Genomic DNA, 71,936 nt, shown 5'->3' on the forward strand with positions numbered 1-71,936 from the left:
GTGTGGCATTTGAAGCCCCCACTACCAGCTTGGTGAAGACATTTTTCTCTTTAAATCATTTCTCCAAGCCAGCTGGTGGCCTGGAGAATACATTTAAAGTTGAAGTTTCTTCTTTCCACCTCGCCTTTCTTCCACCCTCCCCCCATCTATTTGCCTGCCTGCCTGCCTTCCTTCCTGACGTGAGGCTCTCAAACATCTGACATTCATGTCTTGCGGCTCTCAGACATCTGACATTTATTTTATGTGGCTCTTTCATTAAGCAAGTTAGATCCCATCTGCTCTATAGGAAGGAATCAAAATACTGCCGAGGTTGGATGGGCTCGTACAGAGGAGCATTGGAACTGCTTTGCAAGATAAATGGAAGGCATGTCAGAAACGTACAACTTCAGCGGGTCTCATCTATTGCCCTTTACTTGTTTACAGGAGATTCGGTTTGGGTATTGCTTACTTTCTGGTAATACACCCCACAAAATGAATCAGTGCCCTGCATCAGTGTCACCAGCCTGTGGGCAGCTTTGGAGTTCTGGCAAAGGCATATTCATAAATTGGCTGCTGCAGGAGCCGGAGCCAACCAGCCAGTGTCAGGGATTGAGGTTATGTACACCACTAATAGTAACTCTTTGACATTTTGGGCAGAAGTTCTGTTTAACAGGATGCCTTTTAATCTGCACAGCCAATCAGAAGCCCTGGGGGGGAAGCTCCTTGTAGCCCCACCTAAAAGAGGGCATCTGGAAAGGTGTTGGCAGATGCCATAGTGCCCACAGGTACTGCGCTGGGGACCCCTGGTCTACATGTAGCAGCCATTCCCAGCTGTAATATTTGGAACTACTTTCTGTGAGATTCCCCTCTGTCATGATAACAGTTATGCAAGTATGCCATCCGGTTGAATCTACCCATAGCTCTGTAAACCTGGCCATTGAAGGTGTACACAAAATAGTGCTCAGGAAGTCTTCGTAGGTGAGAACATTACACAATGAAGTCAGCAATAGCTGCCATTGTTCAGCTGACCCTCCAGAACAGATCAGATATGTGATAACAGACACTATCAGACAGACTATGAAGAAACCTATTCATTAAGTGTCATTCACTATGGAGAATCCATCCAGGGTTATTGCATACTGAATTTGGAGGTTTAGCAGACTAGCTGCTGCCCTATAGCCTGCTGTTTGTATGGTCTTCCGGGTTAAATTCTGAAGCTGTATCTACACGCCACTGGATAATATGTTGTCCTTACTCTGTAACAAGCATTTGCAAATACATCGCTTCATCCACACATTCTGCTGTGAATGCTACAGTGTAGTAAGTCAATAGAATAGCTTGTGCCCTGCTCTTCTTTGAGAGGCCAAGTTCTTTTTAAGTGAATCTAAAATCTAATTGGCTAGATTGTTCCTGCCATAACTGCAAATCTAGAGGAGGCACTTTATTTTCCTGGATAGTCATCCGAGATATAGGAGCACAAGCAGCTGCTGGAGCACGTTGGTCTCCTCAGCCTGTCTACTTATTTGTCACAAATAATTTTCATCAGAACTAGCTACCTGGTCAACTAAGTGTCGTCAAAAATCTTTGCTGCTATGTCAAGCAAAGGCAAGGTTGGCTTTTGGTGTGGAAACAGGGAAAGAGCAAGACTTATGTACTTACCCTGTAAAAGCCCTGGGCTGATGGTTTTCAAAGGAGGTGATGCTGTAGTGGCTATTAAAAGAAATTCCTAGAGTAACACATGTGTAATGTAATCTCATTTACTTCAGTAGATTTTAATAAAATGTTTTTAGAATCAAGCCGGCAGTTAGCAGCGTATATCGTAAAGAGACAGGAAACCTGAGACCAGATAACTTAGCCATTGTGTTCATGACCAGCAACTTTCTTCTGCCTACGTTTCAAAATGGTTGTTATGAGAGTACTCTGAATCTTTCTACTTAAGGAAACATATATATTTTGATTACGAGCTTGTTGTGACATGCAGATGTGCTGGTATCCCTCTTTAGATACCTCATGCACAGTAAGGGCAGTGGAGTCTGTGCAAGAAATAGTGATTGCCTGGTGGGTGGCTGTATAAATTGGCCCCTATTAAATGTAATGTAGTGATTTGGCTTTCCACAGAACTTGAAACACTTGAAGTGGATTGCTGACCAAGCTTTCTTGCTTTGCTGACTCCCCTCATGTGATTTGCAGAATTATTTCACAATGAGCTATCTGGATCTCTGAAGTCCTCATGACTTGTATGAAACTGCAGTGATGCAATTTTAGAAAGGGACAGACTCTAAAGTATAAAGGAAGTCTCTCTGACATGTTCAATGGTAGAAAAAGTTAGAGAAATCTAAATCTCCAATTTTTTTTAACTGCATCTCCTAGATTTTTCAACCACACCATCCTGATCGGAAAATGTCACTGGATCTTGAAACCCTCTTTGAGTACGTTGATAAACACCAGGATCTCTACGTGGAGGTAAGTAGCCTTGTCTGCACTGGCTCAAAACCAGACCTCTTGAAGCCAGGCAACTGCATATGCAGTGATGGAGCTGTAAGAATGTCTTCCCCTAAGTAACAGGATAGAGTGTGAAACAACTGCTGCGATGCAGTTATTGACCTGCCTCTTTACTTGTCTTGAATGACTGCGGAGAGAGAGCTCTTCCATCTGTCCTGAGTGGGTGGAATTGCATCCTTATGGGCTTTGAAGTGTTGATTTCCAGAGCCACCCATTTCTCTTAGTGTCTTTTCGTTTTGTAATTTGCTTAGTCATGGCATGAAATGCAGCTATAACTTTCACTGTCAATGCTGCCAGATCACATACTGCTTGCTTCCTTGCACCAGGGTAAGATTTACACTGATTTCAACTTTTGCTAATGTTGGTTAACCTGGATTTGAAACCCAGTTAAGAAACTGAGAACATAAAGGCTGTACCAGGCCCAAGAGACACTTGAATGGTGATGGGAAGTGTTTGGTGGTTCTGTTCCTTGCAGAATGGGGGGAAGCCTTTGCTTGGATCAGAAGATTCCAATGGTTTTACACTAGATAGAACAATGCTGCAATAGACACGCACTGAAAGGGTTCCAAGAACCAGCACTGGATGGAAGTGATGTTGGGAATCATTGGAGCCAACAGAGCATTGTCTATCCATAGAAACTTACGGTAGTTGGGAAAAAAAGCTGCGGGGGGAGTTGCCTTATTTTCTCTTCCTCTCTATAGGACCCCATGTCTCATGTCTTCTCATCCATACAATTCCCAGCACCAGCTTCCAGAAGTTTTTTTGGAGCTACTGGGGTTGAGAGGCGGGAGGCAGGAAAGATGGTATTTTTAGTAGGATTAAATCCAGTGAACCCCCTCAAGCACGCATAGTAAGCCAAAGAAGTTTTAGTTTTCCTTGTAGAGGGAAGCTGAAATTGTTATCTAGTGGTATCTTAAAAAAAAAGCACCGGGTATAGCATAGGGGCTAAGAAAATAAGCTGTGATCTGAGAGATTCCCAATTCAAATCTCACCTCTGCACTAACCTCCCTAGATGGCCTTTGGCAAGCCATAGCCTTGGCCCCTGTTCTACAGTGTGTGGTCACACTAAAATGCTATGTAGATGTTCACTAATAAATTCTCCTAGCTATGCAAGATGAAGTGTATTTTCTTTTCTCTCCACCCCCCTCCCCTTTGCCTAAATTTCTTGTGTTTAGAGACTGGCCAAGTGGGTGGCAATCCAGAGTGTATCAGCATGGCCAGAGAAGAGAGGAGAAATCCGACAGATGATGGAAGTTGCAGCCAAAGATATTGAAAGTTTGGGTGGCACAACAGAGCTGATAGACATTGGGAAACAGAAGGTAGGAACTTGCGCTTGATGAAAGCAGTATCTGGAGAACTAGAGAACAATTTGTGCAATGCAAGGATACCTGTGTTAAATCGAAGTCATTCGTTCATCTTCTTGTACCTGGTTTGGAGAATTAGCAAAGTCCTGCTAATGACTTTTTATCTTCCTGCCTCCCCACCTCCCCTTCCTGCCTCCCCACCTCCCCTTCCTGCCTCCCCACCTCCCCATTTCTAACTTTGAGAAAGTTTTTTTCCCCCTGAGGACCCACGTGGAGGCATGGGAGTTGGTAGGCCCTTGTTTTGAGGGGAATCAAAATCATTCTTCTGCTCACATACAAGAATGAGCAGTTTGCCTCCTTGCTCTCATTGCATGGCCACTAACATCAGCACACTTTCCCTAAAGGAACCAAAGAAAGCTGCTCTGTAAAGGCTCCACAACCCACCCAAGATTACTGATTTAGAGTGGAGGCTTCTGTGGAATAGCACCCTGAGAATTAAAGCCAGTCAAACGAGCTGTGGCAGGAAACCTTTCTGCTGTGTACTAAATGCCAGAAGAAGAAAGCAGGACTTTCTGATATTGTGCAACCTGTGCAGCTATCACATAATGATCTACCTGATCTTAAACATGCATATTAAGTTGTTTTTGTTTACATTTAATGGATTCGTTTGTCTGATGTGCACAATGCATCAACCTTTGGCATACTTGAAAGCAGTGTTCCCTCTAAGCTGAGTTAGTGTGAGCTAGCGCACAGTTTTTTAGCCTCCACCTCACACATTTCTGTCTTAGCTCAGGAAGAATGGCCCCAGAGCAAACTAATTTATGCTCACAACCTTAATGCCAGTAGCTCACAAAGTAGAATTTTTGTTTACAAGACACCATAGCTTAGAAGGAGCATTGCTTGTAAGGCTAATCTAAAACGAAATATGGATTGTGAACCAGTACATTAATTAGTACTGAGTTCTGAGTGGACATAATTTTTGCTGCAGTTGTTAAGTTGTCCCATTTGACAACAGAAGATGTTTTTTCAAAGGTGGGGAGGCTTTTTCACAATCTTCTTGTGATCCCATTAAGGCAATATTTCAGGGTAGAGGAGAATGCCTCCCTGGAATACTCCCTGTCCATTCTTGTTCTCTTGGCAGCCCAGGATTCCAGTCTTGAGCACCATATTTCTTTACATTATTCAATATGTGGAAATTGCTCCATTTCTATACCCAGTAGCTGGATATCTTTGTACATGCACCTGCAGTAGTAGAAGAAAATATGTTAGGTTTTGAGTGCTGGGAAGAGCCAAGCAGGTAAGAGTGGAGAGGTAGCAAACCATATGGTCCATAAGGCTCTACTATTTATTGTAGCAGCTTTTAGGAATGCACCTCTTAGTTCTTACAGGTTTTTAGACATTTGTAATGCAACTGTTACTCTGCTGGTAAGGCAAAACTTCCCGGACCACATCTTAACACTAAACATGGCATCTCTAATTCTAGCTTCCAGATGGCTCAGAGATTCCTTTACCTCCGATAATTCTAGGCAAACTTGGTTCTGATCCTGACAAGAAAACAGTTTGTGTTTATGGACACCTGGATGTTCAACCTGCAGCACAAGACGATGGCTGGGACAGCGAGCCTTTTACCCTGGTAGAAAAAGATGGTAAGACGTGCAAGGCACCTTTCAATATCCAGATTGTCTCTGAATATCTTTCAGAGAGGAAATTCATACCTTGCCTCTTATGAGAACAGGATGCTTGGTTTCTTCTTTAATTTCCTGTTTGTTCTTTCGGGCTAACCGGGCTGCATTCCAGACTGTCACTTTTCTTTGCCATTGAAAAATCTTTCTGTCATCTGTTTGCACAATAATCTGTAGCCACTGACCATCAGAACACTCACAAATAAGCATGCTAAGTGCATTTTTTAAACCAGCTCTTTTAATCAGGTATTTTGATCAGGCCTGCAGCCCCAGTATGTACTCCTCCCCATATCAAATGGAGACTGTTTTAATAACAGTTGCTGGTTTCAGCATTAGAAAAGTGCTGAAGATACCATGGGTTTTCCCCCTGCTGCCTCAGCATCTCTTTGGGCCTGATTTCCCCCTTTTGTTCATCACAGTCCCAGATAAGCTGATACTCTAAAGTCAGATGCTGATGACTAAGCTAACGCCTGTATCTCCAAACTGGCATTAAAGCAACTGTAACATGCTACAGCTTGATACCCAAGGTCTCTAGTTATTAAGCAATAACAGATTTCCTTGTAATTGAAAGTGTACTTTGAGAGTGAGCCAGGCACACCTTTTGAATTCTGCTTTCCCTGGGCTGCAGTAACTATCATTGACCTCTTCATGTAACTTCAGAGGCACACCTAGCTAAATGTCATGCTGAAGCAAGGAGAATTTACCTGTGTAGAGCAGCATGTGTGTCTCATCTCACTCAAGCTGTGTTGTCTCCCTTGAGCATGCAGTCTTCGCATGCCATGCAAGGGATAGTGGTAGTGCAGGTGGTATGCTGACATTGCAGGGGTTCCAGCTGAGGGCCCCAGTTGGCATGCCATTATACAACCCTGCAATGCTTTCCCTTTCTCTCCCATGGCAACAAGTTGTTGGGTGTATGCAGTTCTACACAGGTTAGTCCTGCTTGCCTGCTATCCCATTTTAATTGGGCCTGAAACCTCTGCTACAGTGGGTGTATATGGGCAGCAATTGCTCAGGTTCCTGTACTGTGGAATCAAGGCACAGGGAGTGTTTTGAGGCAAGGCACCAGTTTCTTCACAAACATGCTGGCCAGTGAGTCTTGCAAACTATATCAACTTGTGTCAGTCCTACAGGTTTTTTGGCCACATAGACTGTAGTACCATGTGTGCCTGTTGCAGTGATTTGGAAGGCTGATGTGATGCCTCACATTCCCCAAGAGGTCCGCAGTTGTCCTCTTTATGGTGGAGAAGAGCAGCTTATTCGATGCTTTCTCAAAGGCCTGCTTCATCTCTGTATTGTCAGCTGATGACCCGCAACTGGATGTGTGCAGTAACTTCACTGACTAACATTGTGTACGAATGGGTGCAAAACAGGCATTCATGTGTTACTTATGTTATTTATAGGCTGCCTTTCTTGCTTGCACTCCAGACGGATTACACAGAGTGAGTCAATACAATTGACAGGATGGGGTTAACCAGTAAACAATACAATAGAATTAGGGTTGTAGAGCCAATCAAAAATCTAAAAACAGAACTGAAGCAAACATATAACTCTGAACATGACACATTAAAGGATGAAAAAACCCTCGTTTCACCAAGTGAAACACAGTGGTGTAGACCACAGTCCCTAATTTATATAAGTGACTTTGTGAATAGTTTAGTACAGTGCAACTCTATTGCTCATGTAGAAAAGCCCTCTTTAATAATTCAGTTTTGCAAAGTTTGCAGAAAGCCATGTGAGGGGGAGCCTTCCTGGCCTCCTCAGGTAAGGTAGGGGCCACAGTCGAGAAGGCTTGTGTACTGGTAGCTGTTGATTGTGCCCATTTGCAGGTTGGCATGTGCAGAAGGCCATGCTCAGATGAGCAAAACTGTTGTGGTGGAGCATAGGGGGAGAAGTGATTTCCTAGATCTGAGGTTCCTAGGCCATAAAGGGCTTTGTATGTGATAGCTAGTACCTTAAATTGAGCCCAGTAACTGATGGGCAGCCAATAGAGAACAGGAGTAATATATGTGCTCCATCTAGCACCTGAGAATAGCTGAACCATGGTATTCTGAATCTCCTAGAGTTTCTGAATTAATTTTGAGGGGAGACCAATATACAGTGCATTACAGTAGACTAGTCTTGAATTTACCCTGGCATGGATCCAGGTGGCCACATCAGCCATCTCAAGGTAAGGGGCCATCTTTCAGGCTCAGCTGAGTCAGGGGAAAGCCTTTTTTGCAGCAGTTCTGTCTGTGGTTTTTGATCACTGGCTGCTCATTCATGCATCAGGTGATCACTTCATCTTGCAGGACCAAGTGGTCAGACTGCATGTTTCCAAAGTAGGATAATTTCCACGATTAGGATTTTAGGGGAAAAGATGGTTTAGTTTATACAACAAAAGCTGACAAGATGTGAAAAGAAACTTCCCATGCGCTGAAGTTTTCTTGTGCAGGAGGAACAAGGATTGAGCTCCCAGGGGGGAGAAGCCCCTGCCCCCTTTCTCACTGCTTCTGTTTCTGCTGCTGTAGGGAAGCTGTATGGCCGAGGGTCAACAGATGACAAAGGTCCAGTGCTTGCCTGGCTGAATGCCTTAGAGGCTTATCAACAAACTAAACAGGTATATCGCTCTTCTGTTAAACTTGCGGTCTTTGTAAAACATTAAACTCTAGACTTCGGCACTAAGCCATTGTGCGTCTTGTTGAAGATAAAAATTAAACCTGCTCACTTTGATAATTGGACCCAGAAGAATCCATTATGAAGCAACCTCCTGAAAGTCAGATGAACACACGAAGCTGCCTTACATTGAATCAAAGGTCAATATTTGTCTACTCACTGGGAGTGGCACTTCAGAATCAAAGTTGGTGGTCTCTCCCATCACCTACTACCTGATCCTTTTAATTGGAGGGATCAGAGATTGAACCTGGGACTTTCTGCATGCCAAGCAGATGCTGTACCGCTGAGTCGTGGCTCCTCCCTTCTTGTGACTTGTGTGAGTGCTTGTTCACTATGCAGAAAACTAGTCTCCAAGACTGCAGTGAAGCTGCGCTAAGCTGGCTATGTGCATCTTGCTCATGCATCTACCATAGTAATGGTTCGGCTTGGCTTGGCCTTTGGATTTTCCTGTAAAGATGGGAAAGGGACAGAACAATGAGTACCTGCAGTCTATGCAAAGTCAGACAATCTGGAAGAGAGCTGCACTTTGTTGAGGGGGCCTTAAATGGTGCAACTCAGCCTTAGAATGCAAAGGGGAAGTCCTGTTTCAATATTGCACACTTAAGTTGATCTAGGAAAAAAATGGCGTGGACGGTCTTTGTGTGTTCCCATCATTGTGCCCGATGCTTGAGAACATGCTTATGATCCTTTCTCTGCAGCTGCGAGGCTTCACAGGTGGCTTGTAATATGCCAGACTGGATTGACAAACCATAATTAAAAAATGACTAACCTTGACAGACCCCATCATTGACAAAATTATAAAAGTACTCTGTGAAAAGTCCGTAGGATGTAGTGGCCTAAGAACTGGATTAGGATCTCGAAGACCCCAGGCTTAGATTCTCACTCTGCTGTAAAACTTGCTCAGTGACTTTGGGCGACACACTGTCAGCCTAATCACCGTAAAGTTCTTTGTGAGGATAAAATGGGGGAGCATGTGCAAAATATTTGCTGAAGTCACCTGAATGTCATTTTGGGTAGTAGTAAAAAAAAGGCAAATCTATTTACTAGTTTCTGATAGTATGTGATCCTGGCGGAAGCTGGGTTCAGATAGCCGGTTCAAGGTTGACTCAGCCTTCCATCCTTTTGAGGTCGATAAAATGAGTACCCAGCTTGCTGGGGGGGAAAGTGTAGATGACTGGGGAAGGCAACGGCAAACCACCCTGTAAAAAGTCTGCTGTGAAAACGTTGTGATGCGATGTCACCCCAGAGTCAGAAACGACTGGTGCTTGCACAGGGGACTACCTTTACCTTTTTTTATTCTTTGATTAAGGTAGCAAATGTTAAAACTAACGTATATTGTTTGTGACCTGTTTATATTCTGAATTCTCCTGAACCTTTAAACTTTGACTACTAGTAACTGTTGATTTGTTCCATTGTTTGTATTTGTCTGCATGGAACAATGCTTGAGGGTTGGGCTTGACTTTTGGAACTCTAGGCGCCAATTTCTATTTAGCCTTGAATGTGTTTTTCTCTGTCCAACTCACCTTAAGAGTTTGTGGGGATAGGTAAAGAATTACAAAGCACTTTTTTGGGGGGGGCGGAGTAATTTTTGTATATTTGTGTGTGTGTGTCTGCACCTGGAAGTCATGGCGACCTCTGGTGACTGACCCCTACTGGGGGCCTGGAGGATATTCAGAGAGATGGCTGAATAAAGCCTGCCTCTGTCCTCCCAACTTGTATTTCAAGAAGGTTTCCCATCAAAGTACTTGCCAGAGTCTGCCGTGTTTAGCTTCCAAGATCTGATGAGTTTGGGCTTGCCTGGGCTATTCAGGTCAGGGCAGAATTACAAAGCACTTTAATCTGTGGTTTAGGCTGCATTTTTGCTTCCATGAGTTGTTTGGTTTTTGTTCATTTTTAGTTACCTGCTTCCCTTTTCGATCCTTCAGGAAATCCCAGTGAATGTCAAGTTTTGTTTAGAAGGTATGGAAGAATCTGGCTCTGAAGGTCTTGATGAGCTGATATTTGCACAAAAGGACACTTTCTTCAAAGACGTGGATTATGTTTGTATCTCTGATAACTACTGGCTGGGAAAGAAGAAGCCCTGCATTACATACGGCCTCCGAGGCATCTGCTATTATTTCATAGAGGTAAAGAGCTACAAATTATATGTACTCCAGCTGTGTATAACAAGAGTCTGTTTCAGCTAAGAATGCTGGTATTCCAGTTGGTTTGTGTGAACAGAAGACTGCTGAAGGTAGCTAAATGCTAAATCTTGCCTAGGTTTAGACAGTTTTGTAGACACTTCGTAGCACATCCACATATATTAACAAGATGTTATTCTGGTGTCTTTTGAGCTTAACATATTTCGCAAGTCTGTGGTGGATTTCGAAGAGCTAGTTAATTGTGACCACAGGAAAAGTTATTCACAGAGCATTATATGGGCTTTTTAAGGCTTTTTTAGGCATCTTATCCTGCTTGATAGTGGATAGATTTTAATGGAGATAGATTTTTAACCATTTTATATTTTAAAAATAATTTGTTAATATTTGTATTGTTTTTATTGGTGTATTTTATATGCTGTTAGCTACCCTGAGTCCTGCTCAGGTGAAAAGGGAGCAAGATAAATATTTGATAAATAAACTTGCAGGCTTAAGCAATAGAAAGAATCCCCAAGACCAAGTTTTTGTTTGTAAAAAATGAACTTTAGTTGTCTGGAGGAGTTCTTGGTGCTTTGAATAAATTTAGGAGGCTTACATGAGCCTCCTCTTTGGTTTCAGAAAATCCTTATTTGCAGGGGACAGTGCTATTTTCCCTTGTGCCTCCTGGCTCTTAAGGTGGCATACACAATAGCATAGAAACTTAAAGGTTGTCTCCTGTGCAAGCACTAGTCATTTCCATACAGGCAGCTAAATTTTTGGATATTAACATGTAGGTACAGGTACTGGTTGAATTGCCTTTGTTTCTTACATTTCAGGTGGAATGCAGTGACAAAGACCTTCACTCAGGAGTATATGGTGGCTCTGTTCATGAAGCTATGACCGACCTGATTGCTTTGATGGGTAAGGTCTGGTCCAGTAGTTTAAGTGAAATTTCCTTGGAACTGAGGGGATTGGATTTATTTATAGTTCAAAGGCAAGAAAATTGTTTAACATGACACTCCCAAGTTACTGTCAGTGATGTGGGTAGCCGGAGAAAGGACAGAAGTCCTTCTGCAAGATCAAAGTAAACACAAATATTCTTTCTCTTAATGGATAGGCTTTTAAAAGTAGCACACTTTTTCTCAGTGCCTACAGGACATTTGCAGTAAACGTCAATTTGCTTTAAAACTGACCTTCTGTTTTTTAAACCCTAGCTGTATTTAAACCCTCACTACAATTTGTTTTGTTTTTCCTTTTCCTGTTACAAAAACCTGCCTTATCTGTGAACTCACTATCCCTAGCCCCTGGTATTAGTACTTGAAGCTACAGGTGTAATAAAATTTAAAAGTTACATTAGAGCTTAAGTTAGCCCTATCACCTTAGTTTTAATCCTTGTCCTTTGTTTGACCATCTAGTTAACCCTTCTTGTACTGCAGTAAGACTATTCAAGAACCTCTGAGCCTGTTCAGAATTGTTTAGCTGTACCTGAGTAGTTTGAACAGCTACAACAGAACTAAAATTGGAACTAGACCAGAAAATTAGAGCAGAATTAAAATTAGCTACATCTGAGTTTGAGCAGCTACAACACTGAGAAGTTACAAAATGTTGGTACCTAGAGGCATTTAGGTATGCACCCTCTTTACTGTTTTAACCCTTCTCATGTAGTCTGTCTTAATAGAATTTTATATTAAAACTTAAGTATGTGTGTATTAAAATGGCACCTACGCTCTCCTTGCTCTTCTGCTAAATTTGCTTGTGTATTCCCTTGTTCCAGACACTTTGTCACTGGAGCTGGGATGTTTCAGCACTGGAGCTTGACCTGCTACCTCACAGAGCTCAAATTAAATCTGCTTTTGCTCAGCTGCTGCACTCTTAAGAGCTAGCATTAAAGTAGTTTAGGATTGTGCAGTTGCCAGGACTGCCTTTGTGCATAGCCTAGCATATTGCTTAGCCTTAATTATGGCTGTGTGGTTCACCCTGATTCTTGCCTTAAGGGAAATCTGTCAGATTGACTTAAGTGACAGTTGTGGCAAATGTTTCTTGGCTCCAGGAAGAAAATGAAAAAGAAAAAAAACCCTGAAGGTCATTTTGCAAACTTTGAAGTTTGTCCTCACTTAGAAGGTTCTCTACAGGGGAAACTCTTTGTGCTTAACCAGCAGTGATAATTTCTAATCTCTTAGAAATTAATAACTAGAAACATGTTAACTATGGTGACTGTTGACATAGCCTTGGAAGAATTGATGCTGCCTGGATCCATCTTGTGAACAAATGGCTATAACAGAGGGATTCCATAGTTTGCTTGTAAGCTCATGTCAAATTGTGAGACTGTTCTTGGCATGTGGAACAATAGGCAGAGTGGGTTTAGCTCTGGTTTCTATATTGGAGAAGGGAATCAGATCTGTTATGACCAAAATTGTGCCCTAGATGGAGCTTAACAACATATTCAGAACTTCTCAAAAATACACTGCCTCTTGAACCCTCTTTCAGTCTCTTTGATACGGGGCTCAGATAGAAGCAGTGGTCAGGATACTTCTGCTGGCTTGCCAATCACACCCCTTCCTGAATCAAAAGGATTTGATCTCCACTGCTATGCCGGATCCAGTCACCTGCTACTGGACTTGAATCTTGTTGGAGTAGTGATGCGCTTTCTGTATTGCCTAAAATGGCAGCTCAGTGATAAATAGAGTTGATGTAGAATGCTACACTTGAGTTGATTTCTGTTATCAGCTGAAGGAGCATTTCTTAAATGTTTAGAATGAGCCTGACTGGTTACCAACATGTTTAAAAGCAAAATTAAAGGTGCTGTATTCTAACCTGTAATGCTTTCCATTACCTTGCCTATGGATGTTTGAAGGAATGTATTCTTCCATATCTTCATCAGTTCACTGAAATCAGTTTTGGAAATTTGTGGATTGATGATAGTCCCCAGATTATGGAACTAGTTTCTAGCTGAGTTTCCTAGAATTCAAGAGAATTATGGAGGGCCTTGAAGTCCTATCTGTTGGTTTGGATCTTTAGATTTAAGGCAAAACTTACTGTTTCATGATGTGGTTTGGAGTCACTCTATTTTCAGTCTTTGAATGCCTGCCTGCCCAAGAGACCATAGGATGGCACTAAAATGGGGAGCAAGTGCACAGCGGAGTGACTGCCATCACTGCATTCAATCTGAATTGATTGATATAGTTCCCTAGAAGGCCTGGGAGAATTGGCTGTAAGGTAGATGGCTCAATAGCCAGTGCTCTTAGCCATAGAAAAGATCATTGCTAAAGTTTTCAGTTTATTTTAAAGTTGCTGAGCAAGTTTTATGGACAGTCTGGGACTTTTCAGTTTAGAAAAGAGACAAATAAAAGGGGATGTAATAGAGAATTATGAAATTATGCATGGGGTGGAGAGAGTTGAGAAACAAATTTTTCTCCCTCTCCCAAAATACTAAAACTTGAGGGCATCCAGTGACTTTGATGATGGGCGGTAGGTTCAGGACAGACAAAAGGAACTACTGCTTTACACAGAGGTTGATTAAAATGTGGCATTTGCTGCCAGAGGAGATAATGATGGCCACAGGAATAATTAGCTTTAAAAGGGAATTAGATAGATTCATGGAGGATAAGTCTATTGATGGCTACTAGCCATGGTGACTCAGGGGAACCTCCACATTCAGAGGCAGGGAGCCTCTGAATCAGTGTCAGGAGCAGGGGTGGAATTCTAGCAGGAGCTCATTTGCATATTGGGCCACACCCTCTGATGTGGCCAATCCTCCAAGAGTTTTTTTGTAAGCTCTTGGGGGACTGGCTACATCATGGTGTGTGGCCTAATATGCAAAGGAGCTCCTGCTAGAATTCCACCCATGGCCAGGAGGCAACATCAGAGGAAAGTCTTGGCCTGTATGCCCTATTGTTGGTCCTGAAGAGGAACTGGTTGGCCACAGTATGAGACAGGATGCTGGTCTAGATGAGCCACTAGTCTGATTGAGCAGGATTCTTATGTTCTGGAGATTTTTCCCCCCCCCCACTTCTGCTCCCTGCTGTATTAAGAAAGTCATGCCAGTGACAAAGTGGCTCATGATGCACTGGTCTTTTCTGCTCCATTTTCTGAACTGCCACAATGGAAATGTCTTTTAAGGAAATTTCATTGTCCATCAAAACAAAAAAAATTGTAGGTACTAGTGAGCTACTGTATCACAGAGTGGTAAGCTGCAGTACTACAGTCCAAGTTCTGCTCAGATCCTGAGTTTGATCCTGGCAGAAGCTGGGTTCAGGTAGCCGGCTCAAGGTTGACTCAGCCTTCCATCCTTCCAAGGTTGGTAAAATGAGTACCCAACTTGTTGTGGGTAAAGTGTAGATGACTGGGGAAGGGCAATGACAAACTACCCTGTAAAAAGTCTGCAAAGAAAACGTCATGATGAGACTTCATGGTAATGACTCAGTGTTTGCACAGGTTACTACCTTTACCTTTACTAGTGAGCTGTATTCTAAGATACCTGGCTTGACTCTGATATTGCTTTCTCTTGCGCCCTGTAGGAACACTAGTGGATAAGAGAGGGAAAATCCTGATTCCTGGCCTTTATGATATGGTGGCTTCCCTCACTGAGGAGGAGCAGCAGCTTTATGATAAAATTGACTTTGATCTGAAGGAGTATGCGAAAGACATTGGAGCCACACGACTGCTTCATGAAACCAAGGTGTGATACTTTCCCATCTTCTGGCTCCTCCACCTGTAAAATATCAGTTTGAAAAGGATATACAGCAATATGACTGGAAAGGGTATGGTCATAATTGCCATCTGTAAAGTATTACTGAGGCTTGTATGCTGCTGGGAGATAGTGGTGGTTGTGTTAATCCCAAAGAACAGAAGGTGCAAAGGTGGAGAAGGCTGTTTCTTATTGCACCCTTTTAGGCTGGCATGTTTGCAGCTACCTAGTTCATTCTGTCTGTAAATGAACATTGGAGACTGACTTCTCATATCTTCATTTTCACTTACCCCCCAGAAAGACGTCTTGATGCATAGGTGGCGGTACCCATCCTTATCCCTCCATGGAATAGAAGGAGCTTTCTCAGGATCAGGTGCCAAAACTGTGATTCCACGGAAAGTTATTGGAAAATTTTCCATAAGGCTGGTGCCTGACATGACTCCCGAAGCTGTAACCAAGCAGGTATGTGCGGACTGGGAGGCGGTGGGTGGGTGTTTGGGGAGGGGAGGTTGATTTAAATCTTTTTGCTTGAGCTGCCTAGATCAAACAGCCACCATTTTTCCTCCTTAGGGTAAGAGACGGCAGAGTTCTGTGCTGATCTGAGTTGTTCAAATGGCAGAAGCTTAGAAGTAAATTATCGTCATGTCTTAACCAAATATTGATAAAGCTTAGCAGTTGTTGAACTTGTGTTCCATTAAGTGAGAATTGAAAAGAAGGTGATTGGAAGTTAGCTTGGAGCTCTGTGGCTCAGAGGATAATGCATACATCTCCTAAATAGAATTATCTTCCACTCTCAAATGTCATTAAATATTCTTCATGTACTGAGAAGCTCTTTTATTTTCACAAGAATTCTTATATTTGTGAGCTACTGTCCTCAGGCATCTTTGTAACTGTGTTCTGAAATTAGTAGACCTGTTAGGTTTTTGACATATAAAAATTTAAATATCCATTAATTTTAGAGAACTATTGTAATAGCATAACCTCCTGCTTAATATGGAGGGCAGGTGGAGGGGTGAAAATGGAACACATGAAGTTCTTGTTTTGTGACCTGTCCGGACTTGTGCTGGTTTTTGCTTTTTACGGTGCCCCCCCCAGCTATCAGCCCAGCCCACAGACATATTAAAATGGAGTACTTGGTTTTTGCAGGGTTAGGTTATTCTGCTTGGGAAAAGTTTGATCTGTAAAACATGGGGAGCGTAATCTGACAATGGAGAGGAAGGGTAGTGTTCTAGGTGGAAAAGTGATACTTCCTTTGCTATCTAAAGAAGGATGTGTGCTCCAGCACAGGACATCAGTTTAGTTCTAGTTCAGTTGTATTAACTGGTCATGCTTTTTTATTGTCCAAGGTTCAGGATTACTTGTCCAAAAAGTTTGCTGAACTGCACAGCCCCAATAAATTCAAAGTCTTTCTGGGCCATGGTGGAAAACCTTGGGTATCAGATTTCAACCATCCCCACTACATGGCTGGCAGAAGAGCCATGAAAACAGGTTAGTAAATCCTGTATTGGAATCCGTCTCAATCTGACAGGCCTAGGGGATAGATGCTTACTGGAATGCATCCACCAGCACTATTAAAGAGGCCCATTTGCCAGGCCATGCAAGAGGCCTAGATTCCATTGCTGCTATTGACTGGCACAGGTTTATAGTGGATTAAGGTTTTCTGTCAGTTAGGAAACTCTCTTCCATATTTTTCTTCCATATGGTTGAGAACTGTCATATCAACAGTGGCTTCTTACTGTTTCCACTTTAATTAGGTTGGTTTTCCTTCTTTATATTAGGCTGATTTATGATATGTTCAGGCACTTATCCTTGTACAATCTTTTCAGCAACCTCTTTCATTATTGCTTCCCCAAACAGCCACATGTGTGGACAACCAGCCCTTCAAAAGCAGTCATTTAGTGAAGGATATAGCTGCTTAAGGAGCAAAAGTTTTCAGATGAAGCATTGGCATGAGAGGAAAGTTGTGTTTAACAGTGCCAGCTTAAGCAGCATCAGACCCTTCTAAAACCACAGCTGTCAATGGTGTAACTTGGCTTAGATTAGCACTGTACAGTGCATTAGCAGTAATGCTCTGGTGTTTTCAGCTCTCTAGAAATGGAAGAGCACAAAGAGGCAGAAATTTTCCTTGCACGTATTAATTTATTCAGCTTCTATCCCACCCTCCCCATGGACAAGTGCAGGGCAAGTCACAACACAGAGCGTAACAATCAAATTAAAACTTTCAAAACATCCTACAAAAACATAGCTTTATGTAGCTTTGTGTTTATTAGAAAAGAGAAATTGACTGATGGAGGATAGTTGGGCATTGGTGTCTAGCTGTGGCAATGGGAGACTTGTGAATGGATTGTTTGCTTTTTTTTTTAAACTGTAAGGATTGTTTCTCCCACAGGATAAGGAAATTGGCCTTACCCACCAGTCACTTTCTCTCTTCAGTTGAATATCCTTAAGTGGCAATGGATGCATGATATGGAAAGGGGGAAAATTCATTTCTTTTTTTCTCTCTGCCTCCAAGTATTTGGTGTGGAGCCAGACTTGACCAGAGAAGGTGGGAGCATTCCTGTCACGCTAACCTTCCAAGAAGCGACAGGCAAGAACGTAATGCTGCTGCCTGTTGGATCTGCAGATGATGGAGCCCATTCTCAGAATGAGAAACTCAACAGGTAAAGCATGGGAAAGAGACACTTAAAGAATCTGTGGAAACTTTTAAGCTGTAGACCTAAGATGGGCTTTTCAGAATAACGGCTCTGCTCCTACCTTCCAGTCTGGCAGATGAATTAACATGTACCCTGTTTATGCTGGAATTGGTGGAATCTGCTCACTTTGTTCAACATTAATATCTTGTCGTCTTTTCAGGTACAACTATATTCAAGGTGTCAAACTGTTGGGTGCATACCTACACGAAGTTGCCCAGCTGAAGGACTGAATCTGAATGTTGGTCTGACAAACGAAAGTTGCTGGCAGGGGGACCTGCGAGTTCTCGCAAGATACTTCCTTGCAACTTTAAAAACTGCACTAATTCCCCCCCCCCACACACACACACACATACTTTGTACACACACTAACTTATTTAGAGATGCCTGGCAAAAATATTTTTGAATTCCATACTGAGCATCTTACATAGATGGATCTTTGACCCAATTACTGCTGTACTACCAGGCCCTAACTATCGTTCCAAGGTGGGAGGTGGGTGATATACAGATGGGGGAAGCTGTCCATGGAAAGGCCCTGTTTTCCCAACCACTGTATGTGTAAGCTGGCCACAAGTGATTTTGTTGATGCCTCATCAGCTTCTCCACTGGTCTTCTGTAATCGTCTCCTAGATCTTATACAGTTCCTGTCACCAGAATCTGTGGCAAATCTACACCTCTTGCTGGGCAAGAACTGTGCTTGTTTTCACAAGTTCAGACAAGGCAACAAAAGTCCTCCTCAGAAAGTTTTGAAATTGGAAGGTGGGAAAAGGGGGTGACGAAGAGGCCTGATGAGCTCTCTAATCCCCACTCCCCACCCACTCATCCACCAAGCTCTTGCTGTGACTCTCTAGACAGCTGTGCCTCTTGGCAGTCTCTGTGGACCTTGTTGACATTGCACACTCCAGGATATTCGTAACAAACGTATTTTTCTAAAGCATTCTTTGTACTCTGAGTGAAAAGCTGCTAAATTATAATTAAAAGATACCTGGTTCTACCAATTTGTGGTAACAGTTTTGTTAGAAAATGGAAGTGGTTGGTGGATCTAGAATTTAGAATAACAGAATTGGAAGGGACCTCAGGGTCATCTAGTCCAACCCCCTCACAATGCAGGAGAGTCACAAATACCTCCCCCCACACCCCTACTCCATGTCCAAAAGATGGCAAAAACCTCCAATAACCCTTGCCAAACTGGCCTGGAGAAAAATTGCTGACTGACCCCAAAGTGGCAGTCAGCATTTCCCTGGCCATGTAAGAAAGGGCCACAAAAACTAAGCACTGATGCACTGCCCTTCTTCTCATGATCTGCCTAATTCACAGAATTAGCATTGCTGTCAGATGGCCATCTAGCCTCTGTTTGAAAACATCCAAAGGAGAGGCCATTACCTCTTGAGGAAGCCTGTTCCACTGAGGAACAGCTCTGTCAGGAAGTTCTTCCTGACATTTAGCCAGAAACTTGTTTGATTTAATTTCAATCTGTTGATTCTGATCCGATCTGGAGCAACAGAAAACAACCCTGTGCCATCCTCTTATATGAGAGCCCTTCAAATAGTTGAAGATGTTGATCATATCACCTCTTTGTTGTCTCCTCTGCAGGCTAAACATACCCAGCTCTTTCAACCTTTCCTAATAGGACTTGGTCTCTAGACCCCTCAGGCTTACTAGATGAGGATTTTTTGAAATGTATCTCAGAAGGTCAAGGCTATACTATTTCACTTGTGGGGAGGAAGAGGAAGTGAGCAGGTCACTGACAGCATACTATGGTTTGCGTTTTACAACAGCTCCCTCTGTGTGTCCAGTGGCAGAGTTAAGTTTCTCATATTTTCTTTGCATAGGGGTGATCTGGAGCCCCTGGCAGAAAACCAGACTGATTGGGCAGTCTAAAGAGAATTAGCTTGAAGCTATTTAAAACAAGTAGGAAGGATGGAACAATATGTGGCCTGATCCTTCCTGTCATATTTTGGTACGCAAGTACCAGAGCAGCCAATATTAACTGTGGAGGGTCAGGTGGGTGTTGGATGCATATCTGTGGAGAAATGGTTTCTCAGAGCTATTTGGTTAAGAGGAAAATCCCTGCCTTTGGGAGATTGATTTGCATGCTGTGCGATACTAGAGCCCCAAATAAAAAAACCCTGTGTGTAATTCACATTGATCTTTCTAAATGCTACACTAAAATATCAGAAGGACTGGATGATTGACTCAGATAACAAATGACAGTTTGCTCTGCCTGTGGCATGAGATTAATTTAGTTTAATGAACCCATTAAACTAAATTAATTGGGCACAAATTGACTTAAATCAGAAGCCAGTGTATATCCAGGTTCTGAGTAGAGGCACTTCTACTATTATAGAGATAAAAGCAGATAACCCAGAATATATATCAACATGTTTAAAAAAGATATAGTGGCATATTCTGACTGAAAATCTGTAACTAAAAATATTAATATTGACTGCATTTCAGCAAACCTGTCTATACAAAGTTTTGCCTGTCTCATACAGTCTACAATAGAACATCCATTTTGTTGACTGTTTCCAAAACTTACTAAGCCATTGGTTGGATTTTATGCTTGTTTCTAACACACAAACTTGCTAACAATACTGAGAATCCGTTCTAAACCTTTCACTTCCATATACCATAACAATATAGTCTTTGGATTAATTGGCAGCTGATACCCAGTTAGAAAATGGAGGTGGGCACAAAAAAAATTGAGCAATTCTGGAAAATGTACTAAATCTAACTCCGGAAATGTACTAAATCTACATCTTCCATATGAGATCCACATACTTTTTCCAAATTATTAAGGGTTAAATATTGTGGATGAGGGGCAGCTTGCCTCAAAGAAAACATTGTGTGAAAAAAGCCATAAACTGCTCATGTTGTGTGTTCAAACATGACTATGGAAACAAACATCAGGGAGAGCAGAAACCTTGGATTCAGCTACAAGCTCTACAAATCAGTGGTGCATAACATTGTAGCATTAAGCAATAAAGCATGGCAAGCTTTAGACACAATCTTCAAAAGTTAGGACTAATCAAAAAGAAGAAAGGATGCTAAGGTTGCAAGGTAACAGCCTCTTCAGACCAGCTAGTTAATCTCTGGGATTTATTTTTCAAGTCTGTACTCCCTTCTTCATCTGTGTTGGTTCCTTTTGTGTAAAATATATGTTAACAAAAAGGGTTTAATGGGTGTGTTGATATTTGTAGCTTTTTGCTGCCTATCACTACGCTGGCACCATAGATAATAAGTAAGGTGAGGATGCCAAGGCTCATTCCTCTATCGCTGCCCATTTCTGGCCCCTATGTTAGTATAGCTGCCCTGGTGCCAGGTTGACCCCAGTGAAGTATCAGTGGAGTGCTATGCTATGTAACCTGGGAACCCCAAAATGTAGGCATCCAAAGCTCTGCTTCAGAACCCCATCAGAACATGCCTAAGGAATTAAAGGCTTAGAGATACAGTTGAGATTAGAGTTCCTGATTAAAAAGGAGATGAGAACTTGCCAAACTACAATTACACTGGAGATTGCCTATTCCTGGAAGATGCTTTGTATAAGCCATCAGGGAGCAAGACATAAGGTAAGTGAGTTGTAGTTAAAGTGGCCAGAGCCAGTAGTTCATTCTTGGGTGAGGGGTGTGTATCTCTGCACGAATGTCTGAGGAACTGGAGTGCAGCTGGTGCTGACAACCAGAATGCAGAAGAGGAGCTGTTGCTTGAAGCAATGTGCAAAGATATGAAGAAGATGAAGTCATTAGGAAGAAATAAGTTTTGGCTTAAGCATTTGGTAACGATTTGTGGCTAGCTATTTTAAGCAGAAGTAGCCACTTCACAAGAGGGACACAATTTCAGGAGGGTGGTACAAATGACCAGTAGACTTGGTCGCTGAAAGCAACAGAAATGTTTCCAGAAATGTGGGCTGTTTGGCTGTTAGAATTCATAACGCCCTAGAATGTGAAAAACTCTGACCAAGAACCCAAGTTTATTTCTTTCCTCTCCAACATAGCAGGAGCAAAGTTAGACATGACTACAGGTGTGTCTTCTTGCCTTCCCTATGAAGACCCAACTGACTTGAAGTGTACCATTAGTCATCTTGTTCGTGAGTGAGATTATATAACGTGAGGCAAACTCTAGCTCTCATCACTAAAACCAGCCTACTTTGCCATAGTTTTTCTCTAGCTTTTTTGGTATTAGAGCCATGCTGGAGAAAAATCCTTCGAATATGGTTGTGCCAAGAAGTAAGGTGGGTGGAGGGGTTAGCTTCCCTTGCCTGTACACTCCATTTTTGTAAAAAAATTAAAAGAATAAGACCTATTTCCAAGTTTCCAATACAGAATAGAGAAGACAGTGCGCCATCAGTGTTGCAATCTCTGTGCACAGAAACTCCAAACTACAACAGGAAGTTCTGCTGTAACTCTTCTGCTTGTGTAATGTCCCTGGCACTTGCATATCTGCTGGGTTGCTTCTCTCACTGCTGCCCACCCATTGCCTGTGGAAAGGAACCAGTTAGGTATTAATACAGGGGTCAGATTTGAATGTTTCCATTCAAATGACAATATTTTTGTTGCATCCAGATTAGTTATTTTAACTATATTTTTTTAAAATCGGCATCATTTGAGCTGGGTTTTGCTTAATCAGAACCTCAAGTGCACAACCCTTTGAGACATCCTATTGTCTTAGAAAACAAACTTTTTGGATCTGTGTTTTTGCCTGGTTTCTAACCTTATATAACAGTATTTACAAAGAACAAACAACAGATGAATTTCAAAGTGGAGAGATCTCAAAGAATGGGCCATTTGCTTTTAAGAGAATCATCTGTTTTGGAGGCTTTAAACTTAGTATGTGGAATGTTGGACACTTTCCATATAAAATAAGGATGTTGACATAGCCTTTGTCCTATTCTAGCCTTGAATACTGCCTTCATGGCATTACAAATAAATACAACAAATAAAAAATATACAGAGCTTTGTTTTTATAGCTATAAATTGAAAGATCTGCAGTGAAAACTGGAACCTGAGATTTACACTTGTATTCTGTGCTGAATAAGGAGGTGGAAAAGTTGATCTTGCTGTCTGGACTTTTATCATGGTAAGCCATTTTTTAGCAATATTGCTTGGGTTTGGACAGAAAGATTTGAATAAGGACACTTTTTAAAATAAAAGATCCCATACATACAACCAAAGCATCCTAGGGCAAGCTGTTATCACACCCAAATGGTAAGGAGGATTTTGCTGCTTATCATGGTAAAAAGGTCAACTGTTGAAGACTTAACTCCTAGTTATTCCTTAACTTTCCAGGCTTTTAATGTGTTGCTTATGCATAAAAACTGGGAATTTGCTTTCTTCTACATCAACCTCCTAGAGGTGACCTCTGCCATATGAAACACACCTGGAAAAATAGATCAATGTTTATAAGAAGGATCTTCTTGGTGGTGCTATGAGTCAAGGTGGGTGGCAACCAGAGACATGGCTTTTTCAGCAGCAGCACCTCACCTATTGAGTGCCCTCCCTTCTTGACTCACCTGGAACCTACTGTGCTCTCTTTTAGGTGACAGGTGAAAACATTTATTTTACCCAGGCTTTTAACTAAATAGTGATGAAGGGAGTTAATCTTTTGAAATTGGGTTTACAGTCTGCTTCTAGCAAGAGAATTGTTTTATTAGAAACATTTTAGGTTGCTAAATGTTTAATGGTGTTTATGCTCTGGCTGGTTTTTATAAATGATGGGTTAATGGTTTGTTAATTTTAATTATTTTATTGTGCTTTGTTTTCTGAGTCATCACTAGCAGATCTCTGAGGAGTTGAGAGCATATTAATTTTACAATGAAATAAAACTCCTACTTAGTAGTAGGCAGCTTTTAAACCATTAGCTACATAATCCCTCACTAGTGGTTTAGTACAAAACATAATATTGCAAGAAGGTGCTGCAGCAAATAGCAGAAACGGCAACAAACAGTTCTGGCCGGGTCTGTTGAGCCCAGGTTATCAAGCAGATGTGACCGTGCGGACAGCTTCTAAGTCTTACTGGTATTTAAGTTCACCATATGACAGATCACCTGAGCAGGTTCCTGTACATGGAGTCGAACCAAGACAATATCAAATACATATGGTGATGGCTAGTACCAGTACATGCACAAATAGAGTATTACGAGATACAAAACCCATTATAAAGGGAGTCATCTTGAGAAAGTGCAGGAGAATCCGATTAATATTGAGTTGAAAGGAACCAGCAAGCTGCTCTCTCCAAATTGGAGCCCGGAGCCAAGTCGAAAAGTGCTGCCTAAGTATGTATGAATTACCGCTTTGTCGAAGAGCCCGCGTCAGTGATGGCGATGCAAATGAATGCCGGTGTCGACAGACGGCGCAGGACTATTAATCACTTTAAAAGAGAGCGCCCGGCGATTTTTTTTTTTTCTTCAGCAAAATACTCAGGGTCCACTCTTCTCGCGATTACTTGAGTGTTAACAATAATAAGGGTGTATTCGTGACCCACTGGCTCTGATCCAGCTCCCATGACACTCAGCAGCTTATCCCTACCCGCATCAAAAGGCGCATCCAGACAGCTCAGCCAGGCCTATGGGCATCAAGATGCAGATGCTCACCCGTGCCTAGACGCAAATCTGCTCCCCAGCTGTTGAGTGATTTATCTTAATTTGGCGCTGGGGGAAGAAACAGGCTTCTGGATAGCAAAATGCATGATATAAAACAGAGCCGGAGGGAGCCAGCTGAGGAAAGCGCCCCCTTTCGCTTTGAAAGCTCCCAAGTTTGATTGGTGAGTGTCACTTTCTGCGCCAAGGAGTCGGCTAGTCTTTTGCGGTGCCCCAGGCCTGCGCTTTGGCTTGGCCATCTGCTCTCCTGGGGACGAGGCCTGGGCCGAAGACGGAGGCCGGCGGAACTTTCCACGCAGATTCCTTCCTCCCCAGTGACTTCCTCGACGGTTTCGCAATGGAATCCTCCGCGAGTCGAACTCCATTCCCCTTGCCCCGCCCCGCCGCCGCCTCTGGCCGCCTCGGGTTCGGCAGTGGCTATAAAGCACCCGGGAATAAGAGCCCCGGAGGATGAGAGCGCACCGGCCCGCCGGCCAAATTCAGCCTCGACCAAGGCAATAAGTAGACGAGCGCGAATTAGGCGCCGCCAGACTAGCATGTGCTTGCAAGCTTGGGGAGAGGATCGCGTAGCGTTCATGCTTGGTGAGCGGCACGTCCCTTTATGCCAGCCCCCTCTGTAAGTATTGCCTCGTCTTGTCCCATCTGGAGTTTCTCCCCCGCACTGTCGTGATACACACCGCTGGTTGTAGGACTTTGTAATGGGAATTTGGACCCAGTTCAGAATCGGTTCCTCTTTAAAACAGGAGAGGGGTTCTGACATTCGGGTTGTTTTGCAGCAATATCATTTCAGTACAGCGACTGAACTAAACAGCGGGGAGAATATCGTGAAGAGTCCCTTCCCCCCTCCCCATTAGAATCCAGCCTGACAAAGAGTTCTGGAGGATCTGAAAGCTTTCACAATCTGGCTATTCGGGTTGATCCCAATACAAGGGATTCGGGTTGATCCCAATACAAAAGCTTTTGCTTTTGAATATTCAGGGGACTCTTTTGTGACTTTAAAGACTACCAAGGTTTTAGTTCACAAAAGCTTTTGTGGACTGGGTCTGATTAAATATCAGGCATTCGAAGAAAGCTTATGCTGGAATAAAATCTTGATAGCCTTTAAAGTCCCACAAGACTCCAGTTTATTTTTGCTGTAGCAGACTGATGTGACTACTCCTCTGAAATGAAGATACATACAGATAACAACATTCCCATTTTCCAAAGTGTGCAAGTGACCTGCCTTTCCTTGCTGGACAATTGTTCACCAGAACTGACACCGAGTGGCTGGGTTGGTAACTCTGCCGTGCTGCTGTTTTAAGACAGCTGGTCTTTTCACACCGATTGAACAGGTTGGTTGTGTGCTGAAAAGGGAAGCAGGAGTGTCTGGCACCTCCACGTGGCTGGGCCTGTTTCTGCCTCTGCTAAAATTTCAGCCCCTCTAATCTAATTTGAAGGAAGTCAGCGGGGAAACCCTCCTCGATAAGGTAGGGGAAATGATGAGCTTTCTCTATGAGTTTTACTTCTTTCTTTGCTGAAATCCATTATTTGGCCTCAATATGCTCCCTGTTATTTCATGACTAAATGGTCAGAAAAGACAGGTGTCTGTAATTTTACACACAGAGTTTATCTAAATTTTGCAAAACCTATTTGCCAGTTATATTTCAGCTTCCTACCATGTGTATTAAAGTGGCTCTCCATGTTGCCATGATCTGCAGCAGTTGCTTGTGGCTTCTAGGGTACAACAAATTACAGCCAGACCATACTGCATAGGTCTGATGATGATCTCTAAAATGGTGAATCTAACCTTTATGATTTACAGATATTCCATGTATTTCTTATCATGCTGGTCCTTGATGTGAGCAAGGCCTCATCGCATCCTTCAGATGATGAGCGAAAGCTTTTCCAATACATCGATCACCATCAAGATACTTTTGTTCAGGTGGGAAAAAGTCACACAACGCATAGATTCTGCTGCGGTGGACAGATGGGGCAGGGCAGGCCAGCCCTGATCATGTTTACTTGGAAGTCTTACTCTGTTCAGTAGGACAGACAGATTTGAGTTCAGTAGCACCTTAGAGACCAACAAGAGTTTCTGGGTATAAGTTTTCAGGAAGTTCTGTTCATCAGGTTCAATGGGGAATTTGTATAGGATTCTCTGAACATATGATGCTAGAACCAGTGCTAGTGTTGGCTGTGGGGCTCCTTGCCCAGCTTTTTGCCCAGGATCAATGTAGGTGACAGAGGAGCATTGCCAGAGTGGTCTCCAGCTCACCTTTTGGGCTGTTCCATATGGCACTGCTTTCTTTCAAGAAACCCTGTTTTACTACTGCCACTAATGCAGTGTAGCAACAACAAGGCTTCCAGATGGCAGATTTCCCTGCATTTTCCCTTTTTCAGTCCCCATGGTGGCTGTTTGTCTTTCCTCCATGCATTTGCACACACGCAATGGGGTGGGCCTTTCTGAGTTTTTTAAAACAGGTAACTAACATGTCAGTGTGCCATTATTTTGATATGCTAGTTGTGGATTAGGAGACCCATGGCGCAGAGTGGTAAAGCTGCAGTACTGCAGTCCGAGCTCTCTGCTCATGACCTGAGTTTGATCCCGGCAGAAGCTGGGTTCAAGTAGCTGGCTCAAGGTTGACTCAGCCTTCCATCCTTCTGAGGTCGGTAAAATAAGTACCCAGCTTGCTGGGGGGAAAGTGTAGATGACTGAGGAAGGCAATGGCAAATCACCCCGTTAAAAAGTCTGCCTTGAAAACGTCCTGATGCAACGTCACCCTAGAGTCAGAATCGACTAGTGCTTGCACAGGGAACATCCTTTACCTTTTTCCTTTAGTTACAGATTACAAAATAAACTGAAAAAAAATGCACCCTGGAGACATGGGCAGGAGGGTGCCTACCACAGGATCAAGAGCAGGGGAGATGGCTGCTGCATGAGCAGCATCAGAAAAATCCAGACTTCCCACTCATATGGCAGCCAGTCTTTGCTGAAATCTTTCCTAAAACATCACAGTAAAGCAGGCTTGGAAGAGATGGCAGAACAGCTGAGGAAAACCTGGGTGATACACAGAAGCACATCATGCTGTGGAGGAAAAAACTGCTTTCCAAAAGCGTATTGATGATAGATAACTGTTACTAGATATTTAACATGGACACATACATGATCACTGTCTTTTCTTTCAGAGTCTGTCAGAATGGGTGGCTGTGGAGAGTGATTCCATACAGCCACACTTAAGAGGAAATATAACTGAAATGGTAAAGATAGCAGCAGACTATCTCCGGGCTTTAGGAGCTACTGTAGAGTTGAGGAACGTGAGTGCTCAAGATGAGGTATCCAGTTAAGATTTAATTTTTCTAATAAACCAAACTGTACAAACTTGTGCCAAAGGAATGTCTCTGGTTTCTTCTGATTTCACCTCAGCTGCGTGCCTCTTCAGTCACAGATAAAAGGTGCTTGCTGAGAAGGAAGGCTGGGGTTGGGTGGGTGCTCCGGGCCTTCCCAGACAGACCCTTACCAGAGTGGTGGCAGCCAGTAGAAGGCCCTCTCTGGTCCTCTGTTTGTGACAGTTATGCAGAATCATAAACCGGCCACAGTTTCAGATTTTGGAAAGTAAACGTTTTATGTTCTGTTTCTCAGAATTGTTGACATAGTTAGGGTTGTTAATCCAACCCAGAATTATCATTAGATAGATGAGAGCTCCCATAAGGCAGAAGATGAGAGGATATGATTGAAGGACAACAAATTGTCAGTAATTAATTATTAGTTGTATTTTACCACCATGGGTAATCATTTGGATTTTCTTCCTCGGGTATTTAAATGTTTTGGGATATTGGAAGGAATTTCTTCACAAAAAAATATCGGCAATTGAAAAATCTGGCTTTTTAAAGTCCTTAGAAGTTGATATCTTCCAGTAGGCATGGCCTTTCAAGAAAAAAGCTTGAATAGTGAAACTTTCAAGTACAAGTGAAGTCCAAGTTCATATAAGATTTTCAATTTCCTTTCACATTATCTCAATATCTCCCTACAGCCTTATGGCCAGAACCTTTCATTACCTCCTGTCATTCTAGCGGAGCTTGGAAATGATACTGAAAAACCCACTGTGTGTTTTTATGGACATTTGGATGTGATGCCTGCCAAAAAGGAAGATGGGTGGAAAACAGATCCCTACACATTGACTGAAATGGATGGTCTGTATGCTGTCACCGGTTTTGACACCATGCTTTTGAAGTACTCAGTGCTTTGTCTCATTTCATATTGTGGGGAAAAAAGGATTCTTCAAAATGTTACATCTGCTTATTTCTCATTAAATACCTGTGAAAAAAAGCAGTGAGATGAGACTTCAGGAGTTAGGTTGCTGTTATCTATAGTTACGATGGTTTAGGGAGCCAGGGCAACCAAAATTAGCCACTCTTAAGTATCATCAGTGATCTTAAAGGTAAAGGTTGTCCCCTGTGCAAGTACCAGTCGTTTCTGACTCTGGGGTGATGTTGCTTTCACAACTTTTTCACAGCAGACTTTTTACGGGGTGGTTTGCCATTGCCTTCCCCAGTCATCTACACTTTACCTCCAGCAAGCTGGGAACTCATTTTATCGACCTCGGAAGGATAGAAGGCTGAGTCACCCTCGAGCCGGCCACCTGAACCCAGCTTACGCTGGGATCGAACTCAGGTCGTGAGCAGAGCTTAGGACTGCAGTACTGCAGCTTTACCACTCTGCGCCATGGGGCTCTTCAGTGATCTTAGCTGTTACTTATTTTAGTTGGATCAGAACCATGCATGGTGCTTTTTCACACTGTGGGTGCCTTTCATTACAATCCTTATGGAAGCAGACAATGGAATTAATGAAATATCTGTAGCAGACAATATTATCTTGTGTATTTAGTTTAGGAATGCACAATGATGCAAGTAGGCTTTTTAGATTGTAAAGCAAGTATTTAAGCTGAAGCCTCTAATAAGCGGAATTATTATCTCATACCCACCGGGTCTTGTTAGGTTCCATGAAGACTTTGGTAATCTCATACAAGATTTAAAAATAAAACTTGGTTTTCTGAGGGAAAAAGGAGACAGTTTGGTGCAGTGTTTAAGAGCATGGACTCTAATCTGGAAGAACTGGGATTGATTCCCAATTCTTCCACATGCAGCTGCAATCACAAGTTCCCTCAGAGGTGTTCTTGAAACAGAAGTTCGGGAAAGAACTCTCTTCAGCCCCACCTACCTCACAGGGTGTCTGTCATGGGGAGGGGGAAGAGAAAGGAGATTGTTAGCTGCTTTGAGACTCCAAGCAGGATATAAATCCAGTCTCCTCCTCCTCCTGTTTTAGTCCACTGGAAACATCCCCGAACATTATGTAAAGCTATTCTGAATTCTAGCACTGTGAAAAGTTCCGAAGCTTAATGTCAGCATTCTTTATCTTAAGGAAAACTTTATGGACGTGGAACAACTGATAACAAGGGACCTGTCTTAGCCTGGATAAATGCAGTGGGGTCATTCATAGCACTAAATAAGGTAGGTTAAATCTGTATTTGTAGAAACTCAAAATTTTAAAATGTCTTGTGACATTGTATATAACTGACTAGTGCTCTGCTATGGTGTAAATCAGTAAATTAAAACAAACTTACGTATTTGTAAATTCTAGTATTTCTGAACAGCTTTGTTCTTTGTCAATGAATATAAATAGATTTTCCAGGAGAATCTGAATTGGAAATGTTTTATGATTCTTCCCCCGCCCCCGCCCCACCCTGCTGGAGGCTTTTTTCACTGTGAAGCACAGAAGCCAGTGGGGAATGCTGTAGGAAGGAAAGTATTTGCATACATTCTTCCATGCATTTGGAGATGTTGAAAAAGGGTTTCATGCTTAGGATGTAACTGCACAATACACCCAACACATGTTAGGTCAGGAGCACATGACCAGCCACACAGTCAAATGTACATCAGGGGAATTCACTTTAAAAAGTGCTCTTATTGCTGAGCAGTGCAAGGTGACACTGTAAAGGGAGAGAAGGAGCTTCCAGTTTCCCCTCTTGTCCAATATTTGTGAGCAGAAATGGTGGTGGTGGGCTTTTTGCCTCTTTTTTTCTGGGGAGGGAAACTCCTGCCCCGCATAGTGCTCCCTTGCAGCACTGAGCAAACTTTAAAGGTTAGTCTGACTGAGAGTCCAGTTTGTGCACCCATAACCCAGCATATGTCAGGCATATTGCGTAGTTTGGCCCTTAGGCATGCTTAGAAACCTGTCAGTTCATCTCATGTTGTGCTTGTGGGTCTCCAGTGGTTCAGTGAGCTGTTCAGAGGCATCCACATCAATCTGGATATGTCCTTAGTATGATTATACCAGGGTGGCTGAACTTGCTTAACGTAAGAGCTGCATAGAATCAACACCAGATGAGGGAGGGGAGGAAGAAATCAATCAATCATATAGAGGGGAGGGGGAAAGAAAGCAACTTTAACTTTAAATGCATTCTCTATGCCAGCCAACAGGGAGGTGGGGGCTTCAAGAGCTGCACAATATGTATGAAAGAGCCACATTTGGCCACCCCTGGATTATGTTATTTTCTTCCACAAATAGACATTTTTGTCACCATCCTTTTCTCCTGTTTCCTGTTGCTTCCACTTCCAATTTTTAGAAGAGCATCTAATAAAATAAAGAAAAATGTTAGAGATTTTTGAGGTGTCTCAGTTACTTAGTGTCTTACTACTTAGTGTCTCAGTTTCTGTTCATGAACCTAGCTAATCTGGTGATTGCTTGGCAAGTTACTACTACTTACTACTTAGTGTCTCAGTTTCTGTTCATGAACCTAGCTAATCTGGTGATTGCTTGGCAAGTTATATGCAACCACTGGCTGTATAGGCACAACTGGGCAGTGCTAGTCATTTTAAGGATGCATCTGGCTACAGACACATAAGATGGGACAAATAACAAGTGATATCACGCTTTATCTTGTTGGCCTGAATGGTCACGAACCCAGAAGATACTGCCTCTTCTCCACTAAATGAGATTTAGTTCTTGAACTGGGCAAAAGCAGCATTGAGCAGCTACTGTGTAGACTCAAGAGTAGAGATGGGCACAAACTGTGAAAATGCAATTCCATTCATGGTGCACTTACTGACGGAACATAAACAGTCACAGACAAAAAACCTCCAGTGCATACAAAATGAACCAGTTCCCGAAGTTCATTATGCAGTTGGATGCCCACCCCAGCATACTAGAGACACCAAATTTACAGCAGATTGGCAGCTGACTCACCTCTGACTGCCCTCCCAAGTTTGGTTAGGATTGAATTTATGGTGTCTGAGTTACACCCCCCCCCTCCCAAATAAGGTGCCCTCATACTCTATTGTTTCCAATGGAGTTTTTTTGGGGGGGCAGTAAAAAAAGCAAGGACAGAAGCCCAGCAGAACAGAAACATAATTAAAGTCCTTGAGAATCTCTCCAGTAGAAACTGAAGGTTTGTGCATTTGTGCCAACCCAACAGAAGTAGGCCAATGTGCCCTAAGACCACCCAAACCAACATACAACAACATATGTAGACATGGTAGCTCCAAGCCCTGAGATGGAAGCAGACGTGGTGACTAGAAGCCCTGAAAAGAAAGTAGATATTGTGGGTCAAAGCCCTGACAAGGAAGTAGATGTGGGGGCTTGAAAGCCCAGACACCACCTCTGACACTCAGACCCCAAAGTATGCTATGCCATTTGTAGACATGGCAGCTCCAAGCCATGGTAGTTCCTGACCCCCAAACCCTAAAGTTTGCTATCACATACATTGGTGGGTGTAAGCTCTGAGAAGGAAGCAGATGTAGATGGTGGCTGGTCACTTTTTTTTAGATGCGGTTAGAAGCCATTGGTTACGTATTTCAGATTGGCTCCAGGCAGCATCTATTTTTTTTTTTACCAGGAGGGAAAGGCATGCAATTAAACCATTATTCAAGGGAAGTGTACCAGTCAGAAACACCCCTCACATATATTGAAGGGAATTCAAACAAGGTATGTTCACCCAACAAAAACATATTCACTACAAAATTCTTAGCATACGTAATACTGCTTACAGAGCCTAGGCATGAACAGCTCTACTCAGACCTACACAAAATGGGCAATGCCTGCTACCATAATTTCATCCTCCAATATTTAGTGTCTGAATATTGTTGTGCTAGATAAATGCTTTGTAGGTCAACTCAAGTACTGGGGACAAATGCAGTAAACACCATCAGCAGGTCCAGGAGACTGAATACTCCAGGGTATATATTATTCTTTTCTGCTTCATGCTTTTTCCAGAAAGCCAAATCTCCCAACTAATATAGATTGCAACATTTGATTTAAAATTGATGTAATCTCATTTAATCAGTAGTTTGATTACATTGTCAACAGAACTCAGGGAAGACTATATGTAATAATAATAATAATAATAATAATAAATTTATTTCTACCCCGCCCTCCCCGCAAAGCGGCTCAGGGCGGCTAACAGTAAGTAATATATTAACATAAATAGTAAAACATTAGATTAGCAATTAAAATTACACATATAAAAACCCGTTAATTCAGTTAAAATACTTAATTTTACATTACATTATATATATATCTGGCAGTAATAGCTGTTCTGGCGCTGAATCTGCCAGTTTAAATGGTGTTAGAGATGGCGGTTCTTCGTTCATTGCAACTCAGCAGTCCGTATCATTATAGGCGTGTCTAAAAAGGGCAGTCTTGCAGGCCCTGCGGAACTGGTCGAGGTTCCGCAGGGCCCGCACCTCCTCCGGGAGCTGGTTCCACAGTGCAGGTGCCGCAACTGAAAAGGCTCGTACTCTGGTGTTTTGGAGTTTGGCCTCTCTCGGCCCAGGGATGGTCATTTTGTTTTTACTTGCTGACCTCAGTGCCCTCTGGGGTTCATACGGGGAGAGACGGTCCCTTAGGTAGGCAGGTCCTCGGCCATATAGGGCTTTAAAGGTAATAACCAACACTTTGTACTGGACTCGGTAGATAACTGGCAGCCAGTGCAGTCCGCGCAGCCCCGGCTGTATGTGCTCCCATTTCGGGAGCCCCAGTAACAGCCTGGCCGTCACATTCTGCACTAGCTGCAGCTTCCGAGTCCGGCACAGAGGTAGCCCCAAGTAGAGGGCATTACAGTAGTCCAATCTTGAGGTGACCGTTGCATGGATCACTGTTGCGAGGTCGCGGCGTTCCAGGAAGGGGGCCAACTGCCTTGCCCGCTTCAGATGAAAGAATGCTGACTTGGCAGTGGCTGCTATCTGGGCCTCCATTGATAATGAAGGCTCCAGTAAAACACCCAAACTCTTTACCTGGCGCACTGGTTCCAATGGTGCGCCGTCGAAGGTTGGGAGAGCTATTTCCCCTCCCTGGGCGCCGCGACCCACGCAAAGGACCTCTGTATGGTAAAGTTCACTCCCTGGTATTTCAAATTTACACTTCACCTTTGGTAGCACAACTGAATGCTTTTGGCTGGAGAGCTGCTTTTGGTCTGAACAGATGGTATTGTGCCAGATAGATAGAGTTGCCATCCTCTATATGGGGTCTGGAGATTTTCTGGAATTACAACATCTCCAGACTACAGAGATCTTTGCCCCTGGAGAATAGGGCTATTTTGGAAGGTAGCCATTTGGCATTTTGCCCTGCTGGGATCCCTTCTTTCTCCAGAAACCACCCTCCCTAGGTTCTACCCCCAGATCTCCAGGAATTTTCCTACTTGGAGTTGGCAACCCTACAGATAGACTATTGGTCTGACTTGGTTTAAAATAACTCCTCTTTTTTGTGTGTCTAAGCATGGTTTCCATTGAAGCTACATCAGTGTGCAACCTTCTGAGCTCCTCTGGGTTCAAATCATGGAAGGTGCAAATATTGGATTAGGCTGGTTAGAGAAATTATAATAGAACTTGTATTACTGGCTGTGGATTCAACCTGACCTTAAAGTTTCTTTCTTAGACTTTGCCAGTAAACGTCAAGTTTCTTCTTGAAGGCATGGAAGAAGCTGGATCCCTCGGGCTAGAAGACTTACTTAAAGAAAACGAGGGATTTTTTTCTAATGTTACATACATTGTGATTTCGGATAACATTTGGCTCAGCAATGAAAAACCAGCTCTAACATATGGAACTCGGGGGAATGCTGCCTTCTTTGTGGAGGTAAAAGAATGAAGTTATTGGACAGAAATGTTCTAATAATTATTTGTGTGGCTTTTCTGTTAGGGTGATGGGATAACATATCTAGAGTCTTGGTCATTCCATCTCTCTCATTTCTCCTCCTCCTGTTGAGTTTGGCTGTCCCAATACACGCAATCATTTTAGTATTGGTAGCTCTTTAATCCGGAGTGCTTGCACACCAGGGTGATTTTTTAGTTGTCATCTGGTTGCTGATGTGGTTCTGTATGAATTTGCCCTTGCAATGGAGATTTCACACATCCCAGAGTAATCCACTTTAGCCATGGTTTCCCTTCCACACATGATGGACGTTGAAGCCCCCTCAGCTCTGTTCTCCACATGACCCTCAGGATTGTCCACCTACCATGTTTCAGTTTGTTTGTTTGTTTGAAGAATGTTGGTAATGCTGCATAGAAATAATGCAGTTTCTTTTTTTAAAAAAATTGCAGGGATATCTTCGATGAGTGCTTCTCTTCTGTTTTCTTTTTTTTAAACATGAGTGTGAATAACACTGGATAGGAATAACACAATGCCTCTACAATCTGAAACCTGAAAAAAATCTTTCTTGAACAATCCTTTCCCTTCTGTCTAAAAGGCAGGCAATTCCCTTCTAATTTCTCCAGTGGACCAATCTCTTGCAGTGCTGATAATATGAAAGCGTAACTGAATAGCACCCTCTTCTGACCATAGTGTCTTGCCCAGAAAAGACCCTCTCCCCCCCAACCCCCCCCCCAACAAACAGATTTTTTCTGTGAAAAGAATGGTCTGTTAATGGTCTGTGCACAAATGGAGAATGACATCATGTAAAAACATGAAAAAAGCACCAGCTAGCTTTTTCACTCAGTTCTCCTCCTTACCTCTGAATACTTCTGCCTGGAGGCAACATCAGACCTTGGAATCTGTGCTGTTATTGGCCATCTGGAATAATTGACTGGCCACTGTGTGAGACAGGATGCTGGACTAGATGGACCACAGGTCTGATCCAGCAGAGCTGTTCTTGTGTTCTTATTATGCTGCCTTTCTTTCACCCAGGTAGAATGCTGTAAAAAAGATCTGCATTCAGGATCCTTTGGGGGCATCATCCATGAAGCAATGTCTGATTTGGTAGCCCTTCTTGGTAATATTTGTATAAATTTATCTAAATGATATTTTGTTAGTAATGGAGTTTACCTCCAAGTCGACCTACTTCAGATTGGTCTCCAAGATTCTAAGGTTAATTTTGATAAGCAAGATTAGAACATGTAAGGAAGGGTATAGCTCTTGAGAAGAGTCTGTGTCTGGGAAGTATTTCTGGATGTTGTGTATTGAAGAAAACAACCAACTGGTGGATACAAATTTATAGACTACGCATAAGTAATATAATAAAATTAAGAGCTAGCATACTTTGACAAAAGGTAGCTACGGAGGCTCAGGAAAGCAAAGAGAATCAAGGGCATTGCAAAATGTTCACAGATATTTTGTGCTGTTAAGGGACTTGACATTTCAGTAATCAGGTACTAAATATCATGCTAAAACCACTATAAAAAGGTAAAGGTAGTCTCCTGTGCAAGACCAGTCGTTTCCGACTCTGGGGTGACGTCGCATCACGTTCTCACGGCAGACTTTTTACAAGGTTGTTTGCCATTGCCTTCCCCTGTCATCTACACTTTCCCCTCAACAAGCTGGATACTCATTTTACTGACCTCGGAAGGACAGATGGCTGAGTCAACCTTCAGCTGGCTACCTGAACCCAGCTTCCACTGGGATTGAACTCAGGTCGTGAGCAGAGGTTAAGACTGCAGTACTGCAGCTTTACCACTCTGCGCCACTATAGCAAAATGCTAATCAGAACATGACATGATTTGGGGTTTCCAGCTCTGGGTTTGAAAATACCTGGAGATTTTGGAGCCTGAGGAGAATGGGTTTGCGGAGGGAAGTGACTTCAATTATGTATAATGTCATAAAGTCCACCTTCCAAAGCGGCCATTTTCTCTAGATGAACTGATCTGTGTTGCCTGGAAATCAGTTGTAATCCCAGGAGATTTCCGGCCACTGCTTGGAGGAGGCAGGTAACCCTAACATAATTAGATGCAAACTGTACAAGATACTTGCTGCTTTTGCTGGTACAAATCACATGATATTAACTATGGATTAGTTATTAACTTTTTTGTGTAAATCTGGCAAAAGGTGCTTTAAACAATGGCGTTTCCTTACATGTGTTTGTCATGCCATGTGAAACTTGAACTAATGTGAATGTATGTTTTAAGATAGCACTTTTTAATACCAATCATGAAAACCTCCTTAAGTCTCAGTCATTTTCTTGTTTTTTCTAAATGGGTCAGCAGAAACCTGGAGTAACCCTCACATGATTGGAGATGAGCTTGATAACAGCAACAACTTGTGTATGTATGTGTTTGTGCCTGTTCCATAGACAGTCTTGTGGATTCGTCAGGTCATATCCTGATCCCCGGAATCTATGAAGATGTTGCTGATGTTACAGATGAGGAGATGAAGCTGTATGCACCGATAGATTTTAATTTTAATGAACATAAAGCTAACATTGGTGTGAAGGAATTTCTTTATAAAACCAAGGTACAATATTTTCCATGAGTAGCATAAAACAAAAGAATCAGTGGAAAACAGACAGTTACTTTATTTGTTATTTATTAAGGATTTTGTACCTCCTCTTCCATTTATAGGGACTTATGCTAAAGCAGTCCAGTTTAGAAGCAGCTAAAATTCTTCCTTGCACAATGGGAAGGAAAGTATGGAAAGGCATATGACTCAGTTTTTTCTTCCTGTCTCAGGATACTCAAGCAGAGGATGGGGAAGAGGGTCCATTTCTAAAGAAAGATGTGAGTGTGCAGGAACATGGAGCTAAACACTGCAGCCTCTCATTCCTGACTTGCTATTCTTTGGTACTGGGAGCATTTTTGTCCATCCAGTTCCTTTACTAGAAGTTTACTTGGCTGGGAGAAAATGTTTCAAGCTCCAGAGAATAATAAGTATGGTAGTGGACAGAGTCTAGCTCCCCAGATCTATGCATGCTGGCACCTCCTCCCCCCCCCATTTTCCTCCCCCGTTTCCTCCTCCCTCCTTCCCCCCTTGTGCAGCCTCACCACCTCTTAAAGGTACAACTTGACTCCTACTTTGTTCTACTGCTTCATACCAACACGGCTTCCCACTTGGATCCATACTCCCCCCCCATCCCCCCCCCGTTTCCTTCTCCTTCCTTCGCCCCCCCTGCACAGCCTCTCTGCCTCCTCCCCCCTGTGTTTTCATCATTTTAAGACCTCAGAAGGGGCTGTGAAGCTCCTCCCAGGCCGACCCACGCCCCGGGAAGGAGGCAAAAGCCGCATCCCTCGCCACCACTGCTGCAGTTTTCTCGGCTGATCAGTGGGGGGGAGGTTGGCCTAGGAGGCACTTCCCAATCCCTTCCCCAGCCTTAAAATGGTAAAAATGGGGAGGAGGAGAAGGTGCCGCGGGGTGTGTGTGTGACGAGGCTGCATGGCCCATTGCAAACAGGCCGCGGCCCAATACTGGTTCCCAGCCGGGGGGTTGGGGACCCCTGAGTTAGATGACAGCCCTGCTAGGCATATATTTAATGAATTTTTCTATCCCTCCCCCCACACTGCCTGGGAAACTGCAACAAGACATTGAGGTGCCAGAGTAACACTCTGTAATGATCCTAGGCCTAGTGAGGCCTCAAGGCTCCAGGGATGCCTGTGTTAAAGTAGCTACAGGGCCTTAGGGTTGCCAAGTCCAATTCAAGAAATATCTGGGGACTTTGGGGGTGGAGCCAGGAGACATTGGGGGTGGAGTCATGAGTAAGGTTGGAACAAGTACAATTGAATTCCAAAGGGAGTTCTGGCCATCACATTGAAAGGGACTGCACACCTTTTCAGTGCCTTCCCTCCATTAGAAATAATGAAGGATAGGGGCACTTTCTTTGGGGACTCATAGAATTGGCCCCTCTTGTCCAATCTTTTTGAAACTTGGAGGGTGTTTTGAGGAAAGGTGTCAGATGCTATGCTGCAAATTTGGTGCATCTACCTCAAAGAACACCCCCCCACAGAGCCCCAGATAACCGTGGCTCAATTCCCCATTATTCCCTATGGGAATCATTCTCCATAGGGAATAATAGAGTGCCCAGTAGACATTCCCCCCCCCCTGCTTTCTAAAGCGAGGGGAGGGCCTCCAAACTGGGGAATCACCTGCCCCCACCTGCGGATTGGTAACCCTCCCTCTCTCTCACACACACTTACTGGGTGTGGTTCCTCCACAACTTTACTTGCTCTGAAAATGAAAGCAAAACAAACAGAGGGTCTGTGCTCTGATGAAGCTGCTGCTGACCCTTCCCCATGAAGTGCTTCCTGTTTCCTGCTCAACTTTAAAGGCACACACATTTAAAAAACAGACCTGTTTGCGGGTTTCTAAACCTGCCAGAGTTCTAGAGGTACATGGTGACTGTAGGGGCGGGGCTTCCCCCCACCGGCCAGCTGGCTTGTGGGGGGGGGTAAGCCTGTAAAACCGGGGGATCCCCCACTGGAACCTTGGGATTGGGAAGCCTACAGGGCCTGCATTTCCCAGGAGGGAAAACCTGCCCAGAGGGGTGGGACCTGGAAAGAAGGAAATAAAAGACTCAGCTAGAGAAGGAGGTTTGTTCTCTCCAGAGAGGCTGCTGTCAGGTGAGTTTTCTCTGTAAGGCTGAGCTGGAAAAAGGCTGCCGTCATGAGGGTTCCCTCATCCAAAGAGCGGTGAGTGAGTTGGAATTAGAGGAAGGGAATATATAGTTAGTTATGTCAGGGCTTTTTTTTTTTTGCACTACCTTTACTGTCCCCCCCCCCCCCCCCCGCTTTCTCTGTTGCACTAATAATAAAAACCACTTGTTATTTTCAGCATTTACAATAAACATATTGTTATCCTGCTTGTGTCCTCATGTCTCTTCGGTCATGGATAGATGTTTGTTAAGAAGAAAGTCACGGGTTGGGTGGGTGTTCTGGGGTGACCCAGACCTATACCAGAGTAGTAGCAGCCAGTAGAGGGCCCTCCCTGGTCCCCTGTGTGTGACACAGTCATATTCAAATGTTTCAATTATTACAGAATGTTAGAAATGATTGTAACTGTTATACAGTGTAAAAGAGTGGATGTAATTTTGATATTCATCTTCTGTGGATTTCCACATTGGGTCTGACCTTGTTCAGGTGAGCCTCTGGAGGCTTTCTACAGCTATTTACTGTATAGGAAAAAAAGTTCCTGATGTGAGGACTGGCCCACTTCCATCACTCCACTTCTGTTTAAAGGTCCCCTGAAGACTACCATATTGTGCAGTTCTTCAACAAGGCTACAATCCTAAGTGCAGTTCCTAAAGAAGTCCCATTGAATTCAGTAGGGCTTAATACTTGTGTATACATGCTTAAGATTGCCCTGCAAGTGAACTTTGAGTGACTAATGCCTTTATTTTATTGTATCTCTAAGGATGATATACTCTTAAACATGTGGCGTAACCCATCTCTTTCTATTCATGGGATAGAAGGAGCTTTTTCTGAACCTGGAATCAAAACAGTCATACCTTCAAAAGTAATAGGAAAATTTTCAATCCGACAAGTTCCTAATATGAAACTTTCTACTGTGGAAAGCCAGGTAATACTAGTTAATAAATATTTAATTGTTATTCAGTCTGTTTGCAAATGGATCAATGAGGACATGATTTTCAATGCCAAAGCTGTGTATTTGTACAAAAGGTACTCTTATCCGCCAAGAGAATAATACTCTACTTTCCTACTCTACAGCCTTCTTGCCTAATAATGCTTTCAGTTTCCCTGCATACCAGGACCTCTTCATAGCCTTCAGCCTGCAAGATCTTACTCCCAGACAAACTGACAACTCTTATTTCCCCAAAGCTGGACAGCAAGCCCCTCAAAACTGAATATCCCATGTTTCCATTCAGGTTTAGCCAGTCAGTACAAGTTTAATTTTTACAAAGGGAATATAATATAGATAATACGAAGATAAATCCTCTCACCATGTTTTCTCTTTTTTTAAGGTGAAAGAGCATTTAAAAAATGTATTCTCTAAAAGGAACAGCCCAAACAAACTGACTGTGTCTATGCAAGTGGGCGCAATGCCCTGGATTGCTAATATTAAGGACCTTCAGTATGAAGCAGCAAGAAGAGCAATCAAAACAGGTGTGGAGAACTTTTTTCTTGCAAAAATATTTCTTATCAATAAGCTTTTAAAGACATATACATTTTTCTGTTTTTTTAGCTAGGTGTTGGCACATTTCTGCAGGAAAAGGTTCTAACATTATAGTTGTAGATAATGGTAATTTCTGTCATGTTCCCAGATTATTGTTAAATGATTTCCTAGATTTTTATGTAGGCTTACTTCTCCTGAATGTGGAAGATTCATATGATTAACTCTTATTTTACTGTTGTGGTGTTGATTGACATATCATACACCTTGTGGTAAATCTATTGTGCTTAGGCTGTATCAACCATGTAATGATTTTTGCATTTAATTTCAAGACAGTTTCACAGCATTAAAAATACAGCAGTATAAGTGAAGAGGACAGTGAATAATGCGTTGGAAGTGAAAGACTTTACACTGTCTCTCAGCCTCAGACTTCAGAGGAGGACTAGAGAGAGTCAATTCAGGATCCTGAACAGCTTCCTTTTTACTGCTCTGATGCTATTCCTTTGATTTATAGATTGCTACTCAGTGAATCTTCCTTCTTTCAGCAGACACCTTCTCTCCACATTCTTCTCCATCTTGGCATCATGAGGGCAGGACATGTGTCTGCTTCTCTATCCATCCTAGCTAATTAGACAATCCTTTCTCTATTCTATCCTGCCTGGAATGGAGTTCCTTGCAATAAGGGACTCCTATTGGTTTTGTAAAGATGAAAGCGGCTCTGCATGTGACTGTTTCTTAGACACACATGCAAACCAGATAGATTCTGCTGTGTTATGTGCCTTGAGCATTCTGCTAACCTAGTATTCCTTTAGTGTGAACATGATATAAACATTAGAACAAAGTAGGAGTCAAGTTGCATCTTTAAGACCAACAAAGTTTTATTCAGAATGTAAGCTTTCGTGTGCTCTAAACACACTTCATCAGACAAGGAATCAGGAACAGTAAGCAGAGTTACATATAGCTGGTAGGCAGTGGTTTAGAATGCAAAATTGTACAAATTTAAGATCCAATGACAGAATAGTAAAAAAAAAAAAATAGTAAATAGTAAGAATAATAAGGCAGAATAGTAAAAAAAAAAAAAAAACACAGACCAGGGGAAGAAAAAAGCAGTGGAGTGCAGTGGCCAATTTGGTGCTCCCCCCTGATGGCGCCTGGTTCCTGTGCCCCTCTGCCCCCCCTAGATTCAGCCCTGCGTAGTTCATAAATCACTATCACAGTGGTTTCAGAAGGAATTTCTGCTGTAGCACAGGAAGGAAAAGCTGCCATTTTCAGCTTGATGCCCTTTTCTTAGTATTAAGAGGCTTGTGAGATCTCATTCATAGCTTGCTATACATTTGATTGGATAAAAGCCAGTCATATAAATCAGCTGTAACTTGACGAATAGAAAGATGTTCTTGATTTCTGAGGCATAAGTCCTGCTTCAGAATTGATTGCACTGAGACTTATAACAAGAAGCCGGAGTGTTTGTGTTCATGAGCTTGCCATTTTGAGTATTATGTCTGTGTGCATGTTGAGTGTGTGTGTTGTGCTGTATCACCAGCCAGTTACACAGTACAGTTTCATTATGTTTAAATAGGAGCATACATTTTTCCATGTATGTTTCAGTGTTTCAGCAAGATCCTGATATGATCCGGGATGGATCAACAATTCCAGTTGCCAAGATGTTTGAGGATATAACAAAGAAGAGTGTAATGATGTTTCCAATAGGAGCTGCAGATGATGGAGAGCACTCCCAGAATGAGAAAATAAACAGGTTTATCTATTGGACTTTTCCCATACATGTTATAGGAAGCAAGGGGTTCTGATGATCTCATTGTTTACATGGCCTGAAAACTATGAGAATGGGAGGGCAAACTTTTCTGCTGCAATGGAGGCATTAGTGTAGTGTGTTTACACCCTCCATTGAAGTCAATTGACTTAGAATGATGCAATTCCATTGAGAATTGCTTAGTAAATTTCATAAATATGACAAATGAACCAAGATATAAATAGTGGGTTACATCCAACCAGTTTTTCCAGTGCTAAAAAAGGAGAAAGGAATCATGGACAAAAGCCATGTGGCATATGGGGGGCTACAATAAGAAGTGGAATCAACATAGAACAAAAAAGCTGGCTGCATCCAAGCCAGTTCATCTTATGTTGTTATAACTGTGAAAAAAGTTTGATAAATAAGTACTGGATATATTTCAATTTCCTTCCACTTTCCATTTTTTTGTATGGGGAGAGGACCCTGTAAAATGTTTTCCCCCCTCCCCATGTCTCCAAAATTTCTGAAAATCTTATAACTCTTTCCCCCTCTATTATGTGTATTATGACATGATACATATGCTAGCATTGTAACGCTTTAAAGTACTGGACTAGTCGTCTTGTTTCCATGATAAGAACATAAGAGAAGCCATGTTGGATCAGGCCAGTGGCCAATCCAGTCCAACGCTCTGTGTCACACAGTGGCCAATATATGTGTGTGTGTGTATATATACACAGACACACACACACACACACACACACACACACACACACACATATATATATATATATATATATATATATATATATATATATATATATATATATATATATATATATATATATATATATACATTCATTCACACTGGCTAATAGCCACTGATGGACCTCTGCTCCATATTTTTATCCAATCCCCTCTTAAAGCTGGCTATGCTTGCAGCCACCACTTCCTGTGGCAGTGAATTCCACATGTTAATCACCCTTTGGATGAAGAAGTACTTCCTTTTATCCATTTTAAACTGACTGCTCAGCAATTTAATTGAATGCCCACGAGTTCTTGTATTGTGAGAAGGGAGAAAAGTACTTCTTTCTCTACTTTCTCCATCCCATGCATAATCTTGTAAACCTCTGTCATGTCACCCCACAGTCGACGTTTCTCCAAGCTAAAGAGCCCCAAGCGTTTTAACCTTTCTTCATAGGGAAAGTGTTCCAAACCTTTAATCATTCTAGTTGCCCTTTTCTGGACTTTTTCCAGTGCTATAATATCCTTTTTGAGGTGCGGTGACCAGAATTGTACACAGTATTCCAAATGAGACCGCACTATCAATTTATACAGGGGCATTATGATACTGGCTGATTTGTTTTCAATTCCCTTCCTAATAATTCCCAGCATGGCGTTGGCCTTTTTTATTGCAATCGCACACTATCTTGACATTTTCAGTGAGTTATCTACCACGACCCCAAGATCTCTCTCTTGGTCAGTCTCTGCCAGTTCACACCCCATCAACTTGTATTTGTAGCTGGGATTCTTGACTTCAATGTGCATTACTTTGCACTTGGCCACATTGAACTTAATCTGCCACATTGACGCCCACTCACCCAGCCTCAACAGATCCTCTCTGGTTCTCACCACCCTGAACAATTTAGTGTCATCTGCAAACTTAGCCACTTCACTGCTTACTCCCAACTCCAGATCATTAATAAACAAGTTAAAGAGCATGGGACCCAGTACTGAGCCCTGCGGCACCCCACTGCTTACCGTCCTCCACTGTGAAGACTGCCCATTTATACTCACTCTCTGCTTCCTATTAATTAGCCAGTTTTTGATCCACAAGAGGACCTGTCCTTTTACTCCATGACTCTCAAGCTTACTAAGGAGCCTTTGATGAGGAACTTTATCAAAAGCTTTCTGGTAGTCAAGATAAGCAACATCTATTGGGTCCCCTTTGTCCACATGTTTGTTCACCCCCTCAAAGAACTGTAACAAGATCTTCAAAGATCTTCCCTTACAGAACCCATGCTGAGTATTCCTCAATAACTTGTATTCATCAGTGTGCCTACTCATTCTGTCCTTGATAATGGTTTCTACCAACTTTCCCGGTATTGAAGTCAGATTGACTGTCCTGTAATTTCCTGGATCTACTCTGGAACCCTTTTTAAAGATGGGGGTGACATTTGTTACCTTCCAGTCCTCAGGAACAAAGGCAGATTTCAATGAAAGATTACACATTTTTGTCAGAAGATCCACAAGTTCAACTTTGAGTTCTTTCAGAACTCTTGGATGTATGCCATCCGGACCTGGTGACTTATTAGTTTTTAATTCGTCAATCAGTTGTAGGACCTCCTCTCTTGTCACCTCAGTTTGACTCAGGTCTTTCAACACCCCTTCCAAAATTAGTGGTTCTGGAGCGGGCAAACACTTCTCATCTTCCACAGTGAAGACTGAGGCAAAAAATACATTCAGCTTCTCAGCCATTTCCCTATCCTCCTTCAGTAATCCTTTTACCCCTTGGTCATCCAAGGGCCCCACTGCCTCCCTGGCTGGTTTCCTGCTTCTAATATATTTGAAGAATTTTTTATTGTTGGTCTTTGTTTTTTGCAATATGCTCCTCATAGTCCCTTTTTGCCTGCCTGATCACAATCTTGCATTTGATTTGCCACAGTCTGTGTTCCCTTTTATTAATCTCATTTGGACTAGCTTTCCACTGCTTAAAGGAGTCCTTCTTATCCTTTACAGCTTCCATTACTTTGTTTGTTAACCATGCAGGCCTTTTCTTATACCTGTTTGTGCCTTTCCTAACTTGTGGTATATATTTTATCTGAGGTTCTAGGATTGTAGTTTTAAATAGCCTCCAAGCTTCCCCAAGGGTTTTGACTGTATTTACCTTTCCTTTCAGTTTCCTCTTCACATGCCTTCTCATCTCAGAGAATTTTAAAGTTAAACGTGGTTGTGCTGGTCTTTTGGGGCAACTCCCTTTTATACAAATGGTGAAATCAATAACGTTATGGTCACTGCTCCCAAGCGGTGCGATCACTTTTACATCTCTTACCAAGTCTTGGGCATTACTTAGGACCAAATCCAGGATCGCCCCACCCCTGATAGGTTCTGTGACCATCTGCTCCATAGCACAGTCATTGAGAGCATCAAGAAACTCAATCTCTTTCTCTCGACCTAAACACATATTGACCCAATCAATCTGTGGGTAGTTAAAATCACCTATTACGACACAGTTATTACGTTTAGCTGCTATTTTTAATCCTTCCGTCCTATTATAATCATCCTCTATCTATTGATTTGGTGGGTGATAACAAACTCCCATAGTTAAATTTCCTTTTGGGCCCTCTATTTTGACCCAAAGCATTCCTAGAAGGGAATCTAATTCTCTGACCTCAGTCTTACTGGACTGTATACCCTCTCTGACATACAGAGCCACCCCACCTCCAACCCTTCCCTCCCTATCCTTCCGATATAACTTATATCCAGGAATCACCGTGTCCCACTGATTCTCCTCATTCCACCAAGTTTCTGAAATTCCCACAATGTCTATCTTTTCCCCTAACACTAAACATTCCAACTCACCAATTTTACTTGGAACACTTCTAGCATTTGTATACAAACATCTATAACTTCCCAGGCAAGTTAGTACCTCAACCTTCCTCCTGCTGCCTCGAGACTTTGGCAGACACTCCATACTGTTTGTCACCATCTCAGTGGACAACTCTGATCCATTACCCAGTAGAAAAGTAACAGCTAACCCTTCATCTCTTTGAGATGAGTCCTCCCGAACCAGAGACATTCCATCTCCTGTTGGCTTTCCCCCAAGATTTAATTTAAAAACTGCTCTGCCACCTTTTTGATTTTAAATGCCAGCAGCTTGGTTCCATCTGGGGACAAGTGGAAACAAAAGATTGTACAGCTCCCGCTTGTTCCAGAAAGCATCCCAGTGCCTAACAAACGTAAACCCTTCCTCCCTACACCATCGTCTCATCTACACATTGAGACTTCTAATTTGTGCCTGTCTCTCTAGCCCTGCACATGGAACAGGTAGCACTTCTGAGAAGGCTACCTTGGAGGTCCTGGCCTTAAGTCTCCTGCCTAGCAGCCTAAATTTTTCCTCCAAGATCTTATGACTGCATTTCCCCACATCGTTGGTGCCAACATGCACCATGACCACTGGCTCCTCCCCAGCACTGTCTATCAGCCTATCTACAGCACACGCAATGTCCGCTACCTTCGCACCAGGCAGGCAAGTCACCATACGGTCAATACGCAGTTTTGCCACCCAGCTGTCTACTTGTCTAAGGATCGAATCATCAACTACCAAGACCCCCCCCTCTCTCCCTGCCCGGGGATGGTTCCTTGGCGTGAAAGGATACCTGCTCACCAACTGAAGAAGAGGTCCCTTCTGAGGGCGCATTCCCCTTATCCTCAGCATGGTGCCCTGTTCCCTCTCGACCCTCATGCTCCCTGGCAGCAACAGGGCTGCCACGTTCAGAGTGGGGCTCATCTAATACGTCCCTGAGAGTCTTCTCCAAGTGCCTAACTGACTGTCTCTGCTTCTCCAGGTCAGTTATCTCGGCCTCAAGGGTACAAACTCGTTCCCTGAGTACCAGGAGCTCCTTGCATCGGGCACACACCCAAGACTTCTGTCCTGTGGGCAGATAGTCATACATGTGACACTCAGTGCAAAACACTGGAAAGCCCCCACCCCCCTGCTGGCATTTTACCTTCATGATAGCTTTTTTAAAATATACAGTCCCCTTTTAAATCCTCTTTGTTTATGTGGCTTTCCTTCTGGAGGGTCTACTTACCTTATTGGGAACACAAGGAAAATAGGGATCTGGGTTTCTGCTCCCTACACAACCCCCAGGCTAAGAGCCACAAGCTAAGAGCCCTTTAGTTCTCGCCCTTCGGCTCAGGCCTCTGGCAACGCGCAGCTTAATAATGCAAAGAGGGTGGGACCTCAGTCTGCCCCAGGAACACAGCCACTCCTGATCAATCAGCAACAATCACCTTCAGCCCACTCAAACCAAACAAACAGCAGTTACAACTACAAACTCAGAATTTTCAACTACAAACTCAGAATTTTCAGCAATCACACAGTCACACAAACTCAGAAATTCTCAGCAACTCCCCAAACCGTATAGAAACCCAAACCTCACCCTTATAGCACTTCTTATCTGCTCTCTCTCAGAGCTCTCTGAAATGATATATTACTAAAATGATATATTACTGTTTCTGAAAATCCATATATCCAGAATTCTATGTACATTCAGTTTCTGTTTAAACTCCCAAGAGTTGAGCATCTTTGGCACTGCATAAAGCAGTACAGAATCTTTAGCTTTCAGACTTCTTGATACCTTCTTGTCTTTGTCCCCAACCAGGCTCAATTACATCAATGGAACAAAAGTATTTGCCTCCTTTTTACTGGAGATCTCAAAGCTTCACAATGCTTCAAACCTGATGACTTCATCTTGATACAGCAGCGGTAAAACAAACTGGGCATCTTTTGTGCTATGTTGCTTTGTCATTGCAGTCCTTGGGTCTAGGTATGCCCCAGTATGGTATGTTTTGCTTTCCACTTTAAGTCTTGTAAATTTAGTGTGCCAGGCTGGGCAAAATTGTCATGCATCAACACTGATGACTACTGTTTTCCCTGTCTATTCTGCTATTGTACCCCTTTATGCATTTAATATCCCATAAATTTGCATCTGTAATATTATTGGTCTCTAACCATTGTAAGTCCTTTAAAATGCGTGTGAGAATAATGAATTTCTTCTTGGTATCGCTACATAATAAAGCAATGATCTGCAGCTTCCTCAAGATTCTCTTGAGTGCTATGGATGGAAAGTGTAGGCTTTCTCTCTTTCTGCAGCTGTTTAAATTGTAGTGTTGCCTCTGGCAGACCTTAAAGCATGTTAGGGCTCTCAATACCTGTTCTTGGCAATTGTAGCCTTGAAAGTCTTAGATGAGTCCTGCTTAAAATGAACATTGCCATTTTGTTGGTTAAACTAATGATTTATACTCAAAGGAAACTGTAACATTACCTCACTTAGCTTTTGACCATGTATTTTGATCATGCAGATAGCAGTGATGTTTGGCCTATGCCCATCAACATTCCAGGCCAACTCTGGCCCCTCTCCTTCAGATTCCAGCTATTTATCCTGTGGAAAAGTAGAGTGAACAAGACTGTCTGTTCGGCAGTGGCTGTAGCAGGAGTTCTGTACTGCCTTCTGCTGCTGTTAACCTTGTTAGATCTTAGTGTGCTTTTAGTAAGCTGTCTTGTGAGTTTCTTAGTCTGACATTGCAAGATGCAAATGCCCTACATAATAGGAGACTATGGATACATTTACTGGACTGGCCAAGACAAGGATGAGAATCTAAGGGCCCATAACAAACTGTGGGAGAGTAGTAGACAATTTGGAAATTATGCCCACCAATACGCTCCCCTCTAGGATTCCTGAAGAAAAGTAAGATGAGCAATACCCATTTCATTCAATCATAACTGTAGCAATTCTTTAATGTCTGCTACTGCCTTGTTATCCCTGTAGGGTTCTCCTTCAGGCTATTTGTCCCTGAATAGTAATTTTGTGGAACTAGGATTATCTGATTCAGGCATTGATTATTATCACCTACGCAAGCAGGCTAGGGCTGAGGATTTCATGTTAGGTCTGGGTTACTCCACGAATTATTAAACTAAGTGCAACTAAGTGTGTACAGTAGCATCCAAAATGCTTGCATTATCCTGCTGGAACAAATAGCTTGAAGTATTCTTTGCCAGAAACATTATGTAGCCCACAAGAAATAGGCCACGGGATGTACCAGATGCCATGGTGTACCCTGTGCCCCCTACTGCCCTGTCTGATTCAAAGGTGTAGCTTAGATAAGGAGCTGTGATTTACATGTCTGCACCCCAAAAAATGGCCACCAAATGAGAAGGGAACACTCACCAGAGAAGACCCTGATGGTGGGAAAGATTGAAGGTAAAAAAGAAGGGGGCAGTGAAAGATGAGATGGTTAGACAGTGTTATAGATGCAACAAACATGAATTTGAATGAACTTAGGAGGACGGTGGAAGATAGAAGGGCCTGGCATGCTGTGGTCCATAGGGTCACGAAGAGTCAGACTCGACTGTGCAACTGAACAACAACAACAACCCCCCAAATAACTTTTGAACTATTGACTGAGTGTAATGTGCCTGGAATACAAAATATTCTGACCAAATCATGAACTCTTCTGTGTTTTTCCTAGGACAGAGACACATATACTGCCATCTGTTGCATATTCCTTTAGTGTATCCATAAGTGATGTGGGAGATGGTAAATCTTCATATTGACAAAAAGATAAGAGAGGCTCTTGTTAAAATTAAGTCAGAGTCAACGCTATGTGGTTTTCAAGAGCATGCTAAAATTGTACTGGTGCAAGTCAACCAGCTTAAGGTTTCTGAGATCAGCAATATCCTGTCAACATCTTCATCTTCTGTTATACCTGGATCCTCTCACCTATGGAAGACTTCCACTCTACCCAGAATGCACCCAGCTGTGTGAGGGGAGAGAAGAGGTTGCATTTCCCTTTCACTACTGCCAATCTTCCCTCCCTGCAGCTTTGCAGTACCAAGGTTCCATGCCCTTCCATTTCCATGTAGTTCCATCCTAACTCACTGGATTCATGGCAAGATGAAGAAAAGAATGAAAATGATGCACTGTAAACAATGCTATTTGTCTGCATTCCCAGTGCATGATATTTGCATAATAGTTTCTCGATGACTGATTCATCATAGAAACTGTTTCTGTTTGAAGAGCAATCTTTGCCATTTTTCTCTTTAGGTGACAGACCCCTTCCTGTTTTGTGAATATGTTTTTGTCAATATGTAATTTAAAGCTGCTAAAAGACCTCTCGATACTTCTGTCTTTTCTGGTGCAGTCCTCAGTGAAGCATTAATTGCTTGCAGCATTTTCATCAGAATCAACAGTGCTGATGCTAAGTGCATTGGAAAAGCACAAGCACTAAAGCAAAAATAATTATAGCACATTAATATGTGAGAACTTGCTCATGGCTATTTCTGATGAACTCAGAGGGGAAAGGAATCTTTCCCCACTGTACTTATATTTGTCAGATGATGATTATGTCAGGGCTAAAAGCAGTAATCAACAGTGCTATTAGATTTTTAAAAACCCATTAAAAAGAGAACAGAGGGCTTTTCCACAATCACACTTTGTGTATTTTGGTCACACTCCTCCAAGTTTTGGAGTACACACTGCAGAATCTTTATGCACTTTATGCTCTGGTTCAGCATTCACTGCTATTGTGATTGCTGTGGGCACAGATGTGAAGGGCACCTGCTGGTTCTTGTTCTATTGTTGAATTGTTGGGTTTTTTGGCATCACAATTTCCTTTTACATGCATAGTATTTCATTTTTAATTTTTTTTTATTATGTCTACTGCTGTGGACCTCTAAGAAGGCCTGTCTGTCATTAGTAATGTGCATATTAATTCCAGTCATCCCTTCCCAATATGCTTATACCATGTTGTGTATCTTATTTTTCTTTTCTCTCCCCACCATCACTGAAATTCTTCATTCTCCATGCTGTACAACCTCTATGTGGACCTGCATCTCTAGTGCTGGCCAGACCAGAAGGCAGGGAAAAAAGAAACGAGCAGGTGCAAGGTGAAAACATTTATTAAGAAGCTTTATAGATCTCAATACGTTTTGCTGTTAAGCTTCTTCAGGGATCTTCTACAGGGTTTTTCAAATTATAAAGTGAAGACAATTCTGTCTCACCTACCTCATTGCTCAGGATGGAATTTGAAAAATACTGGATGTGGTGGACCACATACTTAAAAGTACTGTGTCCATTTCATCAGGCATCACCAACTGAACACCATCCATACAACTGGAACTAGACTGTCTTACAATAACACCCTGAGACTGAGCTAGTCCAACTGGTGAATGCAAACAATTTTATCTGCAAAATCCATTGCAAAGGAATTGCAGCAGGCTTGCACGTTTTCTGGCCAACATACTATGGGGATTGAGATAAAAGCCCCTTCGCAACCTGGAAAAACTCCACTGGATGGCATTATGTAGATGCAGTGTTGAGTGCCAGTGTGGTATAGTGATTAAGAGTGCTGGACTAGTCTCTGGAAGCCCCAGGTTCAAATTCCCACTGTAACCTGCCTCACAGGGTTGTGAGGATAAAATGAAGGAGCAGAGAATGATATAAGCTGCTTTGGGTCTCCATTGAGGACATTGGTGGAATACAAATGAAGTAAATAAATAAATGGTGACAGAATACTGAGCTTGCTTTGATACAGTCACTATCACCAGGGCTTTTTTTCCTGGAAAAAGAGCTGCCGGAACTCTCAAGATGAAAATGAAGGAGAAATACACGAGATTCTTTGAAACAATATTGTTTTCATGCCCTATGGAAAAGCAGCTTTCAAACTTTAGACATGCTACCAACTTGCTCAGTTTTCTTTGGGTCTTGCTTTTGATGCCTAACATGGAATTATGACCCTGAAACAGTCGTGTTTTAACATACTTTGTTGGATCAACCAATGCCCTTCATGAACTTTTAGTACATTTTAAAGAATTTAGTTTTCACAAAGAGGTTCCTGAACTCCATTCCAGCATATTCCTGTAGAAAAAAAGCACTGACTACTACAGAGTAGGCACAATAAGATGCACTCACCTGAGTTTGGTTACATTTGTTTGAGTTTCTCTCCATTTGCACTCTTTCTGCCTAAGCATTTCATCATCCAGACCTCAGTAACCCAAGGCACATTCTGGACTCAATGGAAGGGTGCTCACAGACAATTGTGTGCACAACCAGGGTCATCTCCATATTTCACAGGTCAACGAAGGCTGTGAAAGGAGTGCCAGTCTTGCTGACCAGAAACTCCCCAAACGACATCAGGAACCCTTTTGGATCTGAACCATCCTTATTTCCTGCACCCCTTGCAAAAGTTCTGAGTTTCTGTGAGTCTAAATCTCACCAGGTAATGGCCAGCCCATGTCTAGGACAGAGTGGGAAATTCTCCTATTACCAAACTATGCATATTATCCCCAGAGAAAACTAAATTGTGTATGACCTGCTGTATGCATTAAGTGTCAGAATGTTCCAGAGCAGCTCCATCATTATGAAGTCCTAAACTGGTCCTTCTAGAGCAGCCATTGCATGAACCCTGAAGTCCCCCATAACTACAAACCTGAGGATCCTCAGTGCTAAGTCCAAGATTGTCAGCTTAGGCAGGTTTGGCCCTAGTCAGTATTTGGTTGGGAGACCAGCAAGCAAGTTTAGGATCACTACACAGAGGCAGGCAAGGGCAAACCACTTCTGAACATCTCTTGCTTTAAAAATCCTATGGGGTCACCATAAGTCTGTTGTGACTTGATGTGATGGGGAAATAAAATTTTAGCTGGGTTCAAGGAAGTGGTCCAAATTACTATTAATAACTGGAGCAGAAACTCTATTGATTGACCATGATCAAGGAAAGCAGATCTGTAAGAAAGTTCAAGACGCTGACACTATTCCATTGTTCATTGTTGGTAGCTATAGCCAGTTTTACATCACAAGAAGATAGTAACTGTGACAGGCCATTTCTATCAACTGAGGGGAACAACACAGCATCCTATGGGAGGGGGGGGCGGGTTGGAGGTGAAACCAGGTTTATTTTAAACTATAAACCATAAGAACATAAGAGAAGCTATGTTGGATCAGGCCAATGGCCCATCCAGACCAACACTCTGTATCACACAGTGGCAAAAAAAATTATATATACACACACACTGTGGCTAATAGCCACTGATGGACCTCTGCTCCATATTTTTATCTAAACCCCTCAGATACCATGTGTCCTAAAGGTAGGAAGTGTCTAGGCTTTAGTTTTGCTGCTGTGACGTGAGTTTTGTAGTGCACAGATAGGATATGGAAGTCACTGAGGCAGGAATATTAACAACAAAGATTTATTTATCTACAGGTAGTTTTTAAGGAATAGCAATACAGGACTCCTGATAGATGAAAGAGAAACCTGACAGGCATATTCACGAGAGTAGTTTCAATTTTCTTTAATACTTTCCAGCATGAACAGACTTTTACCAATTAGCCAGTAGGTTGGATCCTAACACACACACACACCAGCCTGCCCTTTCCCAGGAACAGTGCCAGCCCGATGGCGCATAGAGCCCTAGGCAGGCTTCCTATCCGCACCCCCAGCTGCCCCCATGGCCCTCACAGCGCCACAATGTGGCGCCATGCTTTGCTGCCCCCCCTGCCGTGGCCCCCCCCCACTGTCCACCTTTCCTCCCTCCCCAGCACTGCAATGCAGCCATGCTGCATCCCCTCCCTCCTCCACAGAGGCACACCAAGCCATGCTGCACCGAGGCTGGACTCTACCGGCTTCGATGCGGCTGGCGCCAGGGAGGGGAGGGAAGGCGGGCAGCAGTGGCATGTGGGGGGGACTAGGCGGTTGTCATGGGCACTGGGAGGGGGGAGCCCAATTTGGCGCCTCTCTTCCCTGCACCCTAGGCAACCACCTAGTTTGCCTAGTGGGCAAGGCCACCCTGCTCAGGAGTCAGACTAAATGGCACAAGGTCTGCTCATTGCCAGAAGCAGGCCTAACAGTTGGTACTCTATTCTCTGTCAGAAATAGAGCCAAACCACTCTTCCTCACTACGAAGCAGAGTTACCCTTCACTCCCTGAGGCAGACCTGAGCTCTCCCTGCTGTCTCCCTGAGACAAAAGTGAACTCAACTGCTGTCTTTCACTCCAACATTTCACAGCCCTTCTCAAAGGTTATTGGATGCTGGAGCAGCACTCCCATAGGCTCAAGTGAATTTATTAGTGTTGCCAGCCTCCAGATGGGGCCTGGAGATCTCCCACTTTTACAACTGATCCCCAGCTGGCAGAGATCAGCTTCCCTGGAGAAAATGCAATATATCCTTCAAAACCTCACTGCTGGTTGAATTATCACAAAAAATGTGTAAACAAACATTTAGTGCACAGTTTATAATTAGTCCATACAGCAAAAAAATAAAACGAACATCCACATGATGCTTTCCCAGACTGTTTTCTGAAGTCACGTCTCAGAGGCACTGCCTTCAGATTCTTGCAGTTCAGAATCTGGGTGGAGACAGGGGTGTCATTCTGCACAACTTCTCACAAAGAGATCGAAAGACCGTATATAACTAGTCAGTGCATGCCTATTCAACACTTCACTAACTCCAAACCAATAGAAAAAGCAATATATACTCCTTAACATACTTCAAAGAATATTACTACCTTATCTATAATACGCTACAAGTGCAATATGAACTGCTAAAGACTATAGTTTAAGAAAACATCTGAGTGAGTGAGCTAGGTTAGACTGCCTTGTTAGGTGAAGAATGCAGACTTTTGGAGACTTTAGCTAAAATAATAGATAACAGTGCTGGCTCATCACTGGATCAACCATTCCCCTCAATTATTTACTTGACCTTCACCAACATGGCTACACTATGGCATATTCACATTTCACCTTTCCCCCCTTCATTTCCACCCTTTTGTTCATTTACTGAACACTTTCCCAAGTACATTTATAGTCCCACTCTTGTTCACACTCTGTTTTACACATTCTGTTCCATCCTTCACCAGTCTTTTCCTTTCTTTCCAACGTGCAAAACCATCATACTAGCTTCTGCTTTAGTCTTTTTCATGGCACTTTTACAGCAACACAGAAAAAAAAAAACACCAACCAACATAAATACAACAACAATACATAGGAATATGAAATCATGTTTAATTAGAGTCTTAATTAAATATCCAACTAATCCTTCTATCTCGGGGAACCACCTTTACCAGTCAGTAGGCTCTTCTGCAACTTTATAGAAAAATGCTCAGTGTATTTTTAACAGCAGTATTTACTAGCATGCAAACCTTTTCTAGGGCAGCCATCAAATAATTTAAGGCCATATGATTCTGTAGTGTACTGTGACTTGGGATAAACTTCTTATTTTTGCAACACTTAGACAGCATCTATAGTGACATTGGCAAGAGCTTCTGTGGTTGCTGATATATTAGCAATAGTAGTTGTTAATTCTGAAATGTCTAGTCCTGGCAGTATATTAGCAATAGTAGTTGTTAATTCTGAAATGTCTAGTCCTGGCAGTAACACAGAGAGAGTTTTATAGAACCCAGTATTTCTGCGTTGAGGTAAATTCCTTTTTAGACATGGGAAGACTAGGTGGGAAAGAAAGTTCTGGTCTGGTGGTAGTAGACAGTATCATGTATAGTAACACTAGGGGCCAAATGCTCTATAGTCCAAATTCCAATCCAATTGTAGCATAATATTTTGTAAAGCCCATCTTCCACATAACAAATATGCAGTGAGGTGTGTGTGTGGTCAAAGCAATCAAGAAATAGAAAAGAATGGCTAAGAAGCTGAGGTAAAATAGTGTGGGAGGAGGTGGAAATGAAGAGGAGGCATGGGATTTTTCCCTCCCATCTTCTCTGACCAAGGCTCAATGAGGATTGGCAAAGCCACTAAACAGGGAGTTACAACTGAGTGACTGTTGCTTCCACGAACTAGCTTTGCATTTTTTTCAGATGGCGACTGTGAGAGGGTTTGTGAGAGCAGGTGCATGGGGTGGTGGTTTGCCGATGAAGGGATGAGGCCTGCAAGGAAGAGAGGAGGAAAAGAGCCAGCATATAGTTTGGGAGGCAACTGAGCAGTGTTGCACATGGCACTCTGAGTGGAAAGACCACTTGCCTTTGGAAGTGAGTGGAGGAACAAAGGAAAAAACAGATGCTAATGTTGCCATGGAACATCTGAATAGCCACAGAAAAGGGAGGCACAATGAGTGTTGAGGTGGGTGGGGGATGCCTACCTTCCTTCTCCTCTCAACTTATTCTCAGCCTGTGAGGGAAAAGGGGTCAAGGGAGGATAAGCACCCCCTTGGGTTTCAGAAACAGCCTCTCCATCAGGCCTTCCCCCCAGACCTGCCATTTCTGTGGCAAACACAGAAGGGTTGAAAACTGGGGATAGGTGGATTTTGGAGAACCAGGTTCACACACACCCCAAGACAAGACCCTGTTGTCTGGGTCACCTCACAGGGTTGTTGTTGTTGAGCCAGTGGAGGAGGCAGTCCAGTATTCCTCCTCCAGATCCTCAGAGGTAGGATGCGGGGGGGAGAAGAAACAAAAGAGCTAGAGACAGACTGTAGCCATTCTCAGGATGGTGTAAGCAGGAAGGCCCAGTTATGGACCTATGAATGGGAACAGACTTGCTAATAATCATGTTATTAGCATGTTATTAGTTGAAGGGATGGTGGCTCAGTGGTAGAGCATCTGCTTGGGAAGCAGAAGGTCCCAGGTTCAATCCCTGGCATCTCCAAAAAAGGGTCCAGGCAAATAGGTGTGAAAAACCTCAGCTTGAGACCCTAGAGAGCCGCTGCCAGTCTGAGAAGACAATACTGACTTTGATGGACCAAAGGTCTGATTCAGTAAAAGGCAGCTTCATATGTTCATATATGTTCATGTTAACTCTTGCAGGAAAATCAGGTTGCTTTGCCTCACAAAGGGTCATCATCCAACAATGTGACCTATATTCAGGGCTTTTATTGTAGAAAAAGCTCAGCAGGAACTTATTTGCATATTAGGCCACATTCCCTGATGTCGCCATTGTTTCAACAGGGCTTTTGTTGTAGAAAAGTCCAATGGGAACTCATTTGCCACACCCGACACCAAGGCATCCGGAACTGCATTCTTGTGCTTTCCTGCTCAAAAAAAGTCCTGCCTATATTAATTTTTATAGTTTATCTTTGATTCTTTGTAAGCAGATGATTAATAGGATTTTGTTACATTGAAATATTTCATTTACTTCAGTTGCATAAGTAATATTTAATATTATCCACTTGAGATGACTGATAGTTTGAAGAAGAAATTTGCTGAACGGAGCAGTCCCAGTAGCACTGAAATAACTGCTGTAATAGCTGCTAAGCCATGGATTTCTGACACAGACGATAGCCTGTATTTGGTCAGAAGACTGGCAATTAAAAAGGCTTTGGTTGTTTAAAAGGGATCTACATAAAAGTATTGGAGTACATAGTAGCATTATTCCTGTGATCTGGTTATGTAAGTTGGATGGTAGTATAAATTTATCCATTTCCATCTGTTGCCATTTTTTGTGTTAAATTAAAATGTAGTCCAGTACACAATCTCAATGACCTACCGCCATAATTTTTGTGGACTCTAAACAAGTTTCTGAAATAGACATGCATATGAAAGAGTGCTCTGTATTTCTTTTAATTTAAAAATGTATATCCTGCACTCTCTAGCCAATGTAGGCTTTCAAGGCAGCTTTCAAAACACAGGGTATTGTATATAATCAAACATTTTTTTTTAAATTAACCAATATAATTACAAACTCAAAATGCCTGGTAGATAATCTTCATTTAGTACATTTGGTGAACAGATGAGGAAAATACAGTCTGTAATCAGCAAGCATTAACTGAAAAAGTCTTTACAGAAAACATGGTTATAAATTTTATGGTGGGCATGCAGATTTGTGTTTTCTACTTTTTTTTCCTTCTGACTTAGTTTTTTAAAAATGTGGAATTGCATTTTACACAACTTTTTGAACTTAAGTGGGTGCTGGTGAATTTTATATACTGTATGAATTATCAGCATAATACAATTATTTGGACTTACATGTTTTGTATTGTTTGTATGCAGAAGATCCAGGTTTCAGTCATTCCTGAACTATTATTTATTTGTTTATTTGAACATATATGAACATATGAAGCTGCCTTATACTGAATCAGACCCTTGGTCCATCAAAGTCAGTATTGTCTTCTCAGACTGGCAGCGGCTCTCCAGGGTCTCAAGCTGAGGTTTTTCACACCTATTTGCCTGGACCCTTTTTTGGAGATGCCAGGGATTGAACCTGGGACCTTCTGCTTCCCAAGCAGATGCTCTACCACTGAGCCACCATCCCTCCCAATTTTATTAGACTTATATCTCACTCTACCTCACAAGTGCTACATACAGATCAGTAGATCACAGTTTCTTAGACTAATTTCCAGGGGTATTTTGGCATTTCAGGCAGCTACCATCTGACAATGATTCACTCAGGTCTGGCTGCTTGTTACTGTTTAACAGCAGCCAGCCAATGTGGTATAGTGGTTAGAGTTTCACACTAGGAACTGGGAGACCTAGGTATAAATTAGTGCTGTGAAGTGGAAGCTCAGTCAGTGGTCTATTTACATATTCTCAATATAGCCTACCCCACAGAGTTACTGTAAAGATAACATGGAGGAGGAGTAGATGATGATAGGGTTGCCAAGTCCAATTCACGAAATATCTGGGGACTTTGGGGGGTGGAGCCATGATCAAGGCTGTGACAAACATAATTGAACTCCAAAGGGAGTTCTGGACATCACATTTAAAGGGACGGCGCACCTTTTCAATTCCTTCCTTCCATAGGAAATAATGAAGGATAGGGGCACCTTCTTTTGGGGCTCATAGAATTGGACCCCCTGGTCCAAACTTTTTGAAACTTGGGGGGTATTTTGGGGAGAGGCACTAGATGCTATACGGAAAATTTGGTGCCTCTACCCCAAAAAGCAGCCCCCCCCCAGAGCCCCACATACCCGCAGATCAATTCTCCATGATTTTCTATGGGAATAAATCTCCATAGGGAATAATAGAGTTCCCAGCAGACATTTCCCTCCTCTCCCCCTGCTTTCTGACGACCCTGAAGCGGGGGGAGGGTCTCCAAACTGGGGGATCCCCTGCCCCCACCTGGGGATTGGCAGTCCTAGATGATGATGATAATATTGGATTTATATTCCGCCCTCCACCCTGAATCTCAGAGTCTCAGAGCTGCTCACAATCTCCTTTACCTTCCTCCCCCACAACACACACCCTGTGAGGTGGGTGGGACTAAGAGAGCTCTCCCAGAAGCTGTCCATTCAAGGACAGCTCTGCGAGAGCTAAGACTGACTGAACGCCATTTCAGCAAGTGCAAGTGGAGTAATAGGGAATCAAACCTGGTTCTCCCAGATAAGAGTCCGTGTACTTAACCACTACACCAAACTGGAGGAGGGGAGAATGTTGTAAGCAGCTTTGGGTACCCATTGTGGAAAAAGGTGGGATACAAATGAAATAAACAGACAACAAATATATCTGAAGTTGGTGGCAGATAAAAGATAGACTGGTTGGTGGGCAGCAAACAGGAAAAGGAAGAGGAAGAGTGTGGGGAGAGGGAGACAGGGGACAACTGGGTTTTCCATGGTAGAGGCTGCCAGAGGAAGAGAAGCAAGGTAAGTTGAAGACAAAGCACAAGGATAAAGAAAGCTTGGCTGATGAGTGGGATGGAGAGAAGGAAGCAGGGAAAGGCTGTTGAGGCTTTTTGGGAAGGGGAAAAGGAAATAGTGGGGATGGGGGAAATAAGATTTTCACCAACTTGTTGTGGGCTCCTTGTTTTTCACGTAATTCTCATGCCATCCCTTACCCTGCTTTCTAAACATAATTCAATGGTGGTCCAGGGTGGGGCAGTCTGAACTGATGGGAAGAAACTCCTCCCTAGAGGCAGGCAGGGTTGCCAATTTTTTGTGATTCCTGGGAGAAGGAGTTTCTCTTCCAACCCCCAGAGCCAAAAAGAGCTCTTCAGCATAACAGCTGCAGCTGGTCAGTACCACAAAATATTGGAGGATGCCTTCATTTTTTTGCCTATCTTTGTAAGTCCTCCATAGATGAATGGTGGGTACTGGACACAGTCTCAAATGGTTACTCTCTGGAACTACATGTAATTCCTCCTGTCTGATTTATACAAGTCCTGAGGTTGTAAGGTCAGGCTAAGGATCCAAAGTTTTACCTTTCCAGGGACATACTGCTTTTATTATTTCCCATGAATTCAGACTGCCCAACCCTGGATCACCAGAAAGTTGAAGGTTTGTTTTCACTTACCATGAATCTCCCTTCTCGGTGGTCTTGGGGTGGGGCAGTCTCTTCCCACCCAGGGGGGAGAGCCTGGTCTATTTAGGGGATGACTCTTAGGCTGGTTCAGATATACTGCTTTGGTACTAGGAGGTTTCTTCATTTATCTGAAGGGCTCTCTTCTGATCCTTGTGGGTTATTTATCAGTTGTTGGTCACTGTTCTCTGATTTGCTTTGCCTGTTTATTGGAGTTTTAACCATTGACATACTTTGGGGTGGGAGCTGAACTGCTTTGGAACCATCTTAAGACTCAGAAGAGTTGCTGGTCTCCTGGTGACCTTGCCAGCCGCTAGGGAGGAGCTTTTTCCTATGAGTTCAGATTGCCTTACCCCTGGACCACCAGGAAGGGAGATTCATGGTATGTGAAAACAAACCCTTCCATTTTCATCCCACTCCTCATCTGAAGAGAGCCTTAATACATTATACCAATATTTGCAAAAGATTCTGCCCATGGAAATAGCTTAGTTTTATTACATTTATTTTACACTATTCTTAGTATTTCAGGTTGAGGCTGATGATCTGTACAGGTGGAACAGTTTCAGTTGGTTCACATTTCCAGGAGGTAACTGGAAAGAGAATAATGTTTTTAGGAATAGGAGGACCAGATGATGCTTCCTGTGATCGGAATGAAAAGATCAACAGATATTTTGCTATTCTTAAAGTAACATTAATATCTTTTATTATTGGAGAATATTATTTTAAATGTAATTCCTGGAGGAGAAATAACATTTGGTAGAGAGAGAAAAAGGTTGCCTACAGTCTGCTCTGAGAGATAATAGTTGAAAATTTTTCTTTTTAAAAAGAAATACAACAGGTTAATACAACAGGGCTGGTGTGAATGATGCAGCCTGACATAGAAATGCCCAGATTTTCCCCCTTAATTCTTTCCAATTTTTCCTGTGAAAAACTGAATGCCAAATTAGTATTTTGCTTCCCATCTGTGTTCACTATTATGTATTCCCATTATCTGTATTTGTTTTTAGGTCCAATTTCATTGAGGGAACCACACCCTAAGCTACTTTATGTCAAGAATGTGCTTCTTTCTAGAAAAAAGTGGCACAGCCATAGAACTATATAGCACAGTCCAGAACAAGTGGCCCGTGTCCTGTTCTGAAGGGTTCTTAGAAGCACACCTAGATGGATTCCATTAAAGTAACCAAAATTCCATTCGACAAAGGAGTAATTTAACTTTGGGAGAATAAACCATTTTCTATTTCTTTTAGCATAAAGCCACAATTCTGCAAATATACACAACACAAAAAATAAGCAATGAGAAAGCCAGTAATCACTTATTAAAACAATGGGGTTTTTTATCCTTTATGCATTCATTTAAAAACTCGCTCTAGCATGAAAGTCAATGTCATCTGCAATTTGTAAATTTAATAAGCTTCATGCTCGTCTACTTTGTTTTGCATTAGAACAAACACCCATAAATAACCTATTCCATTTTTAAACACATTTAGTAGAAAATAAAAGCCATATTATTTTCAAGGAATCCTAAATGGGACTGAAAATCTAATGAGAAAGGAATACTACAGAGATTTATAAGTACTATGCACCCTCTGCTGGCTAAATCGCACATATCTTTACAGTGTCTGTTTCCTAAAATATTAATCCTGCATTTAGCAGTCAAAGCCCTCCACTCACAGAAGGGCAATTTATAGTTTAGAGAGGTAGAAACACCCTTCTTAAAATGTCTTTTGAAAGATCATAAGTGCAGGACATTGCCTGGACCAAAATGACACAAAAAGGATTCCAATCAGAAACAAGACTGGCAAGTATTTTGGGGAGCTGAGTAAGAGCGGCTGACTATCTGCTGTCCCCTCCACATTGTGGAGAGATGCATAACTGAAGGACAATGGGTCTGCCAAAACCTATTGACCCACCCTTGGACTAATCTCATCAAGTCCAACCTTACTTTACTTTCTCTGCACCCACTTAATTAATCAATTCTTAATTCTATTCACGAAAGCCATTAGTTTTCCTGTCTGGTACTTGCAGAGTCATCAAGCCCCTTTCACACCTACAGTCTACCTCAGAAAAACCCATCAAGCCTCTTCTGTATTTTGTCCGCTGTCAAAGAGCCCATTAAGTTATTGTTTTTCTGGCAAACACATCATACCTGACAGAGAGCACATTTTGCCTATATCAGAAGGCAGTCTGCTCCCCAGCAGTGTGTCCATCCATCAGCCGTTATGAAAGCAAAACCTGTGATCCTGAAGCACTATTGAATAACCACTACTATTAGTACAACTGAATGAAGACAGTCCTCCAGAATGATATGAATTCCAGCAATATAATAAAGTGTACAATATCTACATGTATTCCAGATATCAGACGTGTTTCAGAACAATATTCTCCTTTATCAGGGATAATTCCACAAAACTTCACACAACTCAATTTCACTCAGAGCAAACCATATATGCTAATAAAACTTCAGTTCATAATACATCTGGCATCAGCTCTTCCATGGTCACAGACTGAATTTTATCTCTTCACTCAGAGTATGCAATGTTCCTTGGTGAGGCGTCATGTACCATTACCAATACAGTTAATGTATTAATGTGTAGAATACATTAATGTATTAATGTGTACAGATGCTATTCTGAATATATATTATCAAGATTTTTTAAAATTAAGTTCCCATTAATAATTAAATCAAATTGAAACTTACTGACACAAATAATTTAGGTTGTAGTATTCCAGTAAATGGTTTTTCTTGATACTTACTTTAGCATTTCAACTCATTTGATTTTTAGCATCTAAATGCAGCTAATTTACATTTTTTGCTGTCGTCACAGATGATTTATGGCAGTTCTGTCAGAGTTTCAAGGCAATGGATGTTTAGAGGTGGTTTGCTGTTGCCTGCCTGTGTAGCAACCTTGGACTTTCCTTGGTGGTTTACCATCCAAATAGTAACCAGGTCTCACTCTGTTTAGCTTCTGAGATCTGATGAGATTAGGCTAGTCTGGATATCCAGGTAAGAGGACTGTCTAAACTGAAGGCATTATATACGACAGAACATAAAAGAGCCCTGCTGAGTCAGACCATTGGTCCATCTAGTCCATCATCTTGTCTCACACATTGGCCAACCATTTCCTCCTAGGGCATAAGGGCTGAGGCCATCTCCTGATGTTGCATCACAGCACTGGAACTCAGAGGCTGCCTCTGAACATGGAGGTTCCCTTTAGTCACCACAGCTAGTAGTCACGATAGACCTATCCTCCATGAATCTATCTAATCCACCTTTAAAACTTTCTGGGTCTGTGGTCCTATAGCAGCAAATTCCATATTTTAATCACTTATGGTCAATGTTCCGTCTAAGCTACAGAGTCTTGTGAGCAAAAATTCTTCTTTGTGAGCTACTGCATAAATTATTGTGCTCTGGGGTCATCCTTCCTGAGCTAAGACAAAAATGTGTGAGCTGGAGGCTAAAAATCTGTGAGCTAGCTCACCCTAACTCATCTTAGAGGGAACATTGCTCATGGTGTAAAGAAGTATTTTGTTTTGTCTGTCCTGAATCTACACCTCATCAGCTTAATGGGATGCCCTCAAGTTCTAGTAATATTTTTGGGAGAGGGAGAAAAAGTTCTGTCAATTCTTTCTACCCAATGCAGAATTTTATAAACCTCTATCATGTTCCTCCCTTAGCTGCCTCTTTTCTAAAATGAAGTCCCACTCTTGAGCATTTCCTCATATAAGTCCTCCAACTCTCTAATCATCATGGTCACCCACTTCTGTAATTTTTTCCAGCTCTGTGGTGTCCTTTTTAGATACAGTGACCAGAACCGCATGCAGTGTTCCAAATGAAAACATACCATTGATCTATACAGGGATATTATATTGTCTGTGTCGTTTTCCATCACTTTCATAATCATATACAAAGATTGCCTTTTTCTGCAGTTGCCACACTGGGTTGAAACTTTTACTGAGTTATCTACTGTGACTCCAAGAACTTTTCCCCTCTCCACTTCAGCAAGTTCAGACCCCATTACCCTATACCTGAATTTGGGATTTTTTTGCCCTTATGAACTTTGAACTTCAATTGCCACATTATTGCCTACTCACCCAGTTTGTGGAGACCCTGTTGGAACTCTTCACAATCATCCTTGGTTTTCACATCCTGAATATTTTATCATCTGCAAACTTGGCCACTACACTACACACTCCTAGCTCCAGACCATTTATGAACAAATTAAATAGTACAAGTCTCAATAGTGATTGTTATGGGACCCCACTTACTTCCCTCCATTGTGATAACCGCTGATTTATTCCTATTCTTTGCTTTTGGTCAGTTAACCAATTTCTAATTCCTAAGAGATAATCCTTTTATCCCATGATCCCTAAATTTACACAGAAGTCTTTGGTGAAGGACCTTGTAAAAAGCCTTTTGAAAGTCCAAGTATGTAACTACTGGATTACTGTTGTCTACATGCTTATTTACTTTTTCAAAGAAGTCCAAATGGTTGGTGAGGCAGGACTTCCCTTTGTGGGAGCCATGCTGATTTTCCCCTAGCAGACTTTGTTCCTCTAAGTGCATAATAATTCAATCTTTGATTAGTTTCTACTAATTACCTGGGAGAGATGCTAAGCTGACTGGCCTGTAATTTCCTGTTTTTCCTCTGGACCCCCTTTAAAAAAATCAGTGTAACATTTGCTATCCTCCAATATTCTGGTACAGCGGCTGAGTGTAGTGATAGGTTATGTATGATAACAGACAAGCAAAACAAAATTACCACTGTTTAATCAACTTGTCGTTTGATAAAATGGGATGGTTTTGGAAGAATACTGATGTTTGCAAAGTGTTTGTGCATGCCTGCACTGTGTTTTCATTGAGTTTAAATGGGCATTAAACCTGTAACACCTGAACAATTTTCAACCACCAGTTCAGACTCTTTTGGGAGATAGTAAGGTTGTAATGTATGCATTCTTATGTTGAAGTAAGTCCTTGTGTTCTCAGGACCTACTTCTGAGTAAACATGCATAGGCTTGGACTTTATTTATTTAATTTATTTTATGATTTATATCCCGCCCTTTCCACCAAGTGACTTCATATTTCCCTGGTAAATCAGAGCAAGCAGGTATCTTAGAAACCACCACCAGAGTATAGAAGCCACCTGAAAAAAGGACTCTATTGATTAGAGACAACATTGCTCATTTAATAACAATTAGTCAAAAGAAAAGGTTTTTTTTTTTTAGTGAGCAGATTTAAGGCCTGCAAATCTACTTTGGTTTACAATAAACGTCTCATATTACCAGGGCTTTTTTTTTTTTAGCAGGAATGCACAGGAGTGCAGTTCCGGCTGGCTTGGCATCAGGTGGTGTAGCCTGATATGCAAATGAGTTCCTGCTGGACTTTTTCTACATAAAGCCCTGTGTGAAGCAGCGGTGACATCAGGGTGTGTGGCCTGATATGCAAACAAGTTCCTACTGGAGTTTTTCTACCAAAAAAACCCCTGCGTGTTAGACCATACTTTGAAGAAAATGGTTCAGACAACTGGATTTCTGATATGTAGTGACAGTTAATTTTTAGATATGGAAGTTTGTAAACATAGCATCAATTACAAGGTTGTGATCGTGTTAAAATAAAAAACCTCCTCTTCTTCCTGTAGATTTTAAGAGGCACTGAGAATGAATTGATGTTTTTCTGTCTTAGCGGTTTCTGTTGTCTTTCCATTAGGGTTGCCAGCCTCCACGTGGGGTCTGAAGATCTCCCACTTTTACAACTGGAGAAAATGGTTGCTTTGAAGAGAGGAATCTATGGCATTATACCATGCTGAGGCCCCAACCCTCCTAAAACCCCACCCTCTCCCAGATCCACACCCAAAGTCTCCAGGTATTTTCCAACATAGATCTGGCAACCCTACTTCCTATGCTTACAAGACAAAGCCTGGCTTAACATCATATGCTAAGAAACCCCGCCACCGCCCCCCCCTCTAAAAAAACCCCAGGCAGATGAATTCTGTACACTTTTGTGCTGCTTTACTTGATCTAAATAAAACTTATAACACGGCCTTTATGACATTGCAAAAAGGGTTGCCAACGGATCTGGTGAAAAGTGTCCTCTCCCTTTAATAGGCTTCATGCATGAAAATGGCAGGTGAAGCTCTTCATGGCAGGAAGGCAAATGACATTCTATTATGCCCCTATTAAAGGGAGAGGACACTTTCCCTCCTGGCAACCTTATTTATAACATGAACAGAATTTTCATTTATAAGACACACAGAATTTTTATGGCATCTTAAAAATGATGCGCCCAAAGAATGATTAAATAAAAAATTGTCCATCTTCCACGTGCCACAAGATTCCTGTTTTATTTTTGCTGCAGCAGCCTCCATCGTTGGAATTTTAACTAGTTTCCCTCAGCAACGGACTAGCAGCAGACTGTTCCAGATCAGGGCATCGGCACATCCTGCTTGAGAAAATTCCGCGCGGGACGAGTGATGTCACGTCGGTTCATCGGAAAGGGAACGCTGCGCCAGCTTCTCTTTCAGGTGTCACAGATTGATCGTTAAGCCCGTTTTATCCAGTCGGATCGCGAGCCGCGAGAGTTAATCGTTGGGCTCCTGAGCGAAACCTCAGCCCTCCACGACAAGCCCTCCGTTTCCTGTTTCCCTTTTACTGCTCCCGCCTCCCGCACGACGTTACACGTCGGCATTCAGTTAGTGACGCAGCACGGCGAATCTACGGCAGGCCACTTGTGACCAAGATCATCACAAGCGGAGGAAGACGGCTCCCCCCCTCAGGTGAGTCTAAAATAACGGCCGGCGGGTGCTTGGCCTCTTAGGCAGACTTCTACTGAAGACCTTTCTTTGCAGTTGTTCGTCGGGGCGCTGCTTATTTCCTGACTTCCCCCGGGCCTGTTCGCTTTCCCTGGGGCTTTTTGGGCCTCTGCGCTGCCGTCGGGGTTTTTTTTTTTTTTACTTGATAGTAGGGGGGGAAGGCCCGGAACAAGTTTTTAGCCAATGACTGTTCGTTGTCCGTAGTAGCCCTCATGAAGTGATTTCTGAGTGGTTAGCAGCAGAAGGCGGGAAGACTGTCTCGGATGGCAATTGGCTAAAGCTGCAAAGCTCCTCGCCCAAATTTTGAGGGAAGAAGGCGAGTTCACGGATGGATAAAATGCGCAGGCAGTGGCCATTGGGGGCCTCTGGATTCTAGGATTCACAGTGCGCATGTGCGTAGAAGCCCTACTAAATGGTTGCAGCGAGGCGCGTGGGGCCGTGACTTTGATAGTACAGATTCCGCACAGATGCGTTTGCGTGGCAGCAGAGCGACTGATACAAAAACGTTAAACTAGAGCCCCTTATCAACTCAGAATCGACAGAGAGTACGCATGCGCGCCCTGTCGCTGAAGGCGTAGGGTGAAGTGTGTTCTGTAAGAGGGCAGGCCTCGGCTGCTTGTTTGAGGCTTTTCACGCCGGTGACTCGAAGATAGGTCTTCAGGGCATTTTCCTCGTATGGAATGTCCGTGGAGTGTTCAGAGGCTTTAAAGGACTAATGGCTTCAGTTGTTCGAACTGTTCATTGTTCTTCATGGATATATATATATATACACGCACACACACACACACGATGTAGGATCAGTTAAAGTACATAGTTCTTCAGACGAGGAATGAGGTACAGTAAGCAGAGCCACATATAGCTTGGTGGGGTTTGGAGTGCCAAGTGTACAAAGTTAAAATCCAATAGCAGAATAGTAAAATTAACAAATTCAGAAAACCTTTGATCTGGGTTGCATTAGCATGGGAAACCATAAAACAGTAACATGTCAGAATGTGAGAATGCCTGTTAATTATTCTATTGATAATAAACCTGGGTCAAAAAGAAGGCATTTCTTTCCCAGAAGTTTTTCCTGTCCATCTAATTTACCTTTTAACATGTAACATTAATATATACATCATTCTAGTTTGCTATTAGGAAAAATACTTTAAAATATAGTGGAAGCTGGGTTTAATAAATGTAATGAGATAAACAGCCAATATCCCTTGTTTGAGTATGTCAATACAAAAGCATTATTCTGATACACTATCCTAAAAGAGAAATACATTGGAACACTGTGGATATATCACCCTACTTGGTGAAAGAAAGTGGGTTTAGCATATGTAATGAGATGAAAAAACAAAACAACATCTCTGTTCAGTCCTGAGGAGGTATTTGTTCCAGGTTTCATAATCGTTTGTAATTCTGTTATGAAACTTGGAACAAACCCATCCCCAGGACTGAACAGAGATGTTTTGTTTTTTTCATCTCATTACATATGCTAAATCCACTTTCACCAAGTTTGGCGATATATCCACTGTGTTCCAATGTATTTCTCTTAGGATAGTGGATCAGAATAATGCTTTTGTATTGACATACTCAAGGGATTTACTAAACCCATCTTCCACTACATTTTAATGTATTTTTCCTAATGGCAAACTAGAATGATGTATATATTAATGTTACATGTTAAAAGGTAAATTAGTTGGACAGGAAAAACTTCTGGGAAAGAAGTGCCTTCTTTTTGACTCAGGTTTATTAGCAATAGAATAATTAACAGGCATTCTCACGTTCTGACATGTTGCTGTTTTTTGGTTTCCCACGCTAATGCAACCCAGATCAAAGGTTTTCTGAATTTGTTAATTTTACTATTCTGCTATTGGATTTTAATTTTGTACCACTTGGCACTCCAAACCCCACCAGCTATATGTGGCTCTGCTTACTGTACCTCATTCCTTGTCTGAAGAAGTGTGCTTGCACACAAAAGCTTACATTCGGAATAAAACTAAGTTGGTCTTAAATCTGCAATCGACTCCTATTTTGTTCTACTACTTCAGACCAACATGGCTGCTTATTTGGATCTATAATTTTATTTAGTTAGCGAAAATGAAAACCTGTCCAGGGAACCTGCTCAAGACAGCTTAGGGAAATAAAACAAGAACAAACATGAATATTAAAAGTTAATTAAAACATTTGCTAGAACATAAAACCATCGAACAGCTTGGAATAAATGTAACAGTTTTGAGGCTAAAAGCACCATCAAAATTTGTTTTTAATAAAAAGCATCAACATCACTCAAAAAAAAGTCTGGGGAAACAGAAATGTTTGGGCTTGGTGCCTGAAAGTAAGATGTGCTAGGCAAGTTTCAAAAAGCCCCATCTGTGGTTACCACTAATACTCTCTCTAAGCTGTGGAGTCTTGTGAGCAAAAATTATTCGTGAGCTACTGGCATTAAAGTTGTGAGCAAGTGATTTGGCATTGCATACATTAGTTTGCTCTGGGGCCATCCCTTCCTGAGCTATGGCAAATGAGTGAGCAGGAGGCTAAAAAACCCTATGAGCTAGCTCACTAACTCAGAGGGAACACTAGTTACCATCCTCCTAATATCTGAAGGTAGAGATGTGAAGAACTGGATTTGTGAGGCAGGTCTTAGTGGTCTGGACCCTATGGGATAGGCATACTATGGAGAATGGGCACCCCTTTGCTCTTTACCCCCTCAGGAACAAAAAGGGGGGGGGAGTGGAAAGCAACTTCCAGTTCTACCCAGAAATGACATGATACTTCAGAGCTCTGTAGTTTTTCTCTATGGTTTTCTGGGAATTCTTAATCCATTTTATCCGAAGTCTAATTGTGGAATTGACGCTGCACGATTTCACTGCTGCTTGCTTTTGCACCCACTGCTGCCTCCCTTCTGACCACCTTCTGTATTAGCTAGATTGTATGTAAAGTGCTGTCAAGTTGCAGCCAATTTATAGTAACCCTGGGCTTTAAAGCTAAGAGACTTAGCAGAGGTAGCTTGCCATTGTCTTCCTCTGCATTGTGACCTTAGAATTGTTTGGTGGTTTCCCATCCAAGTATTAACCAGGGCCAATCCTGCTTAGCTTCTGAGGTCTGACAAGATTGGTCTAGCTTGAGTCATTCAGGTTATTGCATTATGTTAGCTGCTGGTTAAGGATAGGAATGTATTATTGTCTTTTAAGATATTTGTAATCTTAAATTAATAAATAAACCAGTGATCTGTATTAAGTACTGACTGTAATTGTTTTGCAGTGTATGTGCTTTGTGTACCATTTAATTGAGGCTCAAGTAGTCTTCACTGAATGGCAAGGCTAGCTGCTAGGGTACTGGTAATATTGCCTTGCTATGTCAAAATGAGTCCTACAACAGAAATGTATCTAAACTTGGTTAACTGGCCCCTTTAGATGTTGTTTAAAGTGGTAAGACTCTTGGGTTCATGTGTTTCCACTGTGAAGGAAGGTAAAGGCTGATGACCTTTTTTGGGGGGGGTACATTAATGGGGAAAATCAGCAGGGTCTATGCTGTCTTCATATCTATGCTATTGTATTGGGAATTCAGTATGAAAGGGTATGAAACCTTACTTTTTATACTAGTGTAGTTCCCATTCAAAGAATGTGCCAGAGGAAACCAGCAGTGCTCCATCAGTCTCAAGGCAAGTATTTAGGTTATTAAATGATGGACTGGATTCAGACTAAATTTTCCAATGGCAGAATGGAAATTTCCTACTGCAGCTAATCTCCACAAAATTCTACTGCTGAGGGATAGAGGACTCTGAGAAATGACAAGAGGGGGTCTGCAGTGGGAAAGAGAAATCTGTAGAAATTGCCAGTTTAGAATGGATCCAACTTGATAGTTGCTGTTATATTGGTCTAAAAGGTGCAACTTGACTCCTGCTTTTTTCAATTGTACTTCAAAAATTTACGTTCTAGAAAGCCTGTTGTTAAGTGTACCATCTCATTGGTTTCTGTGATCCGCATACTGTCTCAATCATTTTGCATACTTAGAAGACTTGTAGATCTTTCTAGGAAACCTAGTAGATGAACTGTAAAGATATATACCCTTTCAGCTTTTAGAGCCTGACGATGTGGAAAGATCCATGGAGAGGTGTTCTCAAGCCCTTGCCCTTCGTGGCCAATAGAAGTGCCTAGAGGGGGGCTGGCCACATGGGTTAAGGAGTAGGGATGGGCACAAACTGACTCATGAACTAAAGTTCCTGACAAATTTTGGCTGGTTTGTGGCTCACAAACTTTCATGACTTTTTAATGCTGTTCATAGCAGTTTGTGAATGGATACATATTACAGACAAATGGGTGCTGCTCAGTTAAACTGTCTACAAAACTCCCAATGCAACAGTGGGCTGGCTTGCTGGCTTTTTGGTGTAGTGGTTAAGTGTGCAGACTCTTATCTGGGAGAACCAGGTTTGATTCCCCACTCCTCCACTTGCACCTGCTGGAATGGCTTTGGGTTAGCCATAGCTACCGCAGGACTTGTCCTTGAAAGGGCAGCTGTTGTGAACCCTCTCAGCCCCACCCACCTCACAGGGTGTCTGTTGTGGGGGGGAGAAGACATAGGAGATTGTAAGCCTCTCTGATTCAGGGAAAAGGGCGGGGTATAAATCTGCGATTCTTCTTTTTTGTTGCTTCAGAGCTGGCTATACAGGACTCCACTTCTCCTGAGGAGTCCTCTCCTGACTGACTTGCAACACACCCCCTCTGGTGCTTCCCAGCCCAGTGCCAGAAAGCAGCTGCACCTCCCACTTGCTCCAATCATGGGGCCTAATTTCCAGGCCACTGTGTGGAAACAATTCCTCACTCTCCCCAGTGACCCGCTGGGTGGTGACGTGCCCCCTGTTGTCTTGGAGTTTTGTAGACACTTACGGAACAACATCCACCTCAGTGAACATCTACATCAACAAACATCATTCTATACAAGCAAG

At 42.5% G+C, this 71,936-nt stretch overlaps 2 protein-coding genes across 2 annotated transcripts; both read left to right on the plus strand.

Annotated features, from left to right (window-relative positions):
* Positions 1 to 2,313: 2,313 nt before the first annotated feature.
* Positions 2,314 to 18,611, plus strand: CNDP2 (carnosine dipeptidase 2). The gene is made up of 11 exons (XM_060244078.1): positions 2,314 to 2,442; positions 3,657 to 3,800; positions 5,269 to 5,431; positions 7,975 to 8,063; positions 10,045 to 10,245; positions 11,073 to 11,157; positions 14,754 to 14,914; positions 15,221 to 15,385; positions 16,270 to 16,411; positions 17,436 to 17,583; positions 17,777 to 18,611. Exons 1-11 carry the CDS (start codon positions 2,380 to 2,382, stop codon positions 17,844 to 17,846), a joined length of 1,431 nt encoding a protein of 476 aa, XP_060100061.1. The 5' UTR covers positions 2,314 to 2,379; the 3' UTR covers positions 17,847 to 18,611.
* Positions 18,612 to 24,653: 6,042 nt separating this feature from the next.
* On the plus strand, positions 24,654 to 48,067 carry CNDP1 (carnosine dipeptidase 1). Its single transcript, XM_060244079.1, has 11 exons — positions 24,654 to 26,129; positions 27,374 to 27,520; positions 28,219 to 28,378; positions 29,607 to 29,695; positions 34,116 to 34,313; positions 35,361 to 35,445; positions 36,739 to 36,899; positions 39,786 to 39,950; positions 40,354 to 40,495; positions 42,108 to 42,255; positions 47,634 to 48,067. The coding sequence occupies exons 1-11, from the start codon at positions 26,031 to 26,033 to the stop codon at positions 47,725 to 47,727; spliced, it is 1,488 nt and encodes a 495-aa protein (XP_060100062.1). The 5' UTR covers positions 24,654 to 26,030; the 3' UTR covers positions 47,728 to 48,067.
* Positions 48,068 to 71,936: the final 23,869 nt, after the last annotated feature.

This window comes from Heteronotia binoei, chromosome 7 (assembly GCF_032191835.1).
Source record: "Heteronotia binoei isolate CCM8104 ecotype False Entrance Well chromosome 7, APGP_CSIRO_Hbin_v1, whole genome shotgun sequence".
Taxonomy (NCBI): domain Eukaryota; kingdom Metazoa; phylum Chordata; class Lepidosauria; order Squamata; family Gekkonidae; genus Heteronotia; species Heteronotia binoei.

Bases quoted from the DNA above. Each gene is read 5' to 3' on its own strand.
- CNDP1 (XM_060244079.1), top strand. From the start codon at position 26,031: ATGCTGGTCCTTGATGTGAGCAAGGCCTCATCGCATCCTTCAGATGAT. The intron at 28,379-29,606 runs GTCTGTATGCTG...CTTTATCTTAAG, and splicing joins CACATTGACTGAAATGGATG to GAAAACTTTATGGACGTGGA. The intron at 36,900-39,785 runs GTACAATATTTT...TGTATCTCTAAG, and splicing joins AATTTCTTTATAAAACCAAG to GATGATATACTCTTAAACAT.
- CNDP2 (XM_060244078.1), top strand. From the start codon at position 2,380: ATGTCACTGGATCTTGAAACCCTCTTTGAGTACGTTGATAAACACCAG. The intron at 5,432-7,974 runs GTAAGACGTGCA...CTGCTGCTGTAG, and splicing joins TACCCTGGTAGAAAAAGATG to GGAAGCTGTATGGCCGAGGG. The intron at 14,915-15,220 runs GTGTGATACTTT...CTTACCCCCCAG, and splicing joins GACTGCTTCATGAAACCAAG to AAAGACGTCTTGATGCATAG.